The 72089-nt window shown below is 39.3% G+C and overlaps 4 protein-coding genes and 2 pseudogenes across 4 annotated transcripts; 5 read left to right on the plus strand and 1 right to left on the minus strand.

Annotated features, from left to right (window-relative positions):
* The first annotated feature begins 4770 nt into the window (after nucleotides 1-4770).
* On the plus strand, nucleotides 4771-5283 carry LOC101388836 (interferon alpha-2-like). Its single transcript, XM_014786013.2, has one exon. The coding sequence runs from the start codon at nucleotides 4771-4773 to the stop codon at nucleotides 5281-5283; it is 513 nt and encodes a 170-aa protein (XP_014641499.2).
* A 4215-nt stretch (nucleotides 5284-9498) lies between these two features.
* Nucleotides 9499-10328, plus strand: LOC147914428 (interferon alpha-4-like; annotated as a pseudogene).
* Nucleotides 10329-10758: 430 nt separating this feature from the next.
* On the plus strand, nucleotides 10759-19224 carry LOC101388573 (interferon omega-2-like; annotated as a pseudogene).
* A 2594-nt stretch (nucleotides 19225-21818) lies between these two features.
* On the plus strand, nucleotides 21819-22799 carry LOC147914429 (interferon alpha-4-like). Its single transcript, XM_087444221.1, has one exon. It carries the CDS (start codon nucleotides 21874-21876, stop codon nucleotides 22531-22533), a length of 660 nt encoding a protein of 219 aa, XP_087300347.1. The 5' UTR covers nucleotides 21819-21873; the 3' UTR covers nucleotides 22534-22799.
* Nucleotides 22800-34572: 11773 nt separating this feature from the next.
* Nucleotides 34573-35291, plus strand: LOC101401053 (interferon omega-2-like). The gene has a single exon (XM_004428397.3). The coding sequence runs from the start codon at nucleotides 34629-34631 to the stop codon at nucleotides 35289-35291; it is 663 nt and encodes a 220-aa protein (XP_004428454.2). The 5' UTR covers nucleotides 34573-34628.
* A 23501-nt stretch (nucleotides 35292-58792) lies between these two features.
* On the minus strand, nucleotides 58793-59374 carry IFNE (interferon epsilon). The gene has a single exon (XM_004428398.3). It carries the CDS (start codon nucleotides 59372-59374, stop codon nucleotides 58793-58795), a length of 582 nt encoding a protein of 193 aa, XP_004428455.1.
* Between the last annotated feature and the right edge of the window lie 12715 nt (nucleotides 59375-72089).

Raw genomic sequence — 72089 nt, forward strand, 5'->3', positions numbered from 1 at the left:
AACATTTCACTTTAGTTTCTTGTTCATGCACTTGCTGAAATGGAGTCAACAACCACTAGACATGATTTCTCCAAGAAAGCATAAGTACAACTGAATAGCTCCGGCTGCTACAATCTGTCAGTGTCTTGTGCATCTCCTCCAGAGCCCTAGAGAGGGTTCCTACCTAGTGACGTCTGTGTCAATGGCTCCGCCTTCCTCTCTGCCAGAAAGCTCCATTAAAGAAAGCAATATCTTTGTTTTATTCACAAACACAAGTGAATTACTTGGAGCAGAGATACTTAAACATATTTTATGAATCAATGAAATGAATAAAAATATTTATGGTCCTTTTGGATTTGAAGGCAGACTGAACATGTAAGAGCACTTTGTATCTCTTTAAGAGTATGAGTAAGACCCAACATTTAAAACACAGATTTTACACTCCCAAAGCAAATGAAAATGGAAGACAAAGCTGACCATACAGCATGAAGAATAAATTTTCTAAATACAACAATCATCATAGATAAAGACATAAATTCTAATTATTACAAATTAAAAACACAGTTTCTCTTGATTCAAAAGTACAGTTTCCTCTTGTTATTAAAAAATAATCTGCAAAAGTGACAACGCATTTTATAACTGAAGCAGAAAAAATGTCTTTGAATTGAGTAAATATTTACAAGCTTGAGGCCATTTACAAGTAGGTAAGACTCAACTGTGGAAGACTGGGTCTAAGTCTCCTTTCCAACTACCCGGGTTTTCTGTGACTTGAGGACACAGAGGGAGCACTGACTGACTTTCACTTCTTAACTTCCAGTTTGACAACGTCTGGGCACCGCAGCAGTATTCTTTCTTCCTCAGATGGAGACTGGTTCTTGGGAAATACCTCTTCACAGCCAGGCTGGAGCCCTCACTGCCCCGGAGGCTCTTATCCTTCCCCATCTCCCGCACAAACTGGTCTCCAGATCTTCCACCTGCTGATCCAGTCCAGAGAGGACCTGCAGCTGTTAGTGCTGAGGAGGCTGAAGGTCTGCTGGATCGTCTCAGGGACAAAGAGGTGGCCTGAGCTTTTGGAACTGGCTGCCATCCAGCTGCTTCTGGGGGAACCTGAAAACATTCTTGTCCTCCAGGCTGGAAGACAAGAAAGACTCTCCCCATTGGTGCAGAACTGTGCAGGCCTCCTGCTTTGGCAGGCCATGGTTCTGGGCCAGGTCACAGCTATGGGTGCAGACAGAGCTGGACAACCTCATCCTTGGTGTCATCGGTGAAGAGGGTGGCCGGCCCCTGGTGAGCTTGGTGATGCAGATGTCTGGCCATGCAAGCCTTTATCCAGCTGCTCTGGGCACCTGCTGGCAAATGAGATTCTTAAATAGGCTGGAATTGTCATTTTCTGTACTTATCCCAATTTTATTTCTACTTTTTTCAATTTCTGGTCTATTTATGGGCCTCGGGTAACGTCATGACTTTAACACTTCTTTTGTATTATTACACTGGAAATTAAACACACGCAGAGAAAATGACAGAAGTCTCAATCCAATGGGATGTAGTCATCTAAATGAGACCCAATGTTGCAATTAAAACCAGAATCTCAATCTAGCTCACTCACTCTTTTTTTCTTTCTTTTTTTTTTTTTTGTTCTTTTGCTGAGGAAGATTCACCCTGAGCTAACATCCGTGGCTATCTTCCTCTATTTTGTATGTGGGTCGCCACCACAGCATGGCCACTGACGAGTGATGTAGTTCTGCGCCCGGGAACTGAACCAGGGCCGCCAGAGTATGCCGAACTTATCCACTAGGCCACGAGGCCAGCCCCTAGCTCTCCTTTTTAATTCGAATAAGAAGAGGACTTGGAGGTTTGATCCTGGACGCCATGTTTACACTTCTTAACTTGCACCAAAATACAAGTGGCCTCACCCCTCTGTGTTTCCCTTTGGAGGAGCTAATATGTTTGATTTGAATTCTTCCACATTTCTTCACAGGAGCCATAGCTCATGTGTTCTGACATAGTCTACAGATAACAGTGGCATACAACTGGAACACAGGGGTTAATTCATGCAGTTCTCTTCATTCTGTCACCAGAAATATGCCGACTGCACACAGCTGACAGACATGTGTTTGGCAACGTGGATTCAGGGAAAGGAAGACAGGGATGCTGAGTGCCCTCCCGGGAGCAGGGCAGACAGACACTAAAGGCAGGAGAAAGTCCTCAGAGCTGGTGAAGAGGAGGGACCGGGAGGCAGCACCCTCTGAAAAGGCTCCACTTTCTGACAAAATCCGTGGATCCTGAATTTCGATGACACCAGAATTTCACGTCCTCTTCTAAAAACTGACACAACGTTAGTAGTGGTCACACAGGAAACTGTAAAGATTAAATACAGTTTGCAAATTACAGACTGAGGATCTGAACATAGTGAATGAGAGCTGCCTTTAGAAATGTCGATGCTAATAATCCATAATCAATCTATAAATCAAAACTGGGGTGAGTTTATTAGGAGCCACGTTGGAGGACTATAGCCCCGGGCCTTCCTACCCCAAAGAAGGAAGGAAGGAAGGGCACCCAAGAAGTGGGGTGTACAGAGTGCTTACATATCACATACCATCTTGGAACAAACAGCATACATCACATATGACAGGAATATCTTTTACTACTGTCACGAGATGCTCAGCTGACACAGCAGGTCGGTGGTCACCAGGTGAGCACAGCAGGCCGGTAATTAAGCCTTAGTCTTTAGGGAGAGATGCTTATCCTAAAGGAAATGCCAATATGGGGGAAGCTACCTCCCTGTCTTTAGGGGCATCATTCTTGTCTTTGGGGCAGAGTAAATGTTTAAAGCAGATGTACAGTGCAGCCTCCACAGGCCACATCAGGACCTTTTGGAAAAACAGGCTGAATTAGTTTTACACCAAATGGCTTCCTCTTACACTCCAATATATCCTATTGCTTTTCATTTATTTACCAGTATTAATACCACATATGATAATCTGCAAAGTCCACGTTCAGCCAAGTCAGAGAAGGTTTGATTGCAGCTCCCTTTAGACTCTCAGGGCTCTGTATATGGAGGTCCCTCAAATAAACTCTAGGAGACGGGACTGTCTGCAGGACTGTGGCGGAGCAAAGCCCAAGTTCCTCCCTTAGATCAGGGCCCGGCACTTGCAGGAGAGAAATCTTAGAGCACATCTGAAGCTCTTTGCAGAGAATCCGCCTGGAGGAAAGTTGTCTAACCAAAAATGGCTGTTCTGTGAACAGCACAAATGAGATAAATAGTCCCTTTCCTGCTCCTCAGTTTCAGACCTTCTCTGATGATATTTTTAATGGCACAGGTAAAAAAGAAAAAAAGTTACAGAGACCAGGGAAATGGTTAAAAAAAATATGGGGGAGAGGGTGAGGAGAAATAGGACACCCTTCGATTTTCAGCCGGGGAAGATCACAACGCTAAATCAAAAGCCACTTCCCCGGTTAGCATCAAGGTCAAGTGAGCAAGTACTTCCCTCAAGCACGGAAGTTGAGGAGGCACCAAATCTAAGTCATCAAGATAAATACTATTTTAATCCAATATTAAAAAGTGAAAATTAATGCCAAAATATCCGTGATGAACAAAATATCAAAATTTTAAATAAAGACAAGAAATGACCCTGCCCTGCAAGGCCCTGCGAGTCTCACGAAGGAAGGGGGCACCGTGTCAACGAAATGTAGGCAAATTCCACTCAGTCTGTAAAATCCTTACCAAAGCAAATTCAAAGCCCTGACCTGCTGAATGTCCTCAGCGGCTTGTACACAACACTAATTTTTCTCCAACAATACAGTCAAGGTGGGGACCTGTGACAGTCCTTTCAGCAACGTGAAGTGAAAAAAAAATTATTTACGATTGTCAGGGTGCCCCGAGAAATTGGCAATCCTCTCAACTGAAAACAAGTAAAGAAGTAATCTTGAAAATATTATCGAGTTTACTTCCATTCAACCTAGGAAAGTATTATTATATTAAATTCTTCTTTAGGTATCAATGAAATATAGTTTAAATGAAGTTAAAGTTTAATGAAATGCTGTTTCAGCGCTAAAAATATTTTAAAATTTTGTTTGATACTTATATTTAATATTAAAATATTTTAATCGCAAAAATGTTTAATAGAATGCACTTTCCCTATCCCCACTTTTCAGTTTCTCAATACTGTCCTCCACCACGTTCCCGCTGTCGCGCTGACAAGTCACCAGGAGAGTCACCGAGCACGTGGGGGGCACCCGCCGCGGCCCACGGCCCCGGCCCCCCGTCTCTGCATCTGCCGCCGCGTCTCGCCCTCACACTCTCCCGAACCTGTAAACACGACTCAACCCGCTCGGATTCCGGCCTCAGATCCTCGGGAAACGGATTCGCTGTAACAATGGCCCCGCTGAACTGTCTGTGCGAAAGGAAAGCGCAAAACTCAGGCGAAAGCGCAGAAAACGCCGGCTTCTGTGCTCGCCCCCTGAGAGACACGTCCCCGGCGAGGCCGTGGCCACGCTCCCTCCTCAGCAGTCAGGGCCGCGGGAAGGGAGGTTTCTCCTTCACTATTAAAGCAACGCAAAGCTGGTCCCCCCCGCCCCGACTGCGTCTCCCTCTAGCGGCTGGAACGACTGAAAGCAAAACTCCCACGTCTGCGCGTCTGAATCGCGAGCGTCAGGAAGGCCCCTGCGCGCCCTCTGGCGGCCGCCTAGAGAATCCCGCGTTCCGGGCAGCCCGCGAAGGAAACTGCGCTCATTGTTCAGCGGAGCCCGCGCGCCCCCTGTTGGCAGACTGGTGAATCACCGGAGTTCTCCATGGCCCAGATCCACTGGCTAGTGGCAGGAGTGATGCTCTGCTCCATCCCGGCCTGCTCTCTTGGCGGGGACTCGCCTTGGACCGGTAGCCTAGGAAAAACGGAAATCCTCATGCTGTTGACGCAGCTGGCAAGTATCCCCTCTCAGTCATGCCTGAATGACAGAACCGACTTCAGATTTCCTGGGGAAACAGAGACTATCACCCATATTGAGAGGACACAGGGAATCTGTTTCCACCAGGAGATGCTCCAGCAGATCTTCAACCTTTTCAGCACAGAGCATAGCCGTGCTGCTTGGAACAACGCTCTCCTCAACCAGCTACTCTCTAGACTTGATTACAGCCTGGAACAGCTGGAGCAGATGGAAGAAGAAAATCTGGCTTGTCCCTATTTGGGAATTGTTGTCCGGGAGTACTTTCAAGGAATCCATCGCTATCTGAAGGAAAAGAATTTTGGCCCCTGTGCCTGGGAGATTGTCAGAGTGGAAATGCAAAAGTGCCTTTCCCTCATGTAACAATCTTCAAAGAAAAGTCAGCAAATAAAGAAGTTAGACTCGTGACTCCCTAATCAACTACATTATTGTTTGCTAAGCCCCACCAAAGCAATCTCGACTCATATTTCTGCACCAGCTGAAAAATACCTGAAACGAAAATCATGAGAATATTTAAAAAATGTATTGTGCATTATGAAGTCACAAAAATTTCTATGGTCTATTTTCTTAAATAAACAATTTTGTGACCACTTTTTGAAATTTATTTAGGGTCTGGAGGGTATTTGCTGTTCCCAAAGGGTGAAGTTCATTTTCTTATGGAAAGATTCTTCAGGATAGTATATGGTTAAAGATACTTGTCAGTTACGTTAATGCTCGCTGCTGTAATGGACAAACAGAAAAGTGTAATTTGATCATAACAGAAATTTATCTTTCCTTCACGTAAGAGCACAATGCAGGCACTTCTGATTAGATAAATCTTCTTTTCTTTTTTGTTTTTTCTTTTTGCTGAGGCAGATTCACCCTGAGCTAACATCCGCTGCCAGCCAATCTTCCTCTTTTTATACGTGAGCCACCTCCACAGCACGGCCACTAATAGGCGCGTGGTGTAGGTCCATGCCCAGGAACCCAACCCAAGCCACCAAAGCAGGGCATGCCAAACTTAACCACTAGGCCACCAGGGCTGGCCCAGTTGAATCTTCTTGTTGACTCTTCTCCAAACAGTGATTCAGGGACATGGTACCCTCTATTTTGTGGCTTAGGCATGTTCAACGTGTGACTCCCAATCTGTCTGTGGTAATTGAGTCTATTCCGCTCGGTTGTAAAGAGAAAAAGGAAGGTGGATCACATGGGATGTTTTCAAGGGCCAGGCCCGTACAGCGCAATATCACTTCTGCTCACATTAGTTGGCCTGAATTTCTTCTCATGGGACTTCTAAGTGCAGAGAAGTTGGGAAATAGACTCCAATCGGGTGACTGATGGAAGAGGAGACAAGTTTAGTGAAGAAGGCCACTCTCCATCATTGCACTCTTTAGACTGATGCTTTTTGAGGGGAAAAGAATAATAAATATGTTTTCTGCAAAGACTTTATGTAAAAATAGAAAAATGACCCAAAATCTGATTCCACCATTGAAACCTGGGGAGATGACGTGGATGTCACTTGTTCAACTTCACAGTATCATTGACCCTTTGAAAGAAGCATTCAAGTTGACTCCCAAAGGTGGGCTAAAGTTGAAAAACAGCCACGAGTGTGGAGACAACACAAGTTGTTTCCTTATTACCTGAGGGAGCCCAGGAAAGTATTACCAGGTAGCCCCTTGCAGGTATTCAGGATACTGGAATAAAAGTGGAGAGTGAGTTTTCCATTCATGACCAGGCCCAGGATTCCCATCCCATCCTGATATTCGAAATATTGAAAATGCAAACTTGAAGAAAATATCCCTGCAAATGGTTTTTTTAAAGTACACTACACAATATTAAATTCTACTTCTCTTGTAGAATTATGAAGAATTGACACAGTGTCTTTAGATCTATTGTCCTCTCAAATCATAGCTATCTAGTATATATTGGTGTTTTTCTTTCTCCTATTATTACCATGATTATTCTGCTCATGCACATTGATTGAGCTCCTGAGATGGTTAGGACTAGAATAGATGCCTAGGAAACAAGGTTGGGTAAGATGATTTCTCCACCCACAGGTATTTTACAGACTCCTGGGGGGGTAGTCTAAGGAGAAAATAGGTCAGGTCAGTTTTTAGTCCATTCGGGCTGCTTTAACAAATTAGCATCGAGTAGGTAGGTTATAAAGAGCTCAAATTTTTAGGTCACAGTTCTAGAGTCTCAAAATCCAAAATCAGAGTCTCAACATGGTCGAGTCATGGTCAGAGCCCACTTCCAGGTCCCACACTCCCGACTTCTTCTATCCTCATACAGCAGAAGAGCAAAGGATCTATCGCAGGCCTGTTCTATTGCAACACTAATTCCCTTCAGGAGGGCTCCACCCTCCCCCCCAATCACCTCCCAAAGGCCCCACCACATAATACCATCACCTTGAGTTTAGAATTTTTCAGTGATTTTTGTGGGGACACAGTATCATCACACAATATTCCCACCATAGCAGGGCATTAAAGCCTACGTGTCTGGCACCTGGAAGAGAGATGTAGCCATGCTTCCTACATAAAGCAGAACGAGCAGGTTAGCAGGCAAAAACAACAGACCAAGTTCTCAGAATCTGGACTCTTGATTTTCCACAAGTTTACTTCCAGATTTACTTGAAGTAATATTCTAAACATTACATGCCAAATTTTGGAAATCAAACTGAAATGGGGTCCACTATCCCATGGGAATGGGAGGAGATAACAGGAGGCAGATGACCATTCATCATTCTTTGCGAGGAGACTCCAGAGGTTCTCAGGGTGAAGATAGGCAACTGCCACTTCAGTAAAGAGCCGCCAAAACGTAACGTGGTCAATTGTGTGGCTGCTGTGAGCTGTGTCAGTCAGGGAGAGGGTGACGTTAGATATGTGGCTCTGTGGATGACACCAGGCTGGTTATTTCCTATTCTCACAAAGCAGATGGCAAATTAGAGACGAGGTCACACGTGTGAGCACTAGGCCAAGGCTGAAAATCATGCTGCTCTTGCAACTTGAATCCCCAGAGCCACATGCACCTTAGAGGAAATAGAATCCTAGTGGTTCTAGCAATAAACTCAGCGGCATTATTGCCATCAGTAAGGGTAGAGTGTCTAATCAGCCATGTCGACTATAATCCTAGCCAATGTGGCCGTGATGAAGCAAAATAGCTTGGTCATTCAGGAACACCCTCCAGGAGGAACAGAAAATCTGAGAAGCTTCTTTAGTAAAAATTCTTTATTTAGTGATTGCACTGGGCCTGGTGCCAAGGATAATACAGTGAATAAGACAGAGTCCAGTTACTAAGGAATTGATTTGCCAAAGACAGTCTCACCCCTACCATTTCAAGAGCAGGAATGGAGAGGGCCAAGGAACATAACTTCTTATGCAAGATAAAAAGAGTTCAGGATCGGAGCTAAAAGTTAATTCTTTACATGATAATAATATTCATCCAGTTCTGAATTTATTATGAAGATGGTTTACTTTTGTTTGAAAAGAATAGACTTGGATTGGAACCTCTGCAAGTCTTATAGGATTGGTGAAATTTAATGCAAAAATACAAAGAAAGATTTAAATTGATAATGTTGTCTAAATCGTGTATTGTCACTCTGGATGACATTGCTCCCAAAGGTACAAAAATTAGTTCTTAAGGATGTGAACATATCTTAGACATTACAATGCCTTGTGGTGCTCCAAAGCTCAGCCCTGTCCAAAAATATCTTATTCCTTAGCACTCATTTTCCTCTTTGGGTTTTCTTTGTGTATCAGACTGGAAGCACTGACATGGAGTGCATGAAATGTAAACTGTATGCAAAATCAGTGCTACAAATCTATGGTGACTTGATGGCTCATTGGAGAACTTTCTCTCCATCATCTGCTTGCTCTCAAAGCCATATTGTGAGAGGCGGCCTTCTTACTTCTGAGCTGCCATTGACTGTCCTGTGGATGCTGCTTATGTCTGAGCCTCAGAGTGACGTGGGCCTTGAGAATTAAATGCAAGTACTTTGTATTTTATGATTTAATTCTACTAAAGTTATTCAACAGATGAATAATTACGCCAAGCACTAAAAAAATGTTGACAATATCTAGATAAATATCTAGCGACTAGTGAAGTTAAAAATTATTTTCTGATTGAAACAAAGTTAAAAGTTTACTTAAATACATGCTGAGAAAGTAATTTATTTTTTCAATGGTTTTTAGCAGTTTTCATAGAGTTTTAAGTATATCTATACATTGGTATTATTATAAAGTATTTACATAAAATTTATTTGAGTATGTAATTGGCTACATTACTATTTATTTAAGTAATACATTACATTAAAAGTCACTTTGCAAACTTAGATATAAAGTAAAAATAAATGTCAATAGCTTTTAAATTTAACTTGGAGCTTAAAATTTTTAGTCATTCTTAATCCTGCACTGAATAAAGAGTAAATTTTGCACTTGCTTTTTCTATATGTAAAGTAGAGATATAAATAGGGTACATAAATAGATATATAGTATATCTGGGTTATCAAAATGTCATCAGGTCCAATTAGGAAAAAATATCTAAAAAGGCTCTAGGGGCAGGGGAAGGGGAGGCAATAATGGGAAAAAAAATGTTTGAGAAATGCTCCTCTCACCCATTTGGAGAGGGCAAAATGAAAAGCAAAAACAGAAGCAGAAAGTAAGGGTAACATTCAGAAAATGGAAACTGGCACGTGCCCTATTTGAGACACATGCACAAACAAAGGTCTTCAGAGAACCCAGAGACCAAGGGTCACAGGTCACCCCCTCAGCCAGGCCAGCAGCATCCACAAGATCCCCAACGGCCCTACCCTTTTCCTTCCTGACGGCCCTGGTGGTGCTCAGCTGCCACTCCATCTGCTCTCTGGGATGTGAGCTGCCTCACACCCACAGCCTGGGCAACACGAGGGTCTTGATGCTCCTGGAACAAATGAGGAGAATCCCCGCCTTCTCCTGCCTGAAGGACAGAAATGACTTTGGATTTCCCCAGGAGGTGTTTGATGGCAACCAGTTCCAGAAGGCTCAAGCCGTCTCTGTGGTCCATGAGATGATCCAGCAGACCTCCCACCTCTTCAGCACAGAGGGCTCATCTTCTGCCTGGGATGAGACCCTCCCGGACAAATTCTACACTGGACTTGATCAGCAGCTGACCGACCTGGAAGCCTGTCTGACCCAGGAGGTGGGAGTGGAAGAGACTCCCCCTGATGAATGAAGACTCCATGCTGGCTGTGAGGAGATACTTCCAGAGAATCACTCTGTATCTGCAAGAGAAGAAATACAGCCCTTGTGCCTGGGAGATTGTCAGAGCAGAAATCACCAGATCCTTCTCTTCATCAACAAACTTGCAAGAAAGATTGAGGAATGAGGAATGACACCTGGTTCAACATGGAAATGATTCTCACTGACTAATAATATCACACTTCCACGTGTTCTGCCATGTCAACGACTCTCATTTATGCTGTAATCATGACCTGAATCGAATCAATTTGTCAAATGTTTTCAGGAGTATTAAACATCATATTCCACTCTACAGGCACTAGTCACTTACAGATGACCATGCTGATCTATCTACCTCAATATTTACTTATCTACCTATCTATCTATTTCTTTATTTATAAGATTTCAATTAATTTTATTCATATAATATTATGTGCACCTTTATATTTACTTATAAGATTTCAATTAATTTTATTCATATAATATTATGTGCACCTTTACATTGTGGTTAAGAGAAAAAATCTATTCTTTATATTTAGTGAATTTATTATTTTCTTTGCTCATTAAATTGTTTCTATAGAAAATTTCTTGTATTTGTTTTTATTTTAAAAAGAAACACTAAGTCTGATTGTAACCTGATTAAAGAATGCATGGTACAATTCACTTACTAATAATATTTTTCAAGTTAGAAGTAAAAATAGCCTTCCTCTAAGTCTTCCTTTGTACACAAAATCTGAGAATATTATTCATTAATAATTATGTCTTGAGTAATTAATATGAACCCTGGGTAATGAGAATATTGTGAACAGGATATAGACCTTTCTCCTAAGGGGTTATTTGTTGAATAGGTCTAATAAATCCTTTTTTAAGAGGACAAATGCAGAGAGATGAGGCAGCTTGGCTGTCAAAATAAAGAGGGGAAAACAGAGCCCAGGAGCAGAGATGAAATTTTATTCTTAGCAAGAAGAAGAACACTATTAACACAAGTTTAATTTTAACAAAAAGACTTTCATCATCTGAAAGCTTTGAATCCATTTACCTTGAAACATCTGAAGTTTTTTTGGCAAATTAAACTTAAATCAAACGAAAAGAATAATTTAAATGGTTGATATCTTCTAATCTATTCTAATCTATTTGGAGCATACATAAGGAAAGCAAAAAAAAAAAAAACATAAAAAGTGTAGAAGAACATTCAGAAAATGAAAATTACTATGTTTTATATTTGAGAGGCATGTATAGACAGGATTTCAGAGAAACTCGGGGTCAAGACTCACACAGACACACATCTCATCCAGGCCACCAGCAGCCCCAAGGGCCCCAATGCCCACCCTCTGATGGCCCTCCTGATGGTTAGCTGCATCACCAACTGATCTGTGGGCTGACCTACCTCAGATCCATGTCCTGCTTCACAGGAAGACCTGATGGTTCTGAGACAAATGAGCAGGATCTCTCTGTTCTCCTGTCTGAAGGACATCTCTGGGAGATGGTATAGGGCAGCCAGTTCTAGAAGGCCCAGGCCTTCTCTGTCCTCCATGAGATGCTCCAGCAGATCTTCGACCTCATCCACACAGAGCGCTCCTCTGCTGCCTGGAACACGACCCTCCTGGACAACCTCTGCACCGGACTCCATCAGCAGCTGGAAGACCTGGACACTTGTTTGGCACAGAAAATGGGTAAAACTGAAGACACTCCTCTGGGAAGCAAGAACCTTACACTAGAGAAGAGGTACTTCCAGGCAATCTATCTCAATCTGAAAGAGAACCAATAGTGTGACTATGCCTGGGAAGCTGTCAAACTAGAAATCACGTGATCATTCTCTTCATATTCAAATTTGCAAGAAAGATTAAGAAGTAGAGTAAGGGATCAGGCGGAGTCAAGATGGCGGCGTAGGCAGACTCTGAGCTCACCTCCTCCCGTGGACACAGCCAATTTACAACTACTCGTGGAAAAATTACCCCTGAGACAGAACTGAAAACTGGATAAGAGGAACTCCTGCAACAACGGACAATCCTAACTGAGGTGGAAGAGGCAGAGACTCCGTTCTGGAGAGGAAAAACGCCGCCTTCACAAGCCGCCAGCGTCACGGCCGCCGGGAGCAGCTCACAGGTACGCAGCCTCCCTGGAGGCGCGGGGCCCTGAGCCGGGGAGCGCCCCCGCTGGGGGCATTTTGTGGACCCAGCACAATCGACACCAGCGGCATAATATCTGACTTTGCCTGCTACTAAAGCATTGGGTAGCACCCCCAGCAAACCCGGTTCACAAAGAAACTAAAACTGGCTCTTAAAGGGCCCGTGCAGAAACTCACCCGTTCCAGAAAGCATCCTAAAATCACCAGAAAGAAAGGTGCACACTGCTTCGGTGACAAGAGACTCACCTAATAGGCCCTGAGTGCATCATGGTGAGGGGTGAGACCTCTCCAGGGACTGGGACATTGGCGGCGGCCATTGTTGTGGCCTGGTGTGAGCCTGCTGACACAGACGCCATTGGAGTTCTCCCTGAGACCTGCTAGCCCAGGGTCTGCTCCACCCGCTAGAGCACCAATTTAATCCAGCTCAGCCAGGGCAGGCAGCCCACCCTAGAGACTGGCCCCACCCAACAACAAGCCCTCAGGCAACGTGTGGGCCTGCATAGATTGGTGACTGGATTCTCTGCAGCCTGGCAACTGAGCTGACTTGAGCGGGGCAGGGTGTGCACAAGGAGCGGGTGGAGAGTGTGGGGTGGTGGCGCAGTGTGTGGGGCTCCCGCCGTGGAGAGACTGGGTCCGCTGGGGGAGGTCGGGGCACTCACACGGGGCAGGACTGTGTTGACTGTGTGTGTGGACCTGTGGGCAACAGGGCTTGTCAGCTGCAGAAGACTTGTGCTTCTCAAAGACCCACATAGGAGGTTTGCCCCACCTTCCAAAGCCTGAAACAATTGGGTGCTCCTGTGCCTGAGGGCAGCCCCACCCAGCTGCAATCCCCAGAGAGCTGACAAGAGACCTAATAGGCTAGAGGTTTACAGCAATTGTAAGGCCCTGAGCCTAACAACCTGCCACACTGGGGGCCTACTCACTTAAAAGAAATACTGCAACACAAATGTGGTATTAGAACTTACAGCCAACTGTACTGGGGCTCCCCACACCTGATAAAGAGACTGAAGGGCCCACAACAACTACAAGCAGCTGAGCATTACAACAGCTGGCCAGGAGCATAACTCAGCCTCCCTGGGCGCCTATAGGGAGAGCTAATAGGCCACAATAGAAGGACACACGTAGCCCACATAGGGGCCACCCTGGAACATTGAGAACTGAGGGAAGCACACTGGAAGCATCCTAAGGCATCACTTACATAAGGTCACCTATCCAAGAGCAGGAGACGTAGCTGACCTACCTAATACGTAGACACAAGCACAGGGAAAGAGGCAAAATGAGGAGGCAAAAGAATACATTCCAAGTAAGGGAACAGGACAAAACCCCAGAAAAGGAACTAAGTGAAACAGAAATGAGCAACCTACCCGACAGAGAGTTCAAACTAAGAGTGTTAAGGATGCTCACTGATCTGGGGAGAAGAATAGATGAACTCAGTGAGAATGTCAACAAAGAAATGGAAGATATAAAAAGAACCAATCAGAAATGAAGAATACAATACTGGAAATGAAAAATTCATTAGAGGGACTCAAAAGCAGAGTAGAGGATACAGAAGAACGGATCTGTGAGCTGGAAGAAAGACTAGAAGAAATTACCCAAGGTGAACAGGTAAAAGAGAAAAGAATTAAAAAGAGTGAGGACAGTCTAAGGGACCTCTGGGACAACATCAAGCGCACTAACATCCGTGTTATAGGTGTCCCGGAAGGAGAAGAGCGAGACCAGGGGGCAGAGAATCTATTTCAAGAAATAATAGATGAAAACTTCCCTAACCTAAGGAAGGAAACAGGCATCCAGGTACAGGAGGCACAGAGAGCCCCAAACAAGATAAACCCAAAGAGGCCCACACCAAGACACATCATAATCAAAATGTCCAGAATTAAAGATAAAGAGAGAATCCTAAAAGCCGCAAGAGAATGTCAAGTTACATACAAGGGAAACCCCATAAGGCTATCAGCTGACTTCTCAGCAGAAACCTTACAGGCTAGAAGAGAATGGCACGATATATTTAAAGTGCTAAAAGGAAAAAACTTACAGCCAAGAATACTCTACCCAGCAAGGTTATCGTTCAAAATGGAAGGAGAGATCAAAATTTTCCCAGATAAGCAAAAATTAAAGGAGTTTGTCACCAAGAAACCAGTGTTACAAGAAATGTTAAAGGGACTGATTTAAGGGGAAAAGAGAAGACCACAAATAGGAAAAATTATCTATTTCCACGATTAGAACGTAATGGATACAAATGCACAAAAAAGAGGTTAGATATGATATCAAAAACATAAAAGGAGGGAGGAGGGTAGTTAAAGAGTACAGCTTTCATACAGAGGTCAAACTAAAGTGACCATCAATTCTGTATAGAAGAAGTAAGGAACAGAGAAGGACTACTAAAACACTGAGGGAAAAAAATAAATAAATAAAGTTAAAAAATGGCAGTAAGTACATACTTATCAATAGCTACTTTAAACGTCAATGGACTAAATGCTCCAATTAAAAGGCATAGGGTGGCTGACTGGATAAAAAAACAAGACCCATATATATGCTGCATACAAGAGACACACTTCAGACCTAAAGACACTCACAAACTGAAAGTGAAGAGATGGAAAAAGATACTCCACGCAAATGGCAATGAAAAGAAAGCTGGGGTAGCAGTACTCATATCAGACAAAATAGACTTTAAAACAAAAACTGTAAAAAGAGACAAAGAAGGGCATTACATAATGATCAAGGGAACAATCCAACAAGAAGATATAACACTTGTAAATATCTACGCACCCAATGTAGGTGCACCTAAATATATAAAGCAATTATTAACAGACATAAAAACAGAAATAGACAGTAACACAATAATAGTAGGGGACTTTAACACTCCACTTACACCAATGGATAGATCATCCAAACAGAAGATCAATAAGGAAACATTGGCCTTAAACGACACACTACAACAGATGGACCTAGTAGATATATACAGAGCATTCCATCCAAAAACCGAAGAATACACGTTCTTTTCAAATGCACATGGAACATTCTCCAGGATTGATCACATATTAAGCCACAAAACAAGTCTCCATAAATTTAAGAAGATTGAAATAATACCAAGCATCTTTTCTGACCACAACGGTATGAAACTAGAAATCAACTATAGGAAGAAAATCAGAAAAGCCACAAATACGTGGAGATTAAACAAAATGCTTCTGAACAACGACTGGGTTAACGAAGAAATCAAAGAAGAAATCAAAAAATACCTGGAGACAAATGAAAATGAAAATACGACATGCCAGAATTTATGGGATACAGCAAAAGCGGTTCTAAGAGGGAAGTTTATAGCGATACAGGCCTATCTCAACAAACAAGAAAAATCTCAAATAAACAATCTAACAATGCACCTAAAGGAACTGGAAAAAGAAGAACAAACAAAGCCCAAAATCAGTAGAAGAAGGGAAATAATAAAAATCAGAGCAGAAATAAATGAAATGGAGACCAAAAAAACAATAGAAAAAATTAATAAAACCAAGAGCTGGTTCTTTGAAAAGATCAACAAAATAGACAAACCTTTAGCTAGACTCACCAAGAAAAAAGAGAGAAGGCACAAATAAGTAAAATCAGAAATGAAAGAGGAGAGGTTACAACAGACACCTCAGAAATACAAAAGATTATAAGAGAATACTATGAAAAACTATATGCCAACCAATTTGACAATCTGGAAGAAATGGATAAATTCTTAGAATCATACAACCTTCCAAAACTGGATCAAGAAGAAGTAGAGAATTTGAATAGACCAATCACCAGTAAGGAGATCGAAACAGTAATCAAAAACCTCCCCAAAAATAAAAGTCCAGGACCAGACGGCTTCCCTGGTGAATTCTACCAAACATTCAAAGAAGACTTAATACCTATCCTTCTCAAACTCTTCCAAAAAATTGAGGAGGGGGGGAAGCTCCTAACTCATTCTCTGAAGCTGACATTACCCTGATACCAAAACCAGACAAGGACAACACAAAAAAGAAAATTACAGGCCAATATCACTGATGAACATCGATGCGAAAATCCTCAACAAAATACTAGCAAATCGCATACAACAATACGTTAAAAAGATTATACACCATGATCAAGTGGGATTTATTCCAGGTATGCAGGGATGGTTTAACATTCGCAAATCAATCAACGTAATACACCACATTAATAAAATGAAGAACAAAAATCACATGATCATCTCAATAGATGCAGAGAAAGCATTTGACAAGATCCAGCATCCATTTATGATAAAAAGTCTGAATAAAATGGGTATAGAAGGAAAGTACCTCAACATAATAAAGACCATATATGAGAAACCCACAGCTAATATTATCCTCAATGGTGAAAAACTGAAAGCTATCCCTCTAAGAACAGGAACCAGACAAGGATGCCCACTGTCACCACTCCTATTTAACATAGTATTGGAAGTCCTAGCCAGAGCAATCAGGCAAGAGAAAGAAATAAAAGGGATCCAAATTGGAAAGGAAGAAGTGAAACTGTCACTATTTGCAGATGACATGATTTTATATATAGAAAACCCTAAAGAATCCACCAGAAAACTTTTAGAAGTAATAAACGAATATGGTAAAGTTGCAGGATACAAAATCAACATACAAAAATCAGTTGCATTTCTGTACACTAACAACGAAGTAGCAGAAAGAGAAATTAAGAATACCATCCCATTTACAATTGCAACAAAAAGAATAAAATACCTAGGAATAAACTTAACCAAAGAGGTGAAAGATCTGTACAGCGAAAACTATAAAACATTTCTGAAAGAAATTGAAGAAGACACAAAGAAATGGAAAGATATTCCGTGCTCTTGGATTGGAAGAATTAACATAGTTAAGATGTCCATACTTCCTAAAGCCATCTATAGATTCAATGCAATCCCTATCAAAGTTCCAACAACATTTTTCACAGAAATAGAACAAAGAATACTAAAATTTATATGGAACAACAAAAGACCCCGAATAGCTAAAGGAATCCTGAGAAAAAAGAACAAAGCTGGAGGTATCACACTCCCTGACTTCAAAATATACTACAAAGCTATAGTAACCAAAACAGCATGGTACTGGCACAAAAACAGACACACAGATCAGTGGAATAGAATCGAAAGCCCAGAAATAAACCCACACATCTATGGACAGCTAATCTTTGACAAAGGAGCCAAGAACATACAATGGGGAAAAGAAAGTCTCTTCAACAAATGGTGTTGGGAAAACTGGATAGCCATATGCAAAAATGAAAGTAGATCCTTACCTTACACCATACACAAAAATTAACTCCAAATGGATTAAAGACTTGAATGTAAGACCTGAAACTGTGAAAGTTCTAGAAGAAAACATAGGCAGTACGCTCTTCGACATCGGTCTTAGCAACATCTTTTCAAACACCACGTCTGACCGGGCAAGAGAAACAATAGAAAAAATAAACAAATGGGACTACATCAAACTAAAAAGCTTCTGCACAGCAAAGGAAACCATCAACAAAACGAAAAGACAACCTAACAATTGGGAGAAGATATTTGCAAACCATACATCTGATAAGGGCTTAATCTCCAAAATATATAAAGAACTCATGCATCTCAACAACAAAAACTACCAACCCAATTAAAAAATGGGCAAAAGACCTGAACAGACATTTCTCCAAAGAAGATATACAGATGGCCAACAGACACATGAAAAGATGTTCAAAATCACTAATTATCAGGGAAATGCAAATCAAAACTACAATGAGATATCACCTCACGCCCGTCAGAATGGCTATAATTAACAAGACAGGAAACAACATGTGTTGGAGAGGTTGTGGAGAGAAGGGAACTCTCATACACTGCTGGTGGGAGTGCAAACTGGTGCAGCCACTATGGAAAACAGTATGGAGATTCCTCAAAAATCAACGATAGAACTACCATATGATCCAGCTATTCCACTGTTGGGTATTTATCCAAAGAACTTGAAAACACCAATTTGCAAAGGTACATGCACCCCTGTGTTCATTGCAGCCTTATTCACGATAGCCAAGACTTGGAAGCAACCTAAGTGCCCATCAAGGGACGAATGGATAAAGAAGCTGTGGTATATATACACAATGGAATACTACTCAGCCATAAGAAACGATTTAAATCCAGCCATTTGTGACAAGATGGATGGACATTGAGCGTATAATGCAAAGTGAAATAAGTCAGAGGGAGAAGGTCAAATACCGTATGATTTCCTTCATTAAGTAGTAGATAGTGACAACAATGGACGGATACATAGGGACAGAGATTGGATTGGTGGTTGCCAGAGGGGAGGGGGGAGGGAGGAGGATGAAAGGGATAATTCGGTGCATGTGTGTGGTGATGGGTTGTAATTAGTATTTTGGTGGTGAACATGATGTGGTCCATGCAGAAATAGAAGTACAATGATGTACACCTGAAATTTTTACAATGTTATAAACCAATGTTACTGCAATAAACAAAAAATTAAAAAAAAAAAAAAAAAAGTAGAGTAAGGAACCCGATTCTCTTCAACTAGTACACTGTCCCATTCCCACATGTTTAGTCATTTTAAAGACTCTTATTTCTGCTTTCGTCTTAGAATGTATTGAGTTAAATTGTTTGAAATTGTGTTAAAATGTTGTTCTTAAGGGATTATCTCTGGGGCATATTCCTTGAGAGACACCTATAATGACGCTATGTATGTATTCATGTTTTGCGGGAACTTCTGGTTTCCCATTCAACATGTAACCAGCTTGGAAGTCGTCATTCTTGATCTCATATCAACAACAACAACAAAAATGCCAAGCAAACTGAAAAACAACAACTCTTCTGAGAGCCATCAGAGAATTGAGGTCACAGTGCGAGCTGCTGCCCTTATAACTGCAGAGAGAGGAGGCTGCAGAGATCGTGGCTTACCTGGAGCAGACACACAGGAGCAGAAACCACAGCTGAAGCTAGTATTGGTAGGAACACTTCAACTATCATTCAGGAATTACTGAAGGGCCCATGTGCATGAGCTAATGATTTAAAAACTGCAGGATGTCCAGTCTTTGGGGGGCCCCACACATTTGTGGGTTTTACCTTCAGGAGCCTCACTAGGTTCTCACTGTGAAGATCAGAGAAAAATCTCCTGGTGCTTCCAGCAGAGGAAGGGAAAAAGAAATCATTATGAAATGCTCTCAAATCATTTTGAACTACTTATAACAAAGGCCCGCCCTCAAGGGAAACTATTTTATCAGAGACTAACCCACCTGGGGGAGGGGAAATACCTGACTCCAAACCCTTTTCACTTTCCTGTCTCACATAATAGGGTGGTACAATGGTGAGAAACACTTGCGAAGGTTGCAGCCCAGGGGCACAGGCTCACTAAAAGACTGAGACATAATCATAGCATTCTAGAACACGTCCCCTCCCCCATAACAACATCACATCAATAGCATTCTAGTGTAATAACAAGTGATTACAACTGAAGGGACAACAAGTGTCAGACTTTATTGAAGAAGTCTCTAGGGAAACCCAAAGACAGCAAGGGAGGAAAAAGCAAGGCCACAAGAGGAAATTTTAGCCTCTGACACCTATGACACATTACTATGTCAATTTAGTAATATGGTTACCTAATCTTCCCCTTTGTTACGTTGCTCTGTTATTATAAAATACATCTTCTTTTGGTGTAGACATTCATACGTCAAGACTTCGTCTTCTTGATTGTTTCCTTTCTGACTTTTATATTCCACCAGAAATTGGTGGCTTGTAAATATCTGATATGGAGATTAGTCTCCTAAACTGAAACTGAAAAAATATACATATTTGAATAATATGTAGTAGATAATATATGATAGCATGTATTATAGTATATAACATATTAAAAAAGTATATATATATTAATAAATAGATATATGATATTCATTTACTGATTCTGATACCTGGCACATTTCCCCCTTCCTCTCTGCTTTTCTGTATCCCATTCTTGCACTCCCATCTCCCTGGTGTTGAAATCCCCAGTGTGCTCCCTCATTCACTCCTCATTAACCTGTTCTGCCCATTCATACCACTGCTTCCTGTTCCCTTGTGGTTTCTGGTTGTCAATTTTACTTGAGTCCAAAGCCACCAATTGAAATCAAAAGTGGTGCCAAAGTTCTAGGTTTTTCGGAAACTCCCATATGGGAGGCTGTTTCTTTTCTTTTTCTCCTGGTGACTATTTTTGGAGATGAGGGGATGTCCTTGTTGCAATGATGTAACAGTAGCTGTAGCAAAAAGGAACTAGAAAGCAGGGTCCATTTCCCTGTGGACTATTAAAATGTTTATACAGGAAGAGTGCCACCTACTGGCCAAGATGGACAAAGACCGCGACCAAGTTTGGAGACCTGGCTTCTGTTCTAGGTAAAAGTCTGTCTCCTAGCGGGAGATTTTTCTCCAGAGCTAAACAAGGCTCTTTCTTGGAAAGAACTGACTCTAATACTGGAGAAGACTTTATATATTTTTAAAAATACACTTTTTTTTAAAGAGCAGTTGGGTTCACAGCAAAATTGAGCAGAAGGTATAGAGATTTCCCATATAGCCTCCGCCCCCAGATAAGCATAGTCTCCCCCGTTATCAACATCCCCTACCAGATGGAACATCTGTTACAATTGCTTCCAAGGGTGTGAAAATAGGTTCATGGAGGTGTGAACAAATCTCAGATATTACAATGGTTTGTGGCACTCCAAAGGTCAAACTTGTCTAACAAAAACTTATTCCTTGGTATTTATTTTCTCTCATTGGTTTCCTTGTGTATCACACAAGAAGCATTGACACTGGATTCATGGAAGAAACACAACATGTATGCGACATCAGTGCTACAAACTTATGGATTATAGATGGCTGTGATTGGAGGACCTTCTCTCCATTGCTTCCTGGATCTCAAAGTCATATCGTGGAGGTCGCCTCTGCATACGTAAGGCTGCCATTGGCTGTCCTGTGGATGTTGCTTATGTTTGATCCTCAGTGCTTCTGAGTGTGACGTGGGCTTTGGGAATTAAATACAAATAGGTTATATTTTATGATTGAATTCTACTAAAGTTACTCAACACATCAATAATTATGTCTAGTGCTAAACAGAAAAAAATGCTGACAATATCTTGATGAATATCTAGTACCTAGAGAAGTTAAAGATTATTTTCTCATATGAGGCAAAATTAAAATTCAGTTCACTAAAAGTAAATGTCAAGAAAATAGTTCAATTTTTCAATTGCTTTTAGCAGTTTTGAATGATTTTAAATATTTCATTACATTGAACCTATTATTATGTATTTTTACAAATTGTTAATTTGCATATGTAATTTTATACACTACAATTTATATAAGTAAATAAATTATAAGTCACTCAGCAAATTTAGTTAAAAAGATAAATGTCAATAGCTTTTAAATTTAACTTGTAGCTTAGAATTTTTATTTAGTCATGCCTAAACTTGCATTGAATAAAAGAGTGGGGGGTTCAATTAGCAAAACACCTAAAAAGACTCCAGGGGCAGGGGGCAATAATGAAAGAAAAAAGTTGAGAAATGCTGCTTTCACCCATTGGAGAGTGCAAAATGAAAAGCAAAACAAGAGTAGAAAGGAAGAGAGAACATTCAGAAAATGAAAACTCGCATGACCCCTATTTAAGACTCATGCACAAAGGAAGGTCTTCAGAGAACCCAGGGACCAAGGTCATAGGGTCACCCACCTCAGCCAGACCAGCAGCATCTGCAAGATCCCCAATGGCCCTACCCTTTTCCTTCCTGACGGCCCTGGTGGTGCTCAGCTGCCACTCCATCTGCTCTCTGGGATGTGAGCTGCCTCACACCCACAGCCTGGGCAACACGAGGGTCTTGATACTCCTGGAACAAATGAGGAGAATCTCCTCCTTCTCCTGCCTGAAGGACAGAAATGACTTTGGATTCCCCCAGGAGGTGTTTGATGACAACCAGATCCAGAAGGCTGAAGCCATCTCTGTGGTCCATGAGATGATCCAGCAGATCTTCCACCTCTTCAGAACAGAGGGCTCGTCTGCTACCTGGGATGAGACCCTCTTGGACAAACTTCACACTGAACTTTATCAGCAGCTGACTGACCTGGAAGCCTGTCTGACACAGGAGGTGGGGGTGGAAGAGACTCGCCTGATGAATGAGGACTCCACGCTGGCTGTGAGGAGATACTTCCAGAGAATCACTCTGTATCTGCAAGAGAAGAAATACAGCCCTTGTGCCTGGGAGATTGTCAGAGCAGAAATCATGAGATCCTTCTCTTCATCAACAAATTTGCAAGAAAGGTTAAGGAGTAAGAAATGAAGCCTGGTTCAACATGGAAATGGTTCTCACTGACTGATAAGATCACACTTCCACGTGTTCTGTCATGTCAAAGACTCTCATATCTGCTGTAATCATGACCTGAACCGAATCAATTTGTCACATGTTTTCAAGAGTATTAAGCACCATCATATTCAACTCTACAGGCACTAGTTGCTCACAGATGACCATGTTGATCGATTTATTTATCCATCTATTTAAATATTTATTTATAATATTTAAATTATTTTTGATCATATAATATCATGTGCACCTTTACGTTTCAGTAATATAATAAAACATGTTTTTATACTTACTCAAGTTATTTTGTTTCGTTTATTAAATTTTTACTATCAAAAATGTCTTATATTTGCTCATTCTTTAAAAAGAAACACCAAGCCTGGTTGTGCAACTTGGTTAAAGAATGGCTGGCACCATTGATTTACCCATCATATTATATTCAAATTATATGTAACAAGTGACTTTCTATAAAGCAGGCTGTGTGTGGCCTTCAGGATATAGAGGTTGTGGAGGATCCAAATTTGCCACCCCAAAATATGTCCCTTTTTTTTTTTGGTGAGGAAGTTCGGCCCTGAGTTAACATCTGCCAATCCTCCTCTTTTTGCTGAGGAAAACTGGCCCTGGGCTAACATCTGTGCCCATCTTCCTCCGCTTTATATGGGACGCCGCCACAACGTGGCTCACCAAGAGGCGTGTTGGTGCATGCCCGGAATCCAAACCGGCGAATCCCGGGCCGCCACAGTGGAGCATGCGCACCTAATTGCTTGCGCCACCAGGCCGGCCCCAAAATATGTCTCTTTGGCTTGATTACTTTTTAAGAACAAAAGACTCAAGAAGAAACTGACCTTCCGTCTAACTGCCTAAAAGAATTTAAGATAGAAGGCCTGTTCTCGGAAGGAGCTAATACTATAAGATAGCAATAGCATGATATAAACTAGGTGTGACAGAGAGGGAGGAACCTAGCAAGGGCCATTTAATCATAGTCCTCTCCATCTCTCACTGTCTTTGCTTGGCATGGTCAACATTTGTTTATCAAACATTTGCTTTTCCATCTCCACGTGAATTGCCTTCCTCCCCTTTGAAATCTCAAACCATTACCGGCGAATTCCTCCTTTGTCTTTAGCTGAAGATGGTATTTAAGGTGGTGGCTTTGGCCATTTTGGCAGGTTACTCAGTTTTCCTGGGTTTCTCCCATGTATACATGTTATTAAATTTTGCTTAATTTTCTCCTGTTATTCCGTCTCATGTTAATTTAATTCTTAGACAAGCCAGTAGAACCTACAGGTTAGAGGAATCGTTCTTCCTATCCTACAAGGTGAATATAGAGCAAGAGAGAGTCCTGGTCTCTTGTATCCTTTATTTTTGTAGGGAAAGGAGCCTAAAAACAATAATCATAATTAATATCAGTTATGTTAAATACTATAACAAGAAGAAGGAGAAACAAATGGATTCTCTCGCCAGAAGCAAGAGTGAAGAATGCCAGAAAGTAAAAATAAAAGTAGTAGATATCCTCTACAGTTGGCCGGTAGACATCTAAGCGCAAATATCCATTGTCAATTGGAAATATGAGTTTGCAATTCACAAGGAATGCCATGGATCAAGGTCCATATCTGGTAACTGAAAGCCAGAAATGGAGGTGGTCATGTGGGGAGACAGTGTAGAGTGAGAAAAAGACTTGAACTTGATTCTGAGGACCTTCAAAGGGACGGGAGGGAAGAGCCACAGAGGTAGAATGGCCATACATTAGAAGAACAACAAGAGAGAAAGGTGATAAGGGTTATTTAAGAAAATAAATGTGCTTAGAAGAACATCAGTGGATTCATGGAAGATGTGGATTAAAACTGCCCACTACATCAGGAGAATGGATGGCATTGACGACCTTAATGAGAGTTGGTTTGGTAGAAGCAGAAACCACATTAGAGTAGATGGAAACATAAATAGAGAAGTTAGTAACTCTGTGGTGAAGAAAGAAATACTGTGCAATCCGGAAAAGAATGTGGGTTAGTTTTTCTGTGCTTAGTTTTTTCTGTTTTGCAGTATATTTTTTTCTGGATGATTTCATGTAAGTGATGTACTAGCAAATCATATAAATTCTTTTATATTACTCTTCGGTAATTTTTCCTAATTTTATGAATATCACTATCGTTTGTGGATTCCAAGATAACCAAATTACCATGGACGTAATGACTGACAGATTTCCATAAAAAATGAAAGCGGGAAATTGGATCAGGCAATTTCTTTCTCAATACTTAAGGTAAAGAAAAAAATTGGTCAAAATCAGCTGAAAATACAACTTGAATATAGAGCAAGAGAGAGTCGTGTATAATTCAGGAGTAGAAACATATTTAACAATTATAACAGAAATCTAGCATACAAAACTCACAAAGTCACCCATAACTCACAATAAAGAAATTTTCATTGAAATTCCATTCTGCTTGGACATACGTCCTCTCAGGGAAGACAGCACCCTGCTGGCTAAGTGCTACAAGGGCAAAGACCAAGACGGGAGGGCAGGCTTCTGATCTAGGCAGCTCCTACCACTTTCTGAGGATGTCCCTTCAAGCTACAAAAAGCCTACTTCTTGGCAATAACAGATTCTAATACTGTCATAATGTTGTTTCCTTATCCTTTGTCTATTACAAAGAGAAAGAGTCTCTGAGTCTCCAGCTCCAGGCAGGGTATGGACTCTTTGGGATAGGGTAGTCATAAGGACAGAGAAAGATATGCTCCCTGCCTACAATCTACTGTGGAGACCAGAGCCTTCCTATGGATCGCCCTTTCCACATACTGTGGGAGATTGGCAGGTGGAGCCGCCAATCTGGGCATGGAACTCAATGGCAATCAGGAAAATCTCACATTTGATAGTGCGTTAAACAGCTCTCAACAGTACCATTTTAGTTTCACACATTTATCCCGAATATCAGACTTCAATTATAATCAAATAAAAAATATTCTCATTGCCACATTGAATAACAATCTTGACATCTCTTTCACTTGGTAGTACAAACTGTCTAGGTAGCAAAAGAGATAAGTCTGATATAAGCTAAGGAATGTGAATGAATAGTATCATTGTCACCTGAGAGCTAGTGACATTTTATTTATTCAAACATATCAATTTTGGTATAATTTGCGAGGAATTGCTGTAATAAGCACAATACTTTCACTGATGTATTTCACCAGGAAGTGTGTGTGAATTGCTAAGCTAACAGGGAGGTCCTGCAACTGCAGAGAGTTCTCGAATCTTTTCCTTAGGTTACACACTCAACATGTGGTTGAGGTTACACACTCAACATGTGGTTGAGGTTACACACTCAACATTTGGACTTACTGCTCGCCAACTTGGGGTTGGCTAGGGCCTTTGTTAAATTTCAAAGGATTTTTGCCCTTTGCTGTATACATATATGTATACCAAAGGATGTATACATATACGGGGAAAGATTGATTTTCAGGAATTGGCTTAGGTGATTGTGGAGGCCTGGCAAGTCCAAAATCTGCAGAGTAGGTCAGCACGCTAGAGACACTAGGAAGAGTTGCAGTTCGATTCCAAAGGCAGTTTGCTGGCAGAATTCCTTTGTATGGATTCACAACAAATTTCCCCAAGATGTGCCACTCTTGCATGCAGATTATTTCAAGCTAAAAACAATCAAAGTCAAAAGACCCAGGAAAAACCTTTGATCTTCCCCCTAACTGTCTAAAAAGAATTTAGATAGAAGATCTGTTCAAGGAAGGAGCTATCACCATAGATAACTATAGAATAACATGAACTAGGTGTGGTAGACAGGGAGGAACCTAGCAAGCCCTGTTTGACCAAAGTCCTCTCTGTATCCCATTATTTCTGGATGGCCTAGCAAACATTTGTTTACCAAACATTAGCTTTTTGTCTTTCTGCAAACTGCCTCCTTTCTCTTTCAAGTCCCAGACCCCTGCTCCCTTCGGCTTAGTCCAGAATGACATATACACCTCATTTTGCCTGCCTATCTTTGGAATTTTTCATGCTTATGTGAATTCTCTGTGCTCATATATTAAATTTGATTTTCCCCTGTTAATCTGTTGTATGCCATTTTAATTATTTGATCAGCTAGAAGAACAAAGAGGGGAAAGAGGAAGTTTCTCTATTCTTAAGAATAAGACACCTTCTTATTCTTCAGAGGGTCAACCTTTTCTATTAAGGCCTTCAACTTATTGGATGCGGCCCACCCATATTATGGAGGGTAATCTGCTTTACCCAAAGTCTACTGATTTAAATGTTAAATGCCCATAATCTCATGCAAAACATACCTTCACAGAAACATCTAGAATAATGTTTGACCAAATATCTGGGTACTGTGGCCTAGCCAAGTTGACATATAAAATTAACTATCACACAGCTCTTCCCTAATTGATGTCTTAATACTTTTCAAATATTATTCCTCTTCTATTCTTTGATGGCTGCTTATGTATTTTCTATAGTTTACTTAATTTTCCTTATTCTATTGGTTTCTGGGTGACCAAAACCTGAGATCAGGCTCTATTCAGTCATTTTGCCAGAAAAGTCTCTGTAGCCATACCCCATTCTATATTAAGAAGGTAGAAATTTGTGTATATTCAAATACAACCAACATTTCCTTTTTTAGGTCACCTATTTCTCATGAGCTTACCATGTTATCCTGGGCCTCCTCTCTCTTTTTAAAAATCTACTCTTCCTGTCAATTCTTCATTCCATCAAGATTTTATTATCATCTATAGTATGAGATGAGATTTTACATTGATTTCTTCCTAGATTGCTAACTAATCATACTAGAACCATTTATTGAAAAAAATTTTCCACCATATCAGCATCACATATATCCTTTATCTTAAAGCTAATTAATACAGATAAAACAATTTCAGAGACTATGTGCTTTAATAATCCGTTTACCTAATTTCTCCCTATATCACACTGTTTTTAGTATTACTACTATAATCTCATCTCATTTTCTAGAAGAGATGGATACGTCAAAACTTTTTCTATTCTTTAACATTATTTGCATTCTTCCTGATTAAATTTATATTTTATCTACAATATAGAGCATCAACTTCATGAAAATCACAGACTTTTGGGGATGCACAGATAGCCAAATTGCAATGCATATTAAAAAAAAAAAGATAAGGGACGGCCAGCCCCGGTGGCCTAGCAGTTAAGTTGGGTGCGCTCTGCATCAGTGGCCCGAGTTTGGTTTCTGGGTGCAGGCCTACACTGCTTGGTTAGCGGCCATGCTGTGCTGGCAGCCCACATACTAAAAAATAGAGGAAGATTGGCAGGGATGTTAGCTCAGGGCAAATCTTTCTCAGCAAAAAAAAGAAGGGAGCAAGACGTGTTTAATTTTGGGATCAAAGCATATTTTAAAACTTAATGGAACTCTAAAACATGAAACTTTTCAGTTGCCTATAATATGCAACATAGGATTCCGTATTGAATCTTGATTCTGCTGGCAATTATGTGTGATCCTGGGAAATTCACTTAACTTCTCTGAGCCTGGGTTTTCTCAAATGTAAAATAAGGTGTATATATTCCTAGAGTCACTGCGAGTATCAAGCAAACTAAAACATCTTAAAACACTTACTAGGTTATTTCCCAGAGTTAGGGCTTAACTATAGTAACATTTTCTTATTTTTTCATATAGATATATATATATCAGAGCAGCAAACTCTCCCACCTCTCAGTAATTACCTGCAAAAAACATGACAGTCTGAACAATGGAATTCTGGGAAGTGTCCTGGAGAAGACTGAAATATAGTCACTGTTCACATCGAAGATCAGCCTGATTTGTATATTCAGTTAGGAAATGGCGGCTTGCAAAAATATCCGGAAGGGAAGTTAGTCTTCTAAACTGAAGTATTAATTTGTATTATTTGTATACTATATATATAACAGATAGTATTAATTTGCTCATTCTGATACCTCGCACATTTTGCCCTTCCCTCCTTGCTTTATTGAATCACGTTCTTTTATTCCCATATCACAATCGTTTCCTCCCTCGCCAGTGTAGAAATTCCCCATGTGCTTTCCTCATTCACTCCTTTGCCTGCATTGCCCATTCTTACAGCTGTTTCCTGTTCCTTCGTGGTCTCCAGCTTCCAGTACAAAGCGACCAACTAAAAGCAAAAGTTGAGCGAAAGTTCTAGGTTTTTTAGAAACTCCTATATAAGAAACTATTTTTTTCCCTCTGAAAAAAATTTTGGAACTGAGAGAATGTCCCTGTTACCATGATGTAACAGTAGTTGTAGCTAAAAGGAACTAGAAAGCAAGATTCATTTTACTCTGGGAGCTATTGAAACATTTACAGAGGAAGAGAGCCACCTATTGGCCAAGACGGAAAAAGACACCCACCAAGCAGGTGGAGAGGACGCTTCTTTTTGTTCTATGCAAAAAAGTCTGATCCCTTCCACCTACTTCTTCAGAGCTACAAAGAGGTTCTTTTCTGGAAATAACTGACTCCAATACTTTAAGCTCACTTCCTTGGCTTTTCTATCTCAGAGAGGGAAAATATTCCCACCTTCAGGCGGGACACACCCTCTTTTGGCAATGGGCAGCTCTGTGGAGAGAAAGGGTCAGAACTCGTTTCTTGCCTCCAGGCTACTCAGCTGGCCAGTCTCCTGAATGCTCAGCCCCTTTGCTTATCATACATACTTGCAGGCTTAGAGCCTCCCATTCTGGGTGTGGAGATGCAAGGGAAATCAGGAAGTGTCTCCTGTTTGAAGGTGCATTAACTCTTAAAAGTGAGACGTCAGTTTTTCAAATTTATTCCCACTATGGGATCATGTTGCTTGACTTTATAATCAGAAGATTCTCAACGGCACTTTGAATAATGACTCCACCTTGCAGCCCTTCTTCCTTGGCTCAGTAGTAAGAGAGCACAGACGTAAATAAAGGAATTTCTGAGAATACAATTGTTGCCAACTGACAGCCTGTGGAGTATCTATTTGGATATATATGAGATATATATCCAACATATACATTACCTTAATTAAAGTAATCCAAGATTGTAATCGAAGAAGTTAATCAGGAAGTGTGTATGAATTGCTCAGGTAGCAGGGAGGGGCTTCAAGCTAGCCTGGATCACTCAAATCTCTGCCTCAGGTTACAGACTCAACCTTTAAACTGCTTCTCTCCAATTGATGGGTTAAAGGGCTCTAATTTAGGGGTGGGCCTGTGGCGTAGTGGTTAAGTGCGCGCGGGCTGTTTCCTGGCTGGGGGTTCGCAAGTTTGGATCCTAGACACGGACATACTCACCGCTCATCAAGCCATGCTGAGGCGGCGCCCCACACAGAGGAGCTACAACTGGACAACTCTGATACGCAGCTATGTACTGGGGCTTTGGGGAGAAAAAAGAAAAAGAGGAAGATCTGCAACAGATTTTAGCACAGGGCCAATCTTCCTCTCGCACCACCCCCCCCCCCCCCAAAAAAGAAATAAGTGCTTTCCCGGGTCTAGGCTCTGTGCTGTTTAAAAAAAGGTGGGGGGGGGCTTTAATTTACATGTTAAATGATTTTTGTTTCTTGCCTTTCTTCCTCCACTGCTTGGGAGGGGAGCATTTTGGAGCAGGACAACATGAACATTTTTTTGATTTGCCTTTCAAATATTGTGACTTCTTCCACTGTGGTTGTTGGTTATTATTTTTACTATAACTTTACCTTTTTTTGGTTGTTTTTCACTATATTTTCGGGGTACAAAAGTTCTATGATTTGGTGTCACCTTACCCTGAAAATCTCTATAGCCATATCTTGTTTCATATCCGAGAGTTACTAACCGTTAAATATTAGAAAGTGTTGGAGGGCCAAGTGGCAGGCTGGAGGGCTGAGTGAGGTGGAGTGAGTGATGCTTCCCCTAAGGCCTCGCACACGTCCCACACAGGAGCGGCACATTACACCCTGAAGTGCCTCTGGTCGACCAGAGAAGGGGCGCCAGGTGCCCATGAATGGGCTGTGAGGGGTCACAGTGCCCCACCAGCTGGAAGAGGCCGAGGGCTTCCGGTGTCAGGGGCGAGTGTGAATGTGGCCACGCCTCCACCCTCCCTGCCAGCTGATTTCTGAGCTGCAGCGGTCAAGGCCGCTGACTTCCAGCCCCAGCACTGAAACACAGTACAGACAGGGAGCCCCGCCCACATGTCTACGCCCAAGGACCTGGGAAAGAATCTGGGAGCTCATCCGTGCCGGTTTAGGCCGTTCCACATCTGATTCCACGTGGCGTAGGCCACACCAGGCGCAGGACTCATTCGCTCAAAAAACCAAAGCAAACGCACGCCTAGAAACGTGAAGAGGTTGAAGGCAGCCGCTTGAGAACTTGGAAGGAGAACAGAGATGTTGAAAAGTGTCGACTGGAACAGCGGCAGGTCCTCAGGAGGTGAAACAATACGAATGGGCAGCACTGAGTCAACCTTTTCTCCAGAACATTCTGATTCAGAGGATGAGAAGATTGAAGTGGATGCTGAGAGCACAGAGATCTCCCACCTAGACGGCCAATAGCAGGGTCCCCAGCGTGGGTGACGCTGATAGCACAGCAGTCTGCCGAGTATCTGAAGGGGTGGGGGTTACTCTAGTGGCAGCTGCAAACTTCTGTTTCAATTGGCAGAAAAATCTACTCCCTTATAACTATTTTAAAGGAATTTTTTCCTACTTTTTCTTAGAGCTTGAAGTCAGTTCAATTGACTCATACCACACCCTGTTCCCATACAAAAGAATAGACAACAATTGTTTGGTATGGAGTGGAACTCAGGAGTCTTTGTCATCTCACTGTCCTCGCTCTACTGATTTCATGCTGTGGCCTCTCCTTGGTTCGTAAATCTCATGTCCATTTCTATCTTTCACTTCTTTTAACAGACTCTTCCAGACAAGTCATTCTCTCAAATCTCCTTGAGGTTTTGGATCTTTGGTACCTTTGGAATAACTCATCCCTCTAGATTTATATTTCTTTACAAACAGATGTATAAATGAATATAATCCAAATAGGATTATAGAGAAGATTGAGTTAATAATTTCAAAGATCTTAGAACAGTGGCTGGTCTATGGTTAGCATGCAATAAATTTCAGTGTTATCGTTTTTAAACGTCATCATTATCCAGATTAAGAGCAGAATCTTTTGGGATCATCCAATTCCCTTTCTCTTAATGTTAGATTTCTTGAGGCAATCAATTTGTTGCCTGACCGGATTTATCAACTAGGTAGAGTGCTCAGGCAAGGGCTCATACCTACTATCCTGCCAGGGAGGGTGAGTGTTCTAGCAACTGGGGTTCTGGTTGCCAGTCTCTGTGAGCTGGTTGGTGTGACCCTCCCTTTTCGCCTCAGAACTGATCACATGTGGATTAAATGAAAGGAAAATCAGATGGCTGGTCTTGCAAAGCTGAAGGCAGGTGGTTGACCCAGGAGTTAGTCTTCTCCCAGCCTCTGGCAGAAGCAGCCATTGTCCTGCCTTTGTGTTATTCAAACTTGGCCTTCATTCTTCCCCTCTGCCATTCCCTCGTCTCCAGTTTTGCTGCACTGAATTTTGCTAACTTAGAATGTGTCATTTCGTCAGCAGAAAAGTCACTTCTCTTCTTTCACTTTCGTGACATGCAGAATTACATTTGTTTTATTTTTGCCCACAAACAACTGTCAAGTTTTGCTTTCTAGGAAAGTTGAAACAAGAAACAAAAAAACTGAAGTCTTGAAAATTATAGAGAAAAATGGCACAGCTCCTTTGTCTTTCTTTTACTTCTCTTTGTTTATACTAACCGCAGGATGAAATAGAAAGTTATGCAGGAGCAACAAGACACACTATGCCCAGGAAACCACTATGTAAAAAATGTTATTAAAATTATTTTTGTTGTTGTTTAAAATTAAAATGAAATATCACGCATAAGTAAAGGAAAGAAGGTGATTTCTCCCTGACATAATAGCCTGGGCCTCACTGCCCTGCATTCTGAGCACGAGACAGAAATGGATGAGCAAAGAAGCCCAGCAGAAATTCACAGGGGGCCAGCCCACTGGCGTAGCGGTTAAGTTTGCATGCTCTGCTTTGGTGGCCCAGAGCTCACGGGTTCAGATACCAGCAGGGACCTATGCATTGATCGTCAAGCCACGCTGTGGTGGCGTCCCACATACAAAATAGAGGAAGATTGGCACAGATTTTAGCTCAGAGACAATCTTCCTCATGCAAAAAGAGGAAAATTGGCAACAGATGTTAGCTCAGAGACAATCTTCCTCACCAAAAAGAAATACGCAGACTGAATGAACAACTGACAGTCACTAGTTTCTGTAATATAAGTTCTACTGGGAGATGTCATCAACAAAAGGAAACACACAGACTGAATGAACAACTGATAGTCACTAGTTTTGTTACTGAACCAAGTGGGTTCACCTTCTGGTGAGTTAAATAAGACTCTATGCCAGTGGACGTTGTCTCACAAAGTAAAGTGTATTTGCAGCAAATAGGAGACCAGGAGGAATCATTTCCAAAGTCGTGGTGTCCCTGAACAAAGGGAAGCAAGGATCTTTTATTTTGGATGGGGAATGAATATTCAAAAGAGAGAGGCACGTATTCGCTTGTGCAGGCTGGGTTGGAAAAGATGCTTCCATATACACTGCAGGTTATGGTGATAAGGCCTAAGCTCCTCCTGGAGAGATCTTAGCATTAAAAATAAGGCAAAGGTCATGGGCATAGCTCTTGTGGTAAGGCTTGGTCAGTTTCAGGGTGGTTGGTGGTTGCATCTCCTTAACATAACAAAAGAGAAAACACCAACTTGGAAAAACAATTAAATGCTTCCAAACCCACCCTTGAGTTTCTTGGGGTACCTAGTCAGTGACAGTTTCTGTAATATAAGTTTCTACTGGGAGATGTCATCATTGAATCCCCTGTGCCCAGCTAAGACATTTTGAGCATAACAAGTGTTCAATAGTTTAAGTAAAAGAGTTGACAATAAAAGCTGTACTGGCAAAATAAAAATTATGTCCCCACTAAAGGTGAAATAATACAATTGGGTAATTCTCCCACCTCCTTAGACAAAACAGACTTTTGCTCTCAGCACCTGAGGGCTGTTGACACTTTCGATACCTGGGGACTTGGGTCATTAGAGCAGGACGTCACCACTGAGAACTAGGGTCCTTCACACAAACACTCTAAGAACAAGAGGAAGAGTCCTGGAAGACTGTTTCGTTTACAAAGAAACAAGCCAGTCCATGGTAGGGGAATTCTAAAGTCCTCAGGACATGGTGAGCCTGCCCTCAGGGCGTGAGTCCAGGAGAGTTTGGGTTGAGGACACTCTCACTCTAGAAGAAAAGTGTAACTAGATGTGATAAGTACCTTTTCAGTGAGGTGGTGCTGGGAAAATACAATTACCTTGGAATTAGAATCTCCACACCTATGTGCACCAGAAAAAAACTAGGATTCCTGCTGGGAGTGTTGGCACAGCCTGAGGAGCACTATACAGTGGTTGCAAAATGGTGGAAAGAAAGGGCAATGTCTGTATCAGTGCTGATCTTGTGGCTCCACTGAAGCATGACCACATGGACATACATGAATGTATTCAAGAAGGAAGAGAAACATTGGAGAAGCTCATTCACCAGTAATTGTCAGCCTTTGCTGTGAATAAAACAGTAAACAAAATCTAGACCTTGGTTCTAAAGAGCTTATTTACTATCCATGGTCTGGTAAGTACCTAACAAAATACAGAAACCCATAGGGCTGAGAAAGCCTGTCTCCATATGTAAAGTAAGGAAGGTAAAAACATAGTCCAGAATCAAGGCCAATTTTGTTCCTAACACAGGGAAGAGCAATATTTGTATATTAAAAAATGCACATGAGTATGTGTGTGTATGAGTATTTACATACCTACATACACTTCAGTCTTTAGGACAAAGACTTTTCTCATTTGATTAATAAGTATCCATTTGGATTGGCACGTGTGAAGTTTACTGGGAAAATTAAACTTCTATTGCAAAACTAGGAGTTTGGATTGATGACATCATCTTAGACCATATGGAGAATACATAAATGAAAACAAAAAAAGAAAGTAAAAGTGCAGAGAAATGTTTAGAAAATGAAAATTTGTGTGTTCCCTATTTAATGGCCATGCTTAGACAGAATGTCATCAGAGAACCTCAGTCCAAGGTTCATAGACACCCAGCTCAGCCAGGCCAGCAGCACCCTCATTTTCCCCATGGCCCTCCTGCTCTCTCTACTGACGGCTCTGGTGGTGTTCAGCTATGGCCCTGGTGGATCTCTGGGCTGTGACCTGCCTCAGAACCATGTCCCGGTTAGCAGGAAGAACTTTGTGCTTCTGGGCCAAATGAGGAGAACCTCCTCCATCTTCTGTCTGAAGGACAGAAAAGACTTCAGCTTCCCCCAGGAGATGGTGGATGGCAGCCAGTTCCAGAAGGCCCAGGCCATCTCTGTCCTCCACGAGATGCTCCAGCAGATCTTCACCCTCTTCCACACAGAGCGCTCCTCTGCTGCCTGGAACACGACCCTCTTGGACAACCTCTGCACTGGACTCCATCGGCAGCTGGTAGACCTGGACACCTGTTTGGAGCAGGAGACGGGAGAGGAAGAATCTGCCCTGGGAACTGAGGGCCCTACACTGGCTGTGAAGAGGTACTTCCGGGGAATCCATCTCTACCTGAAAGAGAAGAAATACAGTGACTGTGCCTGGGAGATTGTCAGAGTGGAAATCATGAGATCCTTCTCTTCACTGACAAACTTGCAAGAAAGGTTAAGAATGAAGGATGGAGACCTGGGGTCACCTTGAAATGATTCTCCTTGACTAATGTGCCATGTCACCCTTGCACGTCTTTAGTCATTTCAAAGGCTCTTATTTCTGCTTTAGTCACATAACTTATTGAATTAATTCAGCTAATACTTTGTCAGTTATATTAAGCAAGAATATGTTAAAAATATTCAACTCTAGGCTCATCAGTCCCTAAGAGATGACTCGTTTGGTGTTTTTATTTATTTATTTATTTATTTATTTATTTATTTATTTATTTATTTATTTTCCATTCCTTCTTGCCTCTATCATATTTATGATATTTAGAAATTATATATATAATTACTTGTTCATCTTTACATTGTATTAAAATTTACAAAATATGTTTACCTTTCCATGTTATTAAATTTGCATTTTATTTTATTTATTAAATTCTTATTAAAGAAAACTTCTTGAATTTGTTTATTCTAAAATAAAAATCCAAACCATCATTTTGTAAACAGTATTGAGGTATAGACTGTAAAATTTATTTATTCATTCATTACATTCATATTATACATATAAATTGAGTATCTAAATGACAAATTGTGTAAGTGCTGTAAAGAAATACAGATAAATAAAGCAAATACAGTTCTTGCTATGTTGAAACTCTCAGTCTTACAGGGAAGGAGACCTAAAAGCAGTCCTAATGTTTATTTTATTTCAATTAAATTAAACACTACAAAGAGAAGTAAAGGAAAATAATGTTCTCACACTAGAAGTTTTAGGTACCAATGATGCTGGAAAGGAAAAATCATATTAGAAGTCCTTTCTAAGGTGCCTGGGAGATATATAAGTGCAGAGGTCTTATTGGCTGTTGGGAATATGGGTCTAGAATTTACAAAAATGCCACGGGTGCAGGTATTAACTTGGGATTCCTCATTGCATATCTGGAAATGAGGGCGTGGGGATGGATGTGGTCACCTATAAACAGAGTGGACAATGAGGAGAGGACCTATACCTAGCCCTGCAGACCCTCCACATTTAAAGGTAGGGCAGAGGAGAGTCTGCAGTGGGCAGTGAGGCTGAGGGGCCAGTGCAGTCAGAAGGACACATGGGGACGAATGGGGGAGACTGCTGAAGGGAAGAAGAGTGTTTAAAAGACAGAGTGGTGCTTGCAGGGCAGGTGTGGCTTGAACTGTCCCAGGGGACCTGAAAACAGATGCCGCTGGTGACCTTAGCAGGATCTGGTTTAGTGGAATTAATGGGACAGAAACCAGATGGGAGTAGGTTGAAAAAGAAATGCAAGAACGAGAAGTAGGGACTCTGTGCATAGAAAATTATCTTTGTAAGCATGTTTGTGAAGTGGAGGGTGGAGAAATAAGGTGGTCCCTGGAGGAGAAGGTGGGTTAACATGCCCGTGCATATTTTTCTTCGTGTTTTCTGAGAATCATTTTCAAAGAATGGATGAATTGGCACAAAATATGTGAATATTTTTAATATCTATTTGATTTAAACTATTGCTTATTCAGATATTCGATTTAATACATTGCTTGTTTGGCTAACAAGTAATTTATCATTGTTCTAATTAATATCACTCTGTAGTGAATTTCAGTGGTCACCCATTTGCTTGCTAATTTTAGTTCTTTTTTCAATCAAGTTTTACAATCAAGTCTCATTTTCTTTTATCGGTTACTTCATTTACTCCAGTTTTATGTTGATCATTTACATTATTTATTTATAATTTTATAATTTCTAATCATTATATAAAATTTTCTATAAATTATAGCCATATTCTTTTGATAGACACTTGTTTTTAATTTCCCCTGTGTACAAAGAGCTGGACGGTTCCTTGTCTATTTCTCCAAGGGCTGTTTAGGACATAGAACTAAGCCCCTTCCTAGTACATTCTTTTTTTGGTTTTATACATATTCAGCTCCCTTTCTTGTTAATCAATCTGTTTTTACATTAAGTTCAGTATTCCATTAGCAGTTTTTTTCTAATCTATGATATGAGATGATAATCTAAATTGCTTTCTGTTAGAGTGCCAGAGAAATTCTTAGAAAATTTTATTAAAATGTTATTTCTTTCCTTATTAATAATAGATACATCTATACCAGAAATCTAATTAATTCTGATAATACAAGTATTTTTGACATTATTTTCTTTATTAATATGATTACTGAATTTACTTGTTGCTACACTCATTTTACTATGGGGACTTTAAAACTCCTTTAATGCTTCTGATTGAGGTAGCTAAGGTCAAGAAGTCCTTTCTATTTTTTAATATTATTGCTTGCATTATTCCCTGATTAACTTTAGAATTGTTCTAAGATCGAGAGCACTGGCTTCATGAAAAGCATAACATTTGTGGATCCCCAGATGACTAATTACAACACAGAATGAGACCCCCAATAAAAATAAACAAAAGAAATTGGGTCAGAGAATCTTTTTCCCCAAACCGAAGGCAAAGAACAACTATTAAGTAATATGCAGGAAAAACTACAACATTAGCCACAAAAAAAGACCAGGGAGAAAGTTTAGAGATTGCATAAATTCTAATTTAAGAAATGTTGACAGAAATTGGTAATATAAAATTTAAGGAATCATTCATTCCTCACAATATAGTATTTGGTATTGACCCACCCATTCTGCCAGCCAGTGTACATACACATGTATAATTTTACTTTCCAATCATTTTTTTGTATTTTTATATTTAATGTGAAAAACTTCTCCTAGCTAGCTCTGTCCTGTCACCTTGCACTGAAAAATCTCTGTAGTCATCTCCTGTTTAATATCCACAAGTTATTAACTTGTATGTTCCAAAGTAATGCAGAACCAAGAAGTGGGGCTGGCAAAGCAGAGCTGGGGATGAGTGAGCCGCTGCCCCATTGAGCTACCGGCCCACCCTGCACAGGTCTTCTCCAGACTCTGGACTTTAGCTGCCAAAGACATGTGCTCAGCTGGAGGAAAGGATGAGGGGAGACAGAGTCATGGCCATGGTGGTCATGAGCTTCTGCAGGGGATTACTGTGCAGTGCCAGTGAGAAGCAGCTGAGTTTTGGCGGGCTGCAGGAGCAGGAGTGGGAACATGGCCACGCTTCTACTCTCCCCACCTGCCACGCCCTCCTCTGCAGAGGTCAAGACATCCCTAATGTCCAGCTAGGCACAGAAATGCAGTAAACAGAGGGAGCTGCAGCACCAACATGGCACACATGTCTACACCAAACGAGCTAGTAAAGAATCCAGCAGCCCACTGCACCTGTGTTTAGGTGCTTGTAAGTTCCCATTTCATTAGAAAGAGGCTGCACCAGTCACATGATGCTCACGTGCTCAATAAACAAAGCATCAAGAACTATGAAAAGTTGTCAGAGCCAGCAGCAGCTCAAGAATTTGAAATGTAAGAGACTTGGCAAATTCTGGTATGTCCGGCTCTTGAATGCAGATTCAAGAGGAGATGTCAAGTTTGTTACATTTAAGTTTCAAATGTGTTGTTTGGCCAAGTTGGAGGTCTGTTGGTCTATCCTGTGAAAGATCATGGTGGGCTGCTCATTTATGCTTCTCTGCCTTCAACTACATTTTAAGGTGAGTTGCAGGATGGCTGGTTGTTTGGAGGAGGCACTTGGAACCTGAGATCAGAAATTCAATAAAGGCAGAAAATAAACACTTCATATATAACACAACATGTATACACCACCCAAATTCAGTTTTTAGAAAACACTGCTGGTCAAACATAGAAGGAAACATCCTCAGGATAACAAGGCTAATTTGTGACGGGTATCAGGGAAGTGATGATCACATTAATTGTACCGTAAAATGCCTGTCTCAAGGGAAGGGCGTCTGTTATGACTGGAACAAATGGGAATTGGGAAGAAAGAACTTATCATTATTTATTTACGCAAGACTGCCCTGGAGAAAGGATGCTGAGATTCTCAGCAATTTCTCTGGTTCTTGTGGACACTGATATTCCCAACATTGGTGAAAATCTCAGGCTGTGGAGTGAGAGGGTCAGGATTCCAAAATGAGGCCCCAACCTTGGGAAAGTTATTGAAGCTCCTTGTGGCTCTGTTTTCCTCTCTATACAATGAGGATAATGAAAGAACTGACATCAGCCTGTTGTGTTAACAGATACAAAGATCAGAGAAACTTGAGAATCAAAGACCATAAAGGAACAGAGCAATACATTTTAACACATTAATTTAAAAGTCTGTCCAGTCAAGCATCATAAAAAATTTAAATCACATGAGATTGAAAAACCTTATAATATATAATAGGGTATCAACATTTTCAATATAGAAAGAGCTCAAGAAAGTCTAAGAATGCCATAAAAATTCGAGCAAAAGAATAGAAAGAGGCAATTTACAGAAGCAAATATAACTGAGGGGATAACATACATATGCCAAATCATCAGCCTCCCTAGTGATCACGGATTTTTTAAATAAATGAAATTTCAAATGAAAAACCTGATAAACAACAACAACGGAAAGACTGCTTAGTGATAGCTGGGGTATGAGCACGCACTTATACAGAGTTGGTAGAGGTGTAAAATTTTCAAACACTATTGGTAACATCTATCAAAAATTGTAAACCACTAGACCCAGCAAACATAGTAAGAGGTGTTTATCTTAACAGAAATACTAAATGAATACTCAAATTTTTGCATTGTGAAGTATTATTTATATGAAAGGTAATTGAAGTCAACTTAATGTGCCAGTACAGGTGAATAGTTAGGTAAACTATGGTTCCTTCGTATTATATTGTGCAGCCACATTAAATTAAATGAGGTAGATCAATACTCACAAGCATTTCCAAGGGTGATCATGATATCATGAGTGTTTTCTTGAGTGAAAAAGCAAGTTAAGGAATAAGAAGGATCACATTGGTGAAACTGATACCTAAATTATTCCTAAAGATTAGGATTTGAGGAAATAAAGGGTAGACATGGGATCGTTTGATTTCCTTTTCTGGAACCAAGATATCTCTGTTTACTTTTAAAAATTAGCTATATGTTTAAAACTGATTTTTTGTATTGTTTCCAACATTTCTATTAGATTGAAGCAAGGGATGTTCATCTTAGCTTAGTATCCCATTTGTCTGAAACTGGAAAAAGGGTACTGTCTTTATATCACCAGGAGAAGATGTGGAGAGAAATGGTTTACTGGACTCTTTAAAAGGCAGAGGTAGAGCAGACAGCATTGATCACTTAAAACTTTAGATAGCAGTCAGAATTTTCTATCAATATAGAAATAAGAGAATGCTCATGAATGTTTCTCATTTAACAAATAAAAACTTTGAGATAATTTTATGTAAAAGTAATGTTTTGAATCTTGGAAGTTTATTTCCTCTATAATATATGAGTTTTCTAACTAATATGAATGAATAAAAAGCCCATATTGAGTTTTTTTTTCTCCATACTCTTCTAGGTCTTGGAGCTATGTTTCTGCTCCTTTTGGTAGTGATTTGTTTCCTTTATAGAGCCAGAGTTTGCACCAAAAAGGACTCCTCTGATTCAACATCCTGCTCCAAATTTACCTTTAGCTGTTCCATCAGCTAAGAAATCCTTCATGGGTCTCTATTCCAATCAGTAGGGACACTCTTGGATGAAAATAACATGGAAGGTCTGCTGGAACATACCTCACAGAAGAAAGACATTGAACAAGGTCTTCTGGTACAGACTTAGCAAAGATCTCCTACCTGCAGAGACTATAAGCCTAAATCATAAGTTTTGACATATACATATCTCCATAAAACCATCACAACAATCAATATAATGAAGATACCTGCTACCCTCCAAAACTTCTTCATGCACCTTTGTAATCCCTTCCTCTGTCCCTTTCTAACCTCACCACCCCCCTGCCAGTCAGCCCTTTCCGTTCCTGTAGACGAGTATGCATTTCCTAGAATTTTATGTAAATGGGATAATACCATATGTACTCTTTTTCTTCTTTCATTCAGCTTAAAAATTTTAAGATTCATCCGTATTTTATCATGTTTAAATAGTTGATTCTTTTTATTACTGAATAACATTCCATTTTATGGATATACGATAATTTATCATTTCACTTCCTGATGGACAGTTAGTTTTTTTCCAGGGTTTTGTAATACAAATAAAGCTGCTCTGAATGTTCATGTATAAATCTTTATGAGGATATATGCTTTCATTTCTCTTAGGTAAATATCTAAAAGTGGAATGGCTAAACCATATGGAAGGTATATGTTTTACATTTCAGGAAACTGGCAAACCATTTTCCAAAGTGGTTGTACCATTCACATTCCTACCAGCACAGGAGGAGAGTTCCAGTTACACCACATCCTCTCCAGCACCAGTTATGGACAATCTTTTTAATTTTAGCCATTCCCATAGACAGGAAGTGGTGTTTGTGCTTTTAATTTGCATTTCCCTAATAACTAATTATGCTGAGCATCTTTTCACGTCTTTATTTGACAGTCACATGTCTTCTTTGGAAAAGCGTCTGTACAAATCTATCCAAAAATATTTTACAGAAAAAAATGTAAAGAGTCTAAAAAACTTCCGTTCTTCAGCCCCAACTTTTGCCTGAGTTGTGATGTGACTCTGGTCATAGCCTAGACAAGAGGCACATCTTAATGTTCCTCCAACAAAAAAATGAGCGTTTCCCATCTGTTATTCCTGGATGATCTGACATCAGGTTCCCTGAGATGCTGGGGGATGCCAACCAGCTTGAGAGAGCCTGCACCACGCTGTCTTCTCTGAGATGTCTCTGCAGGATCTTCAGTACAAAGGGCCCAGGATGTGTGGGATGAGACTCTCTTGGAGAAATTCCACATTGGACATCATCAGTAGCTGGAAGTGCTGGAGATGTATTTGGGACAAAGAGGGAAATTTAGAAGGGAACTTGATAGAAGTGAGGATTCAAGACTGGCTGTGGAGAGTTACTTTCAAGGAATGAGCCTTTCCCTAAAGGAGGAAGGATGCAGACCATGTGTTTAAAAAGTTGTCACAACCTAACAATTGGGAGAAAATATTTGCAAACCATACATCTGATAATGGCTTAATCTCCAAAATATATAAAGAACTCATGCATCTCAACAACAAAAAAACTACCAACCCAATTAAAAAATGGGCAAAAGACCTGAACAGACATTTCTCCAAAGAAGATATACAGATGGCCAACAGACACATGAAAAGATGTTCAAAATCACTAACTATCAGGGAAATGCAAATCAAAACTACAATGAGATATCACCTCACGCCCGTCAGAATGGCTATAATTAACAAGACAGGAAACAACATGTGTTAGAGAGGATGTGGAGAGAAGGGAACTCTCATACGCTGCTGGTGGGAGTGCAAACCGGTGCAGCCACTGTGGAAAACAGTATGGAGATTCCTCAAAAAATCAAGGATAGAACTACCATATGATCCAGCTATTCCACTGCTGGGTATTTATCCAAAGAACTTGAAAACACCAATTTGCAAAGGTACATGCACCCCTGTGTTCATTGCAGCGTTATTCACAATAGCCAAGACTTGGAAGCAACCTAAGTGCCCATCGAGGGAAGAATGGATACAGAAGCTGTGGTATACATACACAATGGAATACTACTCAGCCATAAGAAACGATGAAATCCAGCCATTTGTGACAACATGGATGGACATTGAGGGTATAATGCAAAGTGAAATAAGTCAGAGGGAGAAGGTCAAATACCGTATGATTTCCTTCATTAAGTAGTAGATAATAACAACAATAAACAAACACATAGAGACAGAGATTGGATTGGTTGTTACCAGAGGGGAAGGGGGGAGGGAGGAGGGCGAAAGGGATAATTCGGTACATGTGTGTGGTGATGGGTTGTAATTAGTATTTGGGTGGTGAACATGATGTAATCTATGCAGAAATAGAAGTATAATGATGTACACCTGAAATTTTTACAATGTTATAAACCAATGTTACTGCCATAAACAAAAAATTAAAAAAAAAAAAGTCACAGTAGAAATCAGCAGGTGCTTTTTCTTCATTAACAAACTTGTACAAAAAAATTAAGGAAAAAAGGAAGAGAATTAGGTTCTCACAAAACAGTGAAAAAATGATTCTTATGAAGCCCAAATATTCATGCATTTTAGACGTTGCTTTATCAACTGAAAACTGAAGCCCGGAATCAACATTGGTGACCTTAAAAGCAGAGAAATATGAATTATGTTCAATGATCAGCCTGACGGGTTTAAATTTGTTTTTATGTATTTATTTTGTACTTGGTATTTATATTTTACAGGACAAAATTTTCTCATTACAACGTGTAATAATTTTATTTTATAAAAATACATGTAATTTCTCAAGTTATGTGTTCATGTGTTCAATTTTTATATCTGAATCAATGCACACATAAACTGTAGGACAGTTGTTTTTCCATGTGAGATCTACACTGGAGACAAGGAATACCTGTATTTCCCAGACTGATTCTGGGGTTGAATCTCAGTGAAGCATCTTTGTTCAGGACCCATGGTCACATTAAGTTCTTGGGATGAGGGAGAATCTCCAGGAACCTGACATCAACTCTATATCAAAATATTCTAGCTCTAAGAGATTGTCAGTCTGTTATTGTCTCTACTTGGGGATGAACATTGAACTTACTTAAAGGCAAAAATAGATGGTTTATTTTGGCAGCCTAAATAATGTTAACACCGACTGAGAAGCCTCACTCATACCAGAGATGAGGTAGCACAGACTGGATCTCTCTCCCTTCACACTCTGAAATCTTGGAGAATGGGTGCTGACTACCAGAAAATCTACCAGAGTCATCTTAAGCATCTATAAGCAGTGGCCTTCAAAATTCTGTCAATTCATCTGCAGTGCATTATCACTGCCACATGCACGTCAAAATACAAAAAGGACAAAAAGTCGTTAACCAGCATCAGAAAGAGAAATTATTAACATGGGAGAATTCATTCACTGTCTTTCTTATCTCATGGACTCTTTAAAGAAAATCCTGAATTTATCTGATCGAGTCGTTGTCGTGTGTGCTCAGGATAATGCATTGCATAGAAAGCGAAGCAGAACTGGAAAAGACCTAAAACAAGCCAGTGGCGTTTTTGTATTGGACTGGAGGGAACATTTTGGGCAAAGAGGTAGGAAGAATGGATCCAGAAAAGCACATGTGTATTCCCTTATGCCCTGGGTGGGAGACCCAGCCCCCAAAGGTGAAGAATCCTTTGTCTGTCCTTTTCTTTGAACTAAAATAAAAGTGACGTCCCCAGGTCAGTGTTGATTCGTGTAAAACATAGGATATTTCTTGAGGTACAATTTATAGTTATTATCTGGAGGAAAGTGTATGTATGTGAACAGAAGGGATGACAGAAAAAGTGGAATAAACTTGAAGCCTGCTGTGAAGTAAAATTTGCATGGATTGTGAATTATGGGTTAATATTGAGTTTTTTAAAATGAAAATTCATAATGAGTTAGAAAAATTTTCTTACTGATGACTAAATTTTGATTTCTGAGTATTACACTTCACCCACTTAATAAGATAAAGGAGACGAGTCAATAGTAATTATGATCACCCTCCCCCCAGCCTCCTTGTCCATACCCGGTAAGCTGTTGACTAGCGCTTGGCTGAAATAAGTCAAAGAATGATAAGCTCCCACTTTTATGGTAACAGGTTCGGGGACATGGATCTGTAAAGAGATGGAGGTGCTTTTATAGACAAGAACTAGCAAAGGAGACTGCAGAGCTTAAGTCAGAGATCTGGGGAGCTCTCATCCACTGTATATCAATCCTGTTCTGATATTGCCTCTTATCTAAACTTATACCTTTGGTTATATCTATAAAAGAAAGATGGAAATATGTGCAGGCAAGTTGTGGCTTAGGACACCATTCAATAGCACATGTGTTTATAGCCACATCCATCTCAAGCGGGAAAATGCTTAGTGTAGGAGAACGTCCTACAGTGAGAACGGGCTGGAGAGTGGGGGATGCAGTCAACGCCACTTGACCGTTCACATGGTCCACAAATAACCTTGGTTGAAACATGTGTGAGTACTGGGAGAATTTGGGTTAGCTGGTCTAGAAGTCATTCTGTGTCATTCGCACATGGGTGCCTGTATGTGTGTGTGGGGGTTCATGAGTATGTGCCGTTTTTCTTGTGTGTGTTTGCCTGAATTAGGTGAAAGCTATTGGGTTTCAGAAACAAAAATCCTAGTGTCTACAAGGGAATAGTGTGTAAAAAGCACTTTGAATATTAAGACTTTGTCAGCTTTATTTAAATCTGAATATATTGCATGTTCCATTTTTTCTGCCTTTAAACAACATTACTCTTTTAAGGCTTGAAGATAAGTCCCTCTGCTCAGAAAATAGCATGCAGAAGCCATTGTTGAACTCTATTGTTGGTTGTGAATGCCTAAAATCAAGTTGAAATGTTGCAGTTTTGAAAACTTTTTTTTTTTTTTAGCGAGGAAGATTGGCCCTGAGCTAACGTCTGTGCCCATCTTCCTCTATTTTGTATATGGGACACCGCCACAGCATGGCTTGATGAGCGGTGCGTAGGTCCATGCCAGGGATCTGAACCTGCAAACCCCCGGCCTCCAAAGCGGAGCACGCAAACTTAACCTCTACGCTGCCAGGCTGGGCCCCTGGAAAACATTTGAATGACAGAATGGACTAAACAATGCAAACCTGAAACATAATGGGATTAAAATATTTCTGCTCTGATTATTTGGTGATGTATATACATCAAGTTTTCTGTGCTGTTTTATTTATTTTTGGCTTGTTTTCTTTTTAAGGGGAAAATTTCATAAAGATTCTGCCTTCAAGTTGTGTTCCTGGAAAGTATCTGAACAGGCATTTTCAATTTGAACCAGTAGAGGGCAGAATAACATTAGTTACTAGAATGTGTTTGCTCAGCGTGTCAACAGTAGGAAAATAACTCTAGATATTCATAGGTATTTATGCATTTGTTAATTTACATAACACTATGTTATGGTCTTCCTTAATGAACATAGCTAAGGCTTTTGTTTTTTACCAGCACTCAGCCATTCAAATACGCTTCTTAGCAAAGAAACACCAGAGGACAAAGTTATTAAAATCAGGGGGAAAAAAATTCCAAAAATGCGCTTAAAAAACAATTATGTTGGATGGTCTGATATGGTCAGATTAGACAGTAAATAACAACACAGAACTGGTATTAGGCTGACATCATCATTTTAAAGGCTCCTTTTCCCTTTTATTTTGCATTATTTACTTATTCTAGACTCCCATAAATATATTTGCTATTTAACACACTTGGAAGATTTTTGTACAAATTGTTTCTGAGCTAGTTACCACAATCAGTAATGTGATAAATAACACGGATTTTTGATCCATCTACTGGGAACATTTCAAAACAATCTATCCATCAGTATTGAACGTGAGAAAAATATACTGTCATCTCAAATATTTTGATGTGACATTTATAAAAAAAGAAATAACATGCATCATAACTTTTAAGAGTCCAAATTAATGAAAAATAAACAGACACTTGCAGATAATATTAAGCATGTTTCTTTTTAAACAAGAGAAATTTTAAACCAGAATATTCTTTATAAATTTAGGTAAAAGGCAACAATGCCTATTTTCCCCTCTAGTATTTAATATTGTGGTGGAATAATAACAAATTAAAAAGTTGTAAAGTAAACAAGAGGAATCAAAATTATTATAATATGTAGATAATATAGTTCTTTTAGGTAAAAGTGAAGCTCCCTCTGTGCCCTCCTAACGAACACCCCACCCTAAATCTAACCACTCTTGTGTCCTCTATCACTATAGATTGGTTTTGCCAGTTTCTGAACTTCCTGTAAATGAAAACCCACTTCAGGTACTTTTTAATATCTAGCTTTTCAATCAGTATTATGTCTGTAAAATCATCCTTATTGTTTCATGTATCAATAGTTTATTATTTTCATTGCTATGTACTATTGTTTTTTGAATACATCAAAATATGTGTCAATTCTAGGATTAATGTACTATTGTTTCTTTGGCATGTGTGGGGGCTACTATGATTAAAGCTTCTGTGAGCATATTTGGACGTTTCTTTTGGTGGAGCTAAGCAACAGTTTCTGTTGGATATATACCCAGGAGTAGAATGGCTTTGTCACAGGGTACATGTATGCATGTTTATCTTTATAGACACTGCCAAATTCTTTTCAGAAGTTTTAATAATTTACACTCCCATTATCACCAATCGCATATCAGTCTTTCTAATTTTTTAATTTAATCTTAGTTTTAGCCATTCTGACGTGTGTGTGTCATGGTATGACATTTTGGTTCTAATTTGCTTCCCATGAGCAGTAATGATGTTGAACACTTTTTTTCGAAGTGTACTGATCATTTGGCTACCTTCTTTTGTGAAGTGTCTGTTCAAATTTTTGACTCTTTTTAATGGGACACTTTCTCATTGATACGAAATACACATTTTGAAAGATATGCAGGAATGCTACAGATGTAAATAGGCTAAAAATGCAAGTAAGTTCATAACTTTCTGAACCTCTCCCCCTGGTTAGTCTGACAGTATCACAATGGACTTTGGTATTGCCATGAGACCCTTCTGACCCATCCAAAATGCCTCCTTAGTAGAGCTTTGCTTTAGATTCATACTCCCTGCCTGTAGGTAGGAAATCTTAGCCAATTCCATACCAGAATTCTCAATGCTTTTCTTCCATAAGGGGCATCCCAGAAGTTCTTCCTTCATGTTAATTTCATCCAAGAGTGTCCCTTCTGACTGAAATAGAGACACGTGGAGAGATTTCTGCTATAACTTATTCAGCAATTGTCAGATCAGCTAAAAATAAGATTGGAACAAGATACTGAGTTAGAGCAGTCCTTTTTAAGTGCAAATATTTGCTCTAAGGAGAAAATAAATCAATACCAAGAGGTGCAGAAACATAGATCCAAGATCTAGAATAGTGCTGAAGAAAAAAATACGGATGTGCTTTATTCATCCATAAACTACTATGAAAAACTATACAGTAAAGAAGACGTCAGCGTCCAAGAATCAGAACTCTACTTGTTCTTAAAGTTATATCAATATTTTTACTCATTAAATGAGAAGCATACACTAAAATTCTCTTATTTATGTATTAGCAGGAAGATATGATTTTTATCCAAAACTCTGTTCCACTTTCACTTTTTAACAGAGTCCAGTGAAGTGGTCCCTCCATGCTGTCACTGGGGGTACAAAGGCAGGAGTCATCTTCCAGTACCAACCATGGAGACTGAGCTAAGACAAGCTCCCTGTGCTTCCGAAAAATAGAAATATTGAACACAATTTAAAAGATTCAATTTTTTTTTTTTTTGCTGAGGAAGATTCGCCCTGAGCTAACATCTGTTGCCAATCTTCCTCTTTTTGCTTGAGAAAGATTCGTCTTGAGCTAACATCTGTGCTAATCTTCCACTATTTTTTTTTTTTTTTTTGGTGAGGAAGATCAGCCCTGAGCTAACATCCATGCCAATCCTCCTCTTTTTGCTGAGAAAGATCGGCCCTGAGCTAACATCTATTGCCAATCCTCCTCCTTTTTTTTCGTCCCCTTTTTCTCCCCAAGGCCCCAGTTGTATGTCATAGTTGCACATCCTCCCAGTTGCTGTATGTGGGATGCCGCCTCAGCATGGCTGGACAAGTGGTGTGTCCGTGCATGCCTGGGATCCGAACCCGGCCATCAGTAGCAGAGCATATGCACCTAACAACCAAGCCACGGGGTCAGCCCCTCTTCCTCTATTTTGTAGTCAATCTTCCTCAGTTTTGTACGTGGGTCGCCACCACAGCGTGGCCGCCGACGAGTGGTGTAGGTCCGTGCATGGGAACTGAACCTGGGCTGCCAAAGTGGAGCACACTAAACTTAACCACTAGGCCATGGGGTCGACCCCAAAAGATTCAATTTTAAACACATAGCTAAGAAGAAGAAAAAGAGAGATACCTAATTTCCAAAACTTAAAGATCTCATCTCTACCCTTCATTTCCTCAAATCCTACTTTTCAGGAATAATGAGACTAGTTTTCACCAGTGTAACCATTCTTATTCCTTAACTTGCTTTTTCACTCAACAACACTCAACATATTATTCTTTACCTAAATGAATTTCATGGCTGTATAGTATTCTATACTATGAAAGGATCATTGTTTATTTAATGAATCCTCTGTAATAGCACACTAATTTAACTACAATTATCCTTTATATAAATAATGCTGCAATAAGTAAATTTGTGTAGACATTTGGGCAGGTATATTTCTGTAATAAATACCTAGGACTGCGTTTGCTGGGTCCAGTGGTTTAAAAATTTTGGTAGATTTTACCAAATTAACCACCAATGTTTGAAAATTTTACACTTCTGCTGTGTATATGTGTGGACTCTTACCCCACCATCACCAAGCTCTCTCATTGTTTATCAGATTTTTCAACTATATGAAAAATCCATGATCACTAGGAAGGCTGGATATTTGGCATATTTATATTATTATCTACTTGTAGCTATTTCTGCTTTTGTAAATTGCCTCTGTATTTCTTGCTCGTATTGCTATTGGGTTGTTAAACTTTTTTGAGCTCTTTTCATGTTGACCATATTAATACTCAATTATATGTTTAAGATTATTTTCATAAGTATTTAAATTTTCTTGATAGTTCTTTACTGGATAGACTTTTTTTATTTTTAATTCATGTATTAAAATATGTTGCTCTTTTCCTTTCTGGGCTTGGGTTTCACATCACTCAGGAAGAGCTTTCCCATAGGAAGATTTTAAAACTTTTTATATACATATTTTTCTAGTATTTTATAGGTTTGTTTTTGTTTCATATATTTATAACCATAACCATTCAATGATTTAACGACTTTCATTACCCTTACTTAACAGCTGGATGACCTGAGATGTAGAGAGACAGAGTATGCTCATGGTCATAAAGCAGTGTATGGCAAAGCTGGTACTGAAACCCAGGTGATCTGCCTTCAAGGCCATTTCTCTTATTCCATATTCATCAAATTTCATTTTGTGTATTGTGGGAGACTTGTAATCTAATTTTTTTTCCCAGATAGCCTATTTTCCCAACAACATTCGTTGACGCAGTCAACTTTTCTCCATTTATTTCAAAAACAACCTTTATTCAATAATCAGTTCTCATATGTACGTGAGTATATGCCAGGGATCTTAAAACAATTTGACTTGTTTATTTTTGTGCCAGTATCAACTTTAAAAATTCCAAGTTTTAAAATTCTCTTTCTCTTTAAATAAAAAGTTATACTTGTCACAACAAAAAAAATATGTTTTTGCAAAGGCATATGAAAATGCAATTCGAATTGTTTTTGGAATCATAACTCAGAACAAAACTTCCTAAAAGTCATCTTTCCCAGGCTCACTGGGTTCTGCTCACCCCACCCTGCACCCTATTCCTCCAGCCCCTGCGCTGCAGAACCCTTCACAATGCTTTCCCTTTACCCCTCTCTTTTTAAATCCCCAGAGACTCTCTCCAAATCGTCTCTGATACATGGAGAGTTTGTCCTTTTTTGATCCCTGCCTCTGCTGTGTTAGATCCATTCTTCTATCTATCTCCCAATTGTTTTCTTCCTTTATCTTATAAAAATGGCTCTATTTTTTTCTGGAGATCATTCCATTTCTGCATCACTGTCTACACTTTTTATATACATCTAATGCAACATGGTAAAAGACCTCAAAACTAAGCAGAGAGATGCACAGTCTTTCTTAGAGGATACCTAAGAGGGAGAGGCTGTAAATACTCATTCATTTGTTTTTTGCTTTGCTCCTTTTAATATTTCAATGCATATGAATTTGTATATAGCTTGTATCATATATTTAAATAAATAAGTAAAATGAAGACTCGGAGCTGATGAGGGAGGAGGGTAAAGGAGATCTACGGATGATTCTGAGTTGCAGCTACCATTGAATGGCAATGCTCAGGGTGATTGAGGTGATTCCGCCAGTTGTCCTGGAAGGCAGGATTCTGGTCCCCTTCTCTTCAGAAGTATGCACCCCAGTTTCTGGCTGATCTCTACTCTTGAGGACAGATCCTGTGAGTGTTATTCTCAGTAGTACCGCAGGAGTAAGCACCCCTTTTTGACCCAGGGGCTACGAAACCACAGTGCTTTTGCTTTCAAATCGAGGCTTAGTCCTTGGAAGATCCTCTTAATTTCCAGTCTTGGTTCCTCACTGCTCAGGAGGGGGGTGTCTCTTCTTTCTACTCTCCTGCCCCTAATACATCTCCAGCTGTCCACCTGCTGATGAGGCCCAGTGAGGAATTTCTCCATCTGGGTGTCATACCAAACAGCACAACATCCTCTATGCTGCAAGGTTGGAAATCTGCTGGTGCTGCTCACGGACACAGTGGCTGGGTCTTTGGTCAGTCGCTGGCTATTTTCCATCAGCCTCTGAGGGAATCTGAAATCCTCCCTCTTCTATAGGCATGACAGAAGCAAAATTCTCATTTGATACAGAAGCTTTGAGGTCTCCTTCTTGTCCAGATTATAACCCTGAGTCCAAGCCTGGCCCAGTGGGCAAGGCCCACTATATCTATTTCTTCGAAAATATGTTTTTATTACGGATGGGTTTCAGTATATTGGATGTATATCCAGGATCTGATATCATCTGAATTGTCTAAACATGTTTATATAATGTATTATCTTTTACATATTTTCTTATATACTGAAGGTGCCTAGCTTGAGCCTAAACAGTGCTGCTGTTGGATTCATACCAGTGAGGGCTTGTGTTAGAGATCTTAGAGTGGGCTCACGGGGATCCATTTGCATACAATGACAAGGAACATCCTAACAAGAACCCATCCTGAGAAAGAAGAGAGTTATATCCAAAACCTAATCCAGTCACAATGACCCTGCTTGGGAGTAGAAGGTCAACTTTGATAAAGCCATGCCATGTAACACCAGGATCACTGTTGACCCAACCCTTATAACCACGTCCCTGAATGTGAAAGAGAAGGATAGTTACTGTTTTTTGTTTGTTTTCATCTCATTTTTTAATATTTATTATTTTTTTCTTTTTACCTTTTGACTCCCTCCACCCATTTCTCCCATCCCCACCCTTCACTTCTGGCAACCACCAATCTGTTCTCTGTATCTTGTTTTTTTTGTAGATCTTTTTGTTTATTTTTAATATGTCAGGCATTAGTTGCACAAGACAGCACACAATAATCTGAGAGAGATGCTTTAGGGAAGTAATCTTTCCTCTGGAATGTTACACTCTGCCCCACGTGTGTATAGTGCCACATGTGGTTTTTGATGTCCGGGACCTCAGATATGGACCCAACTTCTCTAAGGAACTTTGTGCCTACAATTTATAGCATGAAGCTGCTGGCGGAATCTCTAACAACTTTTTGCCATGGGACTGTTGATCTTGTATCTTCTGAGACTATTTCCATGTAGACTACTACAGTTGAAACCCTGAAATGTCCAAACTCCTCTCTTTGCCCTTCTAATTTCAACCCATAGTAGAAATCCACTTAGCCAGAGGCATTTGGGGGACATTTTTGTTATTTTATTTGTTTCAGCTCCTGAACCCTATCCCACCCACAGAAAGTGTGTCCTCTTTCCCCTCTTCCTCTACCAGACACAAATGGGTCCTTCAAGCCATTTTTCCTGTAATTCCATAATTTGCTCTGGAAATATGCTTATTTCCTTCCAGTTTCATCCAGCTTCTTTCTCCTCCACTCCCAAGGAGTGAGAATAGGTTAAGAGCTGTTACTAAAAAAAGTCTGTTATACTGAATAATATGCGAGCTAACAATTCAATTCTTAAGGCTCTCAAATTAACTCCATTTTGATCAGATTGATAACTACCTTGTGCATCTGACATGAACTGAAATAAGTTTCTCGTATTTGGAATAATTAAATTTCTCCCCAGGGATCTATGTCTTACTTGGTATAAGGCATGTACTTAAACTTAACTTGGAATGAATATCACTAAAACAATGTGTGCTTAGCTTTCTTATGTAGAAAAAGTTACATGATTTATGGGTCAAGGGAACCCTGCCCTTTGTTCTACTCAGTCTTGGCTCTGCCCTTGCCAAGGCATAAACATCTCCACCTTCAGTGACGTAAACTTGGTTGAACAGGTTTCCACACTTCAGAGAAGCTAGATTCTTCTTGCGTTGAAGGTAAACCCATGGGACTGTTTTTGTGTTATGATTCCCTCCCTGCATACTTGCAAAGTGACTCTGACCACTTACCTCTAAACACACATTACATGCTGGCTATCTTCTGCCTACCTGTAATGTTTCAAGCATACAGTCCAAAGAAATGAGGAAAATTGTCATCAAGTCTTTACTAAGAGCTGGTAGAAAAACTAATCCAGTGGCCACCCATCTTGGACAATAACAAGACAAGTGGTCTTTTGAATATAACAGTGGGAAGAGTGTTACACTTTGTACAATTATAAAATTAAGCCATTTACACTATTTGCATGTATTGTTTTCATAATTTTTCCAATATATTAAGTTTTGTATAAACTGAACCAAAAATAGATCCCATTGGAACCACTCAAATTGGTTTCAGGGGTTTCTATATTACTTGGCAGTTGAAAGCGTGACTAACTGTTATCAGGCTGAGAGGAACCAAAGGCCCATAAAGAGTGAGCTCAGAAGAGGATTTTCTAAGATGACCAGAACAATCAGAAAAGAGGCTTTTCTGGACTTCTGCCCTACATACCCTTATTTTATTGTGCCCTTACCATATAAGGATAAAAACCATCCTTTCATCAGAGAAAGACGGATGCTTTATTTTTTACTCCAAGAAATAGCTTATCGAAATGGTTCATCCAGGAAGAGTAGAGAAACTGAAAAACAAAAATAGGAACTTAACCTCTTAGTAGACACATCTAAACAAGACTTCCTCATCTCTAGACGGAGAGTCTCCTCACATGTAGAACTAACCATGACACTATGGTACCAATATAGCCCTTTTAATGCTGCATTTTTAATTTCTTCATTCATCCAGTACTTAGATTGCCCCTGTTATGTGTTGAAGAATGTTCCCTACCATGAAGTGGGACATACTCTAGGTGGAAGAAAGAGAAGTAATCTGTTACTTGTGTACAATGTGTTTTGTGACATGGCAAGAGTTGTGTTCTGGAGGGGCAAATAGATTCATAAAAATCAGACTATAAGGGCTTTTTGTGAAGGGAAAAATTTTTAGTGAGTCATAAATAGCAAAAATGACATATTAACACATATTAGGAAGAGAACATGTACCTGGCTAAGGAAATAGCATGTGAGTTCGGGTTTTCTGTGGCCATAAATGGAAGGTCTGTATGCTATGGTATTGGAGGTCAGGTGCCAAGAAAGCAGACTCTGAGACAAAAATTACCATGCAAGGAGTTTATTAGGGAATGTTATGGGATCAACACTTGTGGGACGAGAAGGCAAGAGGATTGAGCAGAGGGAAAGTAGAGCTGCAGGGCAGTCACAAAGTGGCTTTGGCCAATTACAAGGGGGCCTCTGAAGCTAAGATGACCCTTCAGAGATGGAGTGAGGAGTCTGAAACTTTATATTTCCACACCGACAAGTCATTGGATACAGGCAGACCCCAGGAAGGGGGGAAACTTGGGCTAACTGAATCATTTCAGCAATTCCAAGAATGACCCTAAAATCTGTTTACCAAACACTTATACCTCTCAATAGAGATTACTGGATTAGTTTGCCATCTTTCGCCTTGGAATCTTCTATTTTTTAGAGGTTTGTTTCCTTTGTGTCCACAACATGTTCTTTGTCCAGTTAGTTATTGCTACAGTTGTAATTTTGATTTCACTCAACCACGGGCATGAGGACCAGAAACTCTTATGGAAAAAAAAACTTGCTTTGAACCATTTTCTTAAAAAGTAGTTATCGTCATGGGGTGCACCTGGGGTATTATAGTCTCTACATACAGATTCTTTAAGAAGGAAAAAGACCATTGAATCTGCTGCTGTGAAAAGACAGTGATGATAGAAAAAAACTATCCTTACCAACTCTCTCCCATCTAGGATGCTTACTTCTCTCCAGCTATTGTGGAAAAATATGAGCTCAGTAACCTCACGGAGACCATGCCTTCATCTGTTAAAAGTCTACTAGGGCTATCAAGAAATAGGGGTGTGGTTTATAATGTGTAGTCACAGGACCAGCAGCATCAGGATTGTCTAGGAATTGTTAGAAATGCAAATACTCAGGCCCCACTCCAGACCTATTGGATCAGAAACACTGAGGGTGAAGCCATGCGATCTGGGTTTTAACAAGCCCTCTATATGACTCTGATGCATGCTGGAGGTGGGGCTTAATTTACTGCAGGCGATAAGCATCCTAAGCAAAATCTCTACAAGGGGCTGTATTTGTTCTTTTTTTTAAATTTCAAAAATAAAATAATTTATTCTTTTCCTGGTTCTAAAATGAATCCATATTCATGGGAGAAATATTTAATCCAAAAAGTGTAAGAGAATGGATATTCTATCACCCAGATGGTACTACTGTGAACATTTTAGTGCATTTCTTTTCAGACATTTTTCTTGCATATTTTATTTGTAGAAAATACGATGATATTATACCTGTTATTTTGTAACTTTGTGTGTGCGAGGAAGATTGGCCCTGAGCTAACATCTGTTGCCAATCCTCTTCTTTTTGCTTAAGGAAGATTGTCCCTGAGCTACCATCTGTGCCAATCCTCCTATGTGGGATACCGCCACAGCGTGGCTTGACGAGCGGTGTGTAGGTCTGTGTGCCCGGGATCTGAACCCATGAACCCTGGGCCGCTGAAGCAGAGTGTGTGAGCCTAACCACTACACCACTGGTCCAGCCCCTATAACCTGTTTTTGATTTAATAATCTATGTAGCTCAGTACATATAGATATAACGAGGATGACTCACATGACTCAGCCTGTGAGTACAAACAAACTTACCTCTACTCTGAGCCCACTATTAGCAGGACATCTTTTATAGTATTTCTTCTCTTCAATATCTCCAAGTTTAGAACTCTGGTTTTAAAGTTTTAAAAGAGCACATATATTTAGAAGCAAGCAATTTTTATTTTGTGCTAGGCAGTTAAGACAGTTATATAAGCAGGATGTCAACTTAAAGCTAAATGTCTGGGGAAACATTAGCATGTAAAGTATTGATTTTAGCTTCTAAATATGAATATTAGCCGCTCTAAGTTTCCACTTGGCAGCTCCTTCATTCTGTTCTCCTCAGTTCTTAGGACAGAAATGTCCAGGGGGAGAAAATATCCTTTCTTTAATTCAAGACTGCAGAGAGTGTGTGAACTTGGAATAAGGACAGCCAGGAGCAAATTCTTATCATTAGAGTTATCATTATTATTTTGCAGTGATGTTGCACAATGTTGTTCAGGTTTGTGGTGTCTAGAACACAGTGCAGGCTTCGAGTCAGGCAGACTTGGGAGAGAATCTTTGCTCTGGCATTTGCTAGCTCTGTGGCTTGCTTGCTGCATGACTCTGAGCAAGTTACTTCACCTTTAAAGTCTTGTTCTCCTCACCTGAGAAAAGAAGATAATAATGAAACTACCTTGCAAGGTTAATTTGAGAACTGAATAACGTGTTAAATGAAGGGTTTGGTTTTGAAAAGTCCCTGGTTTAAAGAAAACAACAAAAACTCTGCAGACCATGTGAAGCAAATGACCTGTTATTTGCAGTCGAGTGTGGTAAATATTTCTCCTCTGTTCACTTCCCTACTTCCATGTGAACTTGAAGTTAAATAGGTCAACCCCTGGGCTGAAATGTGAAATCAACAAAGACTTCCTCCTGATGGCCCAGCCTCTGCTTCTCTGCCCCTTCTACTATTGCAGGGGACCCTGCCTCACTCTCAGGATCCTATTCACTTCCTCCTTGTCCCTTCAAGCCAAATCTGGAAGCATCACCCAATAGTTAATACATTTACTCACTTAACTAATTAAACTGAAATGTAATATGTTTTGTTCCTCAGTGAGCTTTTACATTCAGTCATAACTTTTATCTCGAATTATGCAATGAATCGGAAGCAGAACATGACATTAAGTAGGAGAAGTGGCCCCAGATTTGGGGGTCATGGCTCTGCTTCATACACTGGGCAAAAGTCACTGTGACTGTGGGAAAGTCACCAACTCTCAGTGAACTTCAGTTTCTCTGGTTCCACATTTGTTCCATGACTATTTCTGGGAGCTCCTGGCTGGGAGAGCTAGAATCCTGCATCCCCAGCATTTCACAGAAACAGGGAACCTCTCGCTTACCATGGGCTTTCTTCTGTCCAATCAAGGGCAGGCTGGCTCAGTCCTGTTTCTTCTAACCTTCATCTAGCACTTCCTTTCACCACCAAGACTCCTCCATGCACATTTCTGATAACTGAGACTTGATACATACAATTTAATTTATTATTTTAATTTGTAACATTCACATGATTAAAAATTAAAATATAAAAATATGCTGTAAAATCTCTCCCATCCTGTTCTCTTTTAGTCTCTCCTCCTTTCCCCCCACAAATACAAGTAATCATTGTAATTTATTTCTTATATATTCTTTACTTATTCATAGACAAGATCAAATATAAAATTTATTTTATATTGTAATCTCAAATATAGCATCTTATACATGCTGTTTTGTATCTTGCCTATATTTTCCTTTTTTACTTTATAGGAAGAGCACCCTCATTCTTTTTTCCAGCTGAGTAGTGTTCCTTTGTGTGAATATACCTTAATTGTCTCTAAGTAGAAGAATTTGGGTGGTTTCCTGTCTTCTGATATTATAAATAATGCTGCAATGAATAATATTGTTTGCAAGCCATTCCACACATGTGCCAGTATTTTTATAGGATACATTTCCAGAACCAGAATTGATGGATCAAAGACTATAGCATCTTTATTTTTGATAGATGTCACCAAATTGCCTCTACAGTGATAGTTGCAGTTTCCAGTGCTCTGACAAATTATAAGAGCATCTCTCCCCAAAGTCTCTACAAGAGTGTTTTTATATCAAACTTTGGGATTTCACCTATCTGATGGGTTATAAATGGCGTGTTATTCACTTTTTAATTTTTTTTTATTATTATGAGTGAGGTTGAACCTCTTTTCATGCATTTTTTCCCTCTGCAAACTGCTTGTTTGTGTCCTTTGGCCATATTTCTATTGTGTCACCTGTGAACAAATATTCAGTGTGTAATGATGTTTTCAAATCTTGCAATGCAAATTATTCTTATTGTTTCTACCAATTTCTGGCAAATAAAGAAATCATTGGAACGGATGTTCTATGTTAAGAAAAGTATTATTACAGTGGAGATGTATTTCATTATATCTACCTGGCTCATTTGAAGAACCAGTTATGAAATATTAATGAATCTTAATGAATATTATATATTAATGAATTTTAATTCATAAAAATTTGAGACGGATAGAAAATAGAAAGCGACATTACAAAGCAAAAACAATTGTAATCACTATGCATAATCTTAAAGCACAGACAAATATACATATATGTACACAAAACTAAAACAGTACTACCATTTTATGACAAAAAGAAATAACAGTGTCTGGAGAAGTCCTCCCACCGCTCCACCTACCCTGTGATTTTAAAGCCCGCCGTTGGCTCTGGCTCCACATGGTTCAAGAGTCCGTTCCTTGTGTGCTCAGCTTTCCTGTGAGTCGGAACACAAAGAGCAGACACCGGTTGATTTCTACTTGGACAATGGTCCAGGCACAGCTGCTGTATTCCTGGTATTCCAGGTAATCCAGGATCCTTCGGAAGTACATTTTAACCTGTAACCTAAGGTTCTCACTACCCAATGTGCCACTTTTCTGCTCTGCTTCCAGTCCAATGAGTGCTTCTAGGTATTCCAGCTGTTGATGAAGTTCAATGAGGAATTTCTCCTTGTGGCTTTCCTCCCAACCGTCCAGAGGAATATTTGCCCTGAAGAGGTTGAAGATCTGCTGAAGCATCTCATGAAGAACAGCCAGTGCGTGTCCTTTCTGATACTGGTGAGGATTCACAGATTTCTGTGGAAGCAGGAAGTTTTTCCTGTGTGGTAAACACTGCTGAATTGATGAGGTTTGCAATTTATTCAAGAGTTTTAAACTCTCTCTGTTCACTCTTCTTTGTTGGAAGAGAACTAGTTTCAGTTCTAGTGAGAAAATAGAAGAAGAGGCCAGAAGTACCAACACAATTTCAAAGAATTGCTTCTTTATCATGGTAAAAGTCAAATGTGCCACTTATCTTTGTGCAGACTTAGTAAAGCTCCAACTCTAGTGAATGTTTGCCTTTCATGCATCTCAGATTGTTCTGGAAGGTGTTTTCCTTTGTTGGTTTTCTTTTCTATTGCTGTCATTTTCTCCAAGTTTACACGTTAGGCTTTCTGGTTCCCTTTTCGTAGTGTTCATGGGCATTTCCTCCACTTTCCCCATTGTGTTGGCTGTTTGAGGAAGTGACCAAAACAACTTGTTTCATTGTATGCATTCTTTAACACAATTACAGACCAGTCATCCAATGTGATCTTCTATTACACTCATTATTTATTACATACAAAGTTCCACTCAGCACAATATGCTTTCTAAATATTTAGTCAAGCTTATTAAAGTTCTTTTATTGAGAGTAAGGTTTATTTTTAAAGGGGTAGTCTTGCACAGAGTAATATTTATCAGAGGCTTAGCAGAACCCATAAGGTACTCAGGGGGAAAAGGTAAAATTCATTCAGACTACTAAATTTAAAACCTCAAGTAGAACTGTAAATTTGCACAAGTGGTGGAGCAAATTAATCTTAAAATATGTATCAGCAATCTTAAATTGTTTTCTATCTTATCCAAGCAGTTTAATATCTAAGATTCTAGCCTATGGAAGTAAAGTGAAAGAGAAAAAAATTAGCAAAAGAGGGTCATTATAAAATTATTGCATTGCAGAATATTAGAGACAGCCTATAAAGGCTATTTACCAAATAAATGGTAAATCCATATAATGAAACGCTATGTAACCATTATAAATGGGCATGTGAGAAGAGTTTGGGGGCAGTTGGTTAGTCTATATGCCCTAGGGTACCAATAACTATGGTAAATCAATGTGACTATCTTTACATCATTAATGCCTCTTGAATTACAAATACTCAGTTCCATATTCTAAGGCCTCCTGAATAAGCCCCCAACCTACATTTTCAATCTTATCTCCCACTGTTGCTCTAAATGTAGTGTGAGGGAACCTGAATTCCAGATAAAGTTAATGACTCACTATTTCTTTAATACGGCTAGCACTGGTGTGTTTATGTGTGATTCTTGATGATGCTTTCTCTCTCTGAAGCATCACCTGTAGCCTCACTCACTCCTACTTGCTGTCTGTCCAAGGTCTAAGGACTACTTCTCCTGTAGGGCCTAGGTCTCCCCCTCAAGGAGCTGTAATCTCTCTGGATCCTCATAGCACTTTGTACCTCCTTTAAGACACCGTTCATGTTCTGTCTTATATATATATGTCTATTTATTTACCTGTCTTACAACCTTTAAACCTTAAAACTTCTTAAGAGTGTGGAATAAACACTCATCTTTTTTACTGTCTATACAACTACAGTAGGAGCTTAATAAACATGTGTTGCTTTGGAGTGAATCAATGTGCTTTACCACAAAGTAATATGAAATTTCACATCTCACCTTTGACCATTTCTCTGCAGGCAGTTGGTGGCTGAAATCCTACGTGTTGAAAACAGACATTCTGTAAACATGTATGGTCCCATTATCTTCCATTTCAGCTCTATGTTGGTGTCACTCAGTCACACGGCTATTAAGTTGAAATAAACTGAGTCAGCATGCTCCATGGAGGAGTCTTTTCCTGTACAAAAGTTCAATTGCATTCATCAAAAGGTTTCTAACATTTTGGGTGTTGTGGTATTTGAACTTTCAGATCCATGAGAGTCAAATCTCTTATCTGAGCTAACAAGGAATAGACTTGAAGCTGATGTCAAGGAGTTGGAGTTGGGAAGAAAAGAAAACTTCACACCTAATTGAACAGTGATAACTCTGTTCAAAGTTAGGTTATATCATGTTAAACCTTGTGCCCATGGCTACAAACTTAACATCTAAGCTATGTGTAGTTTGCACTCGATATTTTTCTGTAAAGCATATCCTCTTTGGAAAGTTTTTAAACTTTTCACTTGATCAAAAATTACCTAACAATTTCATTAGAGTTACTGGTTATCTGACATGTGCACACAGTGTTTCTCTACTTAGGATCATGTCCCTAATGTGTGAATACTTCATTCATGTTTTCATACCACCAGGAGCAACCAGTAGCTTTACAAAGTGATTCAGTGACCAAAGGGCTCTGTTCTTTCCCATTGGCTCTAGAAAAGCCAAATTCTTAAGGAAAGGATACAGAAAAAGAAGGAAATCTGTTATATATTATCATCCAACTTATGGAATTTGGGTTTTGACGTCACAAAGACCTGGATTGGAATATTTTCTCTACCATTTACTGGTTGTGTGATTTTGTGCAAGTTACTAACTTAATCTCTGTCTGTCTCAAGTTTTTTCATCTCTAAACTCTAATTTATAAAACACTTTCAAGGATTAGCAGATAAAAAGATTATAAATAAAAATCTAGCATAGTGCCTAAAATATGGTAAATAACTAATGCATATTAGTTCACTTCCCATTAACAAGTGACTAAATGTCACATACTTCCTGGGAGTTCATAGATAGTTACAGTAAAATATTTTTACAGATAGAGCAGAAGATATGAATTAAAAATTGGACATATTTGTCTTCTTGCGGCTCTTTTAAGGATAAGTTGAATTGCTCTGAGCTTCTGCAGGTATGACCTCTTTAGATCTGAATAAGTTGTATTGTGGCAGCAACTCCAATAGTGTTTTTGAAATATCTTTCTCTCTCTCTCAGAGAAGACATGTGGTAATTTATAATATACTAAAAGAATAATACTTGCTTTGATAACATTCTGCTTAATCTATCTGGACAGCAGAATTTTGACCTGGTGTCAACATGAATCTATAAATCTTTAATGCAGAACTTCAGGAAAACATTTTAAGGATAAATCAGAATAATTTCCAATCTGCAATCAGGACTTTCTCATCATTTTCATCCAATTGGCAATAATAATGTAAAATTGTGCTATTTAATTTCCAAATTCTTGGGGGATTTTCCAGATATCTTTCTGTTATTGGTTTCTAATTTGAATCTGTTGTGGTCAAAGAATATAGTTTAAATTTATTGAGACTTATTTTGTGGCTCAGAATATGGCCTATCTTGGTGACTCTTCCATGTGAACTCAAAAGTATTATATTCTGCTTTTGTTGGTTGGACTATTCTATAAACGTTAATTAGGTCAAGTTGGTTGACAGTGTTGTTGAAATTTTCTATATTTCTGGTTTTCTGTCTATTTGTTCTATCAACTATCAAGAGAGAAGCATTGAGGGCCGGCCCTGTGGCTTAGCGGTTAAGTGCGTGCGCTCCACTACTGGCGGCCCGGGTTCGGATCCCGGGCGCACACCGACACACCATTTCTCTGGCCATGCTGAGGCCGCGTCCCACATACAGCAACTAGAAGGATGTGCAGCTATGACATACAACTATCTACTGGGGCTTTGGGGAGAAAAAAGGAGAGGATTGGCAACAGATGTTAGCTCAGAGCCAGTCTTCCTCAGCAAAAAGAGGAGGATTAGCATGGATGTTAGCTCAGGGCTGATCTTCCTCAAAAAAAAAAAAAAGAGAGAGAGAGAGAGAGAGAAGCATTGAAATCTCCAACTATAATTTTGGATTTGTCTGTGTCTTTTTTTAGTTCTATCAGTTTTTGTTTCATGCATTTTAAAACCCTGTTATTAGGTGCATCACATTTAGGATTATTATGTTCTATTGATGAATTGGCCCCTTTATTTTGAAATGTCCCTCTTTATCTCTGGTAATACTCCTTATTCTGAAATCAACTTGTCTCATATTATATACTCATGTTTTATTTTGATTAGTGTTTGCAAGGTATGTCTTGTTTCATCCTTTTAATTTTAACCTATACATGTTTTTTATATTGAAAGTGAGTTTCTTGTATATGGCATATAGTTGGACCTTACTTTTTAAATCCAGTTTGACAATCTTTGCTTTTTATTGGAGTATTTGGGCCATTTACATTTAATGTGATTATCAATATGGCTGGGTTTACATCTACCATTTTGCTATTTGTTTTCTAATTACCCATATGTTCTTTTTCCTTGACTCTTTCTCTTGGGTTGGTTTTTAAAAAATTGTTCCACTATGGGTTTATTAGTTATACCACTTTGTTTTACTTTTATAGTAGTTTCTCTAGGATTTAAAATATATATCTTTATTTAACATATTGCAGTTTACTTTTCAAATAATATTATATCACATAAAGTATAATGTAAGGATACTACAACAATAGACTTCTATTTCCTCCCTCTCATCCTTTGTGTTATTGTCATATATTTTTACATGTTTTAAACCCCACATACATTGATATATTTGTCTTAAATAGTCAATTATATTTTAAAGAGATTATTAAAATGAGGAAATCTTTCCTCTATATATACTCACATATTTACCATTTAACCAACGATACTTACTTATCATATATTTACCCACATAGTTATCATTTCTGGTGTTCTTCATTCCTTTTTGTAGATCTAAATTTCTATCTGGTATCATTTTCTTTCTTCTTGAATAATTTCCTTTAATATTTCTTGTATTTCAGGTCTGCTGGCAATGAATTCTCTTGGCTTTTGTTTTTCTGAAAAAGTATTTTGCCTTCATTTTGGAAATATATTTTTGCTGGGTATAGAATTCTAAGTTGACATATTTTTTCTTTTGTTACTGTAAAGATGTTGTTCCACTGTGTTTTGGCTTGTGTGGTTTCTGAAAAGAAGACTGCTGTCACTCTTAATTTTATTCCTCTATGCATAATGTGTCTTCTTTTTCTCTAACTGCTTTTAAGATTTTTTCTCTATTATTATTTTTCAGCAATTTGATTATGATGTGCCTTGGTGTGATTTTCTTTTTGTTTCTTCTACTAGGATTTTCTTGAATCCGTGATTTTATAACTTTAATAAAATTTGGGAAAGTTTTAAACTTTATTTTTTCTAACATTTTTCATTCTTCTTGGACTCTAATATAGATATGTCAGACTATTCAATATTATCAAACAGACCACTGATGCTTTGTTCATTTAGTTTTAAGTCTTTGTCTCTTTTCTTTTTGATAGTTTTTATGGCTGTCTTCAAGTTCATTGATATTTTCTTCTGCAATATCTTATTTAATGTTAATCCCATCCAGTATATTTATCACTTTAGTTATTGTATTTTCCATCTTTAGAAGTTCAATTTGTTCATTTTTGACATCTCTCACTTCTTTCCTCATCATGTTCATCTCTTCTTCTACCGTCTTGAGCTTATGGGATATATTTATAATAGGTGTTTTAACCTCCTTGTCTGCTAATTCTATCATTTGTGTCATTTACGGGTATAGTTTCTCAATTATTTTTTTCTACTGCATTTGGGTCCTATTTTTCTGCTTTTTCACATGCCTGATAGCTTTAGATTAGGTTCTGAACATTGTAATTTTTACTTTACTGGGTACCGGATTTGTTAAGTCCTTTATATATGGTTGGGCTTTGTTTTAGGACATAGTTAAGTTACTTGGAATCTGCCTGATTCCTTTGGGGCTTGCTTTTAAGATTTACCAGAATAGATGGAGCAGACTTGATAGTCTAGGGCAATGTCATGCCACTACCAAGGGAATATCCTCATTAGGATTATCCTTAAGTCCTCTTCCTGTATTAGGAAGTCTTTGCACAATGGCTCGTGGAAACATGAAATATTCCCAGTCCTCTGTCAGTCCTGGGGATAGTTGGCCTGCTCCTTTCTGGGCATTCTTTTCCCGGTCTGTGGTAATTCATAGATCACAAATAAGCTATAGACTCCAGCAGACCCTTCTACAGATCTCTGTAACTCTCTCTCTCACTCTGTGTAGCTCTTTTCTCTCCAATATTTGCCCTGCAATCTCTAGCTATCTCTCTGAACTCCAAACCCTGACTTATCAACTCAGTGAGACCACTGGCCTGTTGGGCCCCATCCTCCTTGTGCTGCAGCCTAGAAACTCTCTCCACACAGTAAGGTAGAGCAATTGTAGGTCTCACTGTATTCATTTCCCTTGTTTCAAGGATCATTATCCTGTGACACTTATTGTCCAATGTCTGAAAACTATTGTTTCATATATTTTATTTAGTTTTATAGTTGTTTAAAGTGGGAGGATAATCTGGTCATCCATCACAACTGGAAGTGGAATTTCTCTCATTAATGATCTAAAGTAGGAGTTGGCAATCTACAGTTCATGGGCCAAATCCAGTACACTGTCTGCTTTTGTGAATAAAATCTTATTGGAACACAACTATATCCATTTCTTTATGTATTGAATATAGCACTTTCATGCTACAATAGGAAACTTGAGTAGTTGCAACAAAAACCATATAGTCTGCAAAGCCTAGAATATTTACTCTCTGGTCCTTTATAGAAAAAGTTTGCTGAACCCTGATCTAAAAGATTAGAGATAAAATATAATTATATTCAAAATCTAGAAATTTTGAATATATTTTTATCAAAAATATAACCTAAAGTAAATGTTAAATTCTAAATTTTTTTATGTTTTCAAAAACATGAAATATTCAATATTACCTACCAAAATTAAAAGACAAAATGCCTAGCATAATGAATATGAAATTTGAATCAAAATTATTTAAATAAAGCTTATACTTAGCATTTTAATTTGAACTTTTATTTATTATTAAACATTAAATATTTTTATAAAAGTAAAATTGCGTGCAAATCTATCTTTCAAGGTCCATCTGGATGACAATGAAAAGAATTCTTATCACACTCTCAGCATATTATGTCTAGACTGACATAAATACAGATTTAAGAGTAAAATAAATAGTTTAATATTGAAAAATATTTCGTCTCCATGTGCAACTATTGTGAATGCCATCCTAACTTGTGAGTACCTTCTGAACCACTAATTGTCACATTAAAAAAGCAAGCAAATGAGGGGCCGGCCCAGTGGCGCAAGCGGTTAAATGCGTGCGCTCTGCTGTGGTGGCTCGCTGGTTCGGATCCCGGGCACGCACCAACGCACTGCTTGGCAAGCCATGCTGTGTCAGCGTCCCATATAAAGTGGAGGAAGATGGTCACGGATGTTAGCCCAGGCCCAGTCTTCCTCAACGAATAAAAGAAAAGAGGAAGATTGGCAGATGTTAGCACAGGGCTGATCTCCTCACCAAAAAAAAAAAAAAAAAAAGGCAAGCAAATGAGCATTTGGTACTATTGAGAGATGATACTTTATTATGCAAGAACCTACTCTATTCATACCGTCCCTGAGGAAAGATTTACAAGTCATTAAATGTGTCTTTTCTCTTCCCTAAGAACTTCTGTAGCTCAAATCCTCCTCATTCCAAAGCAATGTCTCCTTCATGTCATTCAGGTGCAGTGATTTTTTGTTTGAGGGACACAAAGCAAGAGACAGGGAGAATTGTTTCCCTGGGCCTGAATGGAGTTACTAAGAGAATGGATATTTCATGCTACCAGACCATGCGTGCGCACTGAGTACTGGATCCTAAGTGACACGAGCACTAGGTGTTCTTAAAAAAAGTGTGTGTGTATGCATGTGCGTATATGTGCTTGAGTGTGTACATGTACACATGTGTGTGCATGTAGAGAGTCATGTATGTTATTCAGAGCCCTCAAAAGGGCAAAGCCTGGAGTATGGGTTCCTCTTGTCTAAATCTAAGGATGTTATTAAGGTACTCCACTGCAAGCTTAAAATACTTCAGAAAAAACAATGGAAAAGTGTCATGATAAAAAAAAAGTGCTAAGTCTTAAGCATCACTGAATAGGACAAAGTCTGAAAAAAATGCAATAAACGACAAATGATGGCAGTCTATCTTTAACTAGAATGGGCTTTGTGAGGGACTTTTAAATTTATTGCATAAATATATATTTTTATATATTCACCTTTTCCCACAAATTATTTATTTACCATTACTGTCAATCTAAAAAATGTAATGTTGTAATTAAGATCCTGATTACCTCCGTGTGTTAAAAATATACCAAAACAGTTTGTTAATGAAGAAGGCGTTTTAAATTCAACCAAAGGATGGCAGCATAACATCAATTACTTAGAGCCTGGTATCAGCTTGCACCACTGGCAAGAGAAATCAAAAAGTTCATGGCATCTAGTGGTCTAATAATGTGTGGTCAGCAACACATTATTACTTTGGCCAAGTGAATTGTTCCCACAATGCATAAGATTACTAATCACTCTAACTCATATGAAGATACTTGCTGGTTAGTATTGTTAAATATTTCCTTTATTGCCTTGACTACTCTAAGGGACAATTGTTGTCTTCTGGCCAACCACTGTCATCACCCCTCCCTTTTCTGGAGGCTACGGATAAAAATATCCTCACTTCTCTGCTTACTCTTAGATCTTGTGCTTCTGGCCAGACTCTCCCGTGTGACACATCTAGCCCTCATCCAAGCTGCTCGATGTCTCCCTTTGTCCTGGCCTCAGTGATTACTTCACGCAGGGTCATTTGTCCCAATGATCTCAACACACCTCTACCCCCATTTTCTGAGCAGGAACTTGCAAATATTTAACCATATTAATTTATCTGTCATAGAATGCTGGAGTTGGAAGTGATCTTAAATGACATGTAATCTCTGCCTCCCTTTTCCTCTTTGAAAATCTCAGTCCTAAAGCCAATAGACCCGTAGAAAAAGTAAGCATTGTGCTGGAAAAGGCAGGGACCCATGGTGGTCCCGAATGGGATGCCAGAGTTCAAAGAAGATGAGGTGAGTGTCCTTATGGAGAGATAACTGGTGTGGGTTGTTGGAGCCTGAAGAGAGAGAGTAGAGTATCTGTGGAGGGGGACGGCTGCTGTGAAGAGTCATAGCCTGAGGGGGTGAGGAGAGCAAAGTTTCAAAGTACTGCCCTACAAAATCTTCAATAATTTTATTATTTACTTATTTATAAAAGTAGTATATATTTAAGGTATACAATGTGATATTTTGATATATATATATATATATATACAACGTGAAATGATTATTATGGTCAAGCTAATTAATATATCCATTACCTCACACAGTTATCTAAATGCTTATTAGTTTTAAAGAATGAAAGAGTAACTTTACAATGGGAAAGCCTGGCAGCCACAACCTTATTGAAGGGATCAAAGTGAACCATCATCAATAATGGGACAAACTGAAATCATGGACCACCAGATCGGATGTAACTCAAAAAACACAATATCCCTTCTGTGCTATTCCTGTCAAATGTAAATAACTTGAATATAATCATGAGGAAACATCACTTAAACTCAAATTGAAGAACATTCTACAAAACAATTTCCCTGTCACATTTCAAAGTAGTGAAAGTCAAAGAAAGGCCAAAGAACTCTTCCTGAATAAAAGAGACTAAAGGGACTTCTGGTTTCTGGTTCTGCATGTGAGGAACTAGGAAGTCGTCTCTCTGTTCTAACAAGTAAAAAGCTGAACAGAATGAAAAATCAACAGCTCTTTTTGGATCCATAAGAGAGAGAGGACACAGGGCAAACTGCCGCCCCCAAAATTGGAGAGAAAGACAGGAGAATACAGGGAGTAAACAGAGCGGAGACACACCAGTAGAAACTGCCATGGAGACCAGTGCCGGGGTAGGAAAATCTGAACTATAATTGATGAATTGCTGGAGGCTCAGTGAGTATAAAGGATATGCCAACTGAATACACAGTGAGATTCTGAACAGTGTCCATTTGCTATTAAGGATATTATTGGTAACAACTGGACAAATCTAAATATGAAGGCTGAGTATTATGCGGTACTGATGTAACACTGTTCATTTTGTCAGTTTTGATAATGATATTGTAGTAACGAGGGAGAAATGTCCCTGTTTGTAGGAAATACACAAAGTATTTGAGAGTATTGGAGCATCAGATTGGCAACTTACTCTGAAATGCTTCCACAAACAAGGTCCTCTTTCCTACATTGGCAATTTTTGTGATTATTTCAAAGACAAAAAAAAGTGTGTGTGTGTGCATTTTTTAAAAATTAACTCAATTTTGAGATGTGATAATTGAGTTCTCATAGGGCAGAGTAACCTTCTTTCTACATACTATCATCACCTATACTGTTCTTTCTTCTCTTCATAGTTTAAATTAGGCCAAGAATGGCAAAAATATGGGAAATAAAAGGCCACCACTCCCTATTATGAGTATAGAATGATGCTTAAGCCCATGGACTCTAAAGATTAGGTTTAAATCCCAACTCTACCATTTGTTTGCTGTGTGGTCTTGGGCAAGCTATTAACATCTCTGTGACTCAGTTACAGCAATGTAAAGACAAGGGTAATAATGGTATCTCATGCAGCTGTTGTGAGATCTAGTCAAGATACTCCAGTTAATGTGCTTATCACAGTGTATGGCACATGGTCCATGGTGCTCAATAAATGATATTATTATGTTATTTGTATTAGGGATGACAGTATTAAGAGAATACAGCACTAGTTCCCACTGACCCCTGGATAACTACTTTCAACACAGCTCTCCAAGCAGTCCCCTTTTAATCAATCACAGCTGGAAATAAGATGAAGCCTATCTTCCATCAATGGTTTTTTCAGTAAATGTCGATTAATTCAAAGAAAGAAGGACCAAGTGGGTACATTCTCTAGATGCACTTACACAACATGTACTGGTCCTAATGATATTAATTCATTCAACAAAATTTTATTGACTGCTTATTTTCTTCCTATCACTGCTTTAGGCCTGTTCAGTGAGCCAGAGATAAAAATTCCTGGAATGGGGTTTCCTTGGATTAGATAGGGTGAGAAGGGAGAAACAGTAAAGTATAAGAAAATTATATAGGATAGTATAAAATAAAAGTAGATCAGAATAATATCAGTTGGGTGCATCTTTTCTTTCCATTTACCGAACTTTCATATAATAGTGAGAAGAGTAAGTAGCCTAAGATCAACCCCTGAGGAACACCAGTATTTAAGGAATGAGTAGAAGAGAATACCACAAAGGGAAATAAAGAGTATCTAGATGAGTAGAAGGAAAACCAGTTTTCAAGAAAGAAGGATAGTCTAACGGTGTCCAATGCTACTGAATGGATAAACAAAGCCAGTACTTGAAAGCTTATGTTGGAGTTAATGACATGGAGGTCATTAGTGACTTTGATAAATAGAATTTTCAATAGAGTAGTCTGGGTGTGAGCCAGATTTCAATGTTTTTAAGAAGAAATGGAAAAACAATGTAGACAATGTCAACAAAAAATTTGCTCACTGCATAAAATGGAAGCAGGAGTGGGATGTTCAATCTTGGAAGGTTTTGTTAGTTTTTATTTTGATTTGTTTTTAAGGTGAGAAAAACTACCTGTTGACTGGAAGATGCCAGTAGAGAGAGAGAAAGGAAGAGATGGAATTCACGGCAGGCATGATCTTTAGCAGAAAGGAAGGAGGAAGGATAGGCATCAATGCAGGTTGGAGTATAGGCTTGGAAGAGGAAATTGAGAGTTTCATTTTGATGGTTTCTATTTATTTTCTTGGTGAAGCAGGAGGCTACACCACCTGTAGGATCATCTTTGAGACCAACATTTGCCTTGCACATGCTATTTCCCCTGCCTTCAAAGCCCTTCTTCTCCAACCTCTCTTCACCTGGCTGATGTGCTCTTATGCATGCTCTTATAGTCCCATTCATAGCTCTCATCATAGTCTACGTTTATAAGATTTATGACTATTTGATTAATTTCTCTCTCTCCTCGGAGGACACTAACCACGCCTCTTTTGCTCACACTGAAATCACATAGCCTAGCACGCTATATTCCTAGCTTGGAGTATAGTAGGTATTCAATTAAAACTGGATGATTAAATGCTTTTATTCAGTAAAGGAGGGAGAAGTGTTCTAGGTTTGAAGAGAAGGGATAAGATTTAGGGTTGTGATAGCAAAGAATGTGAGGAAGAGACGGCTGACAGGGTAGGAGAATAATATTGAAGACCTGGTATGATGGTTAATTTTATGTGTCAACTTGGCTGGGCCATGGTAGTCAGATATTTGGTCAAAAATTATTCTGGATGTTTCTGTGAGGGTGTTTTGGGATGAGATTTACATTTAAATCAGTGGACTTAGAAGATTGCTGTCCATAATACGGGTGGACCTCATCCAGTCAGTTGGAAGCCTGAACAAAACAAAAGACTGACCTCCTCCAAGCAAGAAGGAATTCCACAGTAGATGGCCATTAGACAGCCTTTGGACTTGAATTGTAACATCAGCTCGTCCCTGGGTCTCCTGCCTGCCGTCCCATCCTGCAGATTGTGGATTTGCCTGCTTCCATAACTGCATGAGTCAACTCCTTAAAATAAATCTCTCTTTCTCTCTGTCTCTGTCTCTCTCTGTCTCTGTCTGTCTCTCTCTCTATATATATATAGTGTGTGTGTGTGTGTGTGTGTGCATGTGTGTATTTATACATATACACATCCTATTAGTTGGCTAATACACTTGGTTAGTGATGCTAACTTAATAATGGTATCAATTTATGTTGCTTTGAGCAGAAGCAGAGAAGGTCCACAGTCCATCCAGCGTTGGGACTTTGCCAGGTGGTATTCAACTAAATGATAATGAAACAAGGGATTCTAAGATATTAGTAAGAGAGCAGTAGAAGTATTGGACCCTGGAATTGATAAGAGATGAGTTTGGATTATACATAAATGATCAAGTTCAGGGACAATATAGTCCTCCTAAACCCCTCGGATCATATTTCACAATTGACTTCTACCCTAGTCTTAATACTTGGTCAGATAACAATGCTACTTGTGTATCCACTCATATGGCAATATCAAATAATAGCCACCACTTACTGAATAT

The sequence above is a fragment of the Ceratotherium simum genome, chromosome 20 (genome assembly GCF_057802395.1).
Source record: "Ceratotherium simum simum isolate JZ-2026a chromosome 20, ASM5780239v1, whole genome shotgun sequence".
NCBI classification, from domain to species: domain Eukaryota; kingdom Metazoa; phylum Chordata; class Mammalia; order Perissodactyla; family Rhinocerotidae; genus Ceratotherium; species Ceratotherium simum.

What these genes read in the sequence shown, in the direction of transcription:
- LOC147914429 (XM_087444221.1), top strand. Translation starts at nt 21,874, where the DNA reads ATGCACAAAGGAAGGTCTTCAGAGAACCCAGGGACCAAGGTCATAGGG.
- IFNE (XM_004428398.3), bottom strand. Translation starts at nt 59,374, where the DNA reads ATGATAAAGAAGCAATTCTTTGAAATTGTGTTGGTACTTCTGGCCTCT.
- LOC101401053 (XM_004428397.3), top strand. Translation starts at nt 34,629, where the DNA reads ATGTCATCAGAGAACCTCAGTCCAAGGTTCATAGACACCCAGCTCAGC.
- LOC101388836 (XM_014786013.2), top strand. Translation starts at nt 4,771, where the DNA reads ATGGCCCAGATCCACTGGCTAGTGGCAGGAGTGATGCTCTGCTCCATC.